Source organism: Equus przewalskii, chromosome 2, assembly GCF_037783145.1.
Source record: "Equus przewalskii isolate Varuska chromosome 2, EquPr2, whole genome shotgun sequence".
Taxonomy (NCBI): Eukaryota; Metazoa; Chordata; class Mammalia; order Perissodactyla; family Equidae; genus Equus; species Equus przewalskii.
The window spans coordinates 10,452,694-10,524,235 of NC_091832.1; the positions used below are offsets into that span (position 1 = coordinate 10,452,694).

The 71,542-nt window shown below is 50.0% G+C and overlaps 1 long non-coding RNA gene across 1 annotated transcript; it reads right to left on the bottom strand.

Annotated features, from left to right (window-relative positions):
• Nucleotides 1-350: 350 nt before the first annotated feature.
• On the bottom strand, nt 351-53,714 carry LOC139079178 (uncharacterized). The gene is made up of 4 exons (XR_011532547.1): nt 53,483-53,714; nt 6,913-6,977; nt 6,471-6,796; nt 351-1,468 (listed from the first exon to the last, which is right to left on the bottom strand). It is a non-coding gene; the product is annotated as an uncharacterized lncRNA (long non-coding RNA).
• Nucleotides 53,715-71,542: the final 17,828 nt, after the last annotated feature.

Consider the following 71,542-nt stretch of genomic DNA (forward strand, 5'->3'; position numbering starts at 1 on the left):
TACACATAAGGAGCCTGAAGCACAGAGAGGTTAGTGACTTGTCCAAGGCCACTCACCTGTTTGCTGCCTCTCACTGGCACGTGGTTCTGTAAGCCCTGATCCTACATTTCATCTGCTTAAAATTAAAGCTTTCCCATAATGTCCCCTTACCTCGTTTACTTTCCCCCCAGCAGCTAAGCTGTCCAGGTCTCACTAGGAGATGGCTGGACAGAAAATAGCCTGGGGAAATGGAAAGGACTCTGAACACAGGCAAAATGTTTGGGAAAATATCATGAGTAAGAGCAATGAAGTTAAGTAGAAGGGGTTTTCCCTCGACGGGAGTGATGCACGTGAAATTACTGCAGTCAGTGTTTCAGATCCAAAATTTCTACACACTATATTTAGGCAAGTCAACTGTGCCTCAGTTTACATCAACTGCGAAATGGAGGAAATAAAATAGTAATGACCTTATAGGTTATGAAGGGTAAAGGAAGTAACATACGTACAGCGCTCGGCACAGTGCCTGTCTCAATATTTGGTAGCTATTGTTAGCAGATCAGATGTAACCAGTTTATTGAGAATCCTCAATTCATTGGGATATAAAGAAAGATCAGCTCATTCTCTCCATTCACTGCAGTTGACCGTGCTCTACCCAGTTGCTCAGTCTCATTTCCTAATGATATACATCTCCAGGCAGATCTCATCATTTTCCTATCAATATCAGTTACTCAAAGTCCAGTCCGGTCCAGTTCACACCTTCAATATAATATCCTATTGTTCTCCTCCCTTCAGAGTTTGCCAGACTTGTAACTCAAGTTCCAAGAGTGGGAAGGGGGCTTGAGATTGTCTTTCACTCCTCCTCCTTTCTTTTCTGGGTCTCGTGCCTCTCAACTGAGGGAAGAAGGGGGAAAAAGGGGGATAACAGAGGTCACCTTAAATAAGTGGCTGCTTGTCACTGGTGGAAAAGTCCCTGTTGTCACATTGGCTTGATCTGTTTCCATCTGTTGCTGGTGGTGTCTGCCAGTGTACTGGTCTCCTATTAGATAATGTGGAGCATGGAGTTATAGGTTTTCGAAGGGAGATGTTCATCTTTATGCCAGCCCCTTTCCATCCCTGATAAATCCACAGAGAGGGATAGCCATGCTTCCCTTTGTCTTAAAGCGATCTTTGCCCCCAATTCCTCTCCGTCTGAACGTCATCTCACTTGGTCCGTGGCCATCAGAGCTCCCACCTTCTCCTCTAATTTCTATTCTCTCATTACAGTAGAAGCCTGGGAGACACGGAGGTCTGTTTCCTGCCCTCTCCAAGGGCTCAAGAGAAGTTGGTGAGGTGGACACAGAGCAGGGCATTTTCTTCTTCTCAGAAAAACTTCGCTAGAGTGCCTGTTCTTCCTTCCGTCCGAAGTGGGTTGTTCTGCCAAGTTTTCAGAGGTCAGATCTCCATGCTAAGAAACTGATGCCAGCTACAGGGATTGGGTTTACCCTCTTGTCTGAAACAAACAAACAAAAAGAAACAGACAAAATATAAGAAACAGGAGTTTTCAAGACATTTGACAACAAATTTGAGAGACGAGGAACGCGGGAGGGGAGCCCCGTGATTTCCCCATGTGCTGCCTTAAGAGAGTTTCCAGGCTGTGGTGCAGGGAAGAAAATCTGAGTGAGGAGATGAAGATGAGAGTTGGGAGGACCAGGTGGGCTAGAGTTCACGGCAAAGAATAACAAAGAAGAAGAGTTGTACAGAGACAGAACCCCAAAGATCTGCCAGGGATCCCCTCCTGATATTCAGGAGAGTGCCATCAATGAATTCGTGTGAAGAAACACTGGAGTCCGGGGAAAAATAATCTGAAAAGATTGGAGAACAGTGTCCAACACTCAGCCAGCGCTGGGACTATTGCATCTTCCCCCGCCAGACTGAAAGGAATCACAGTCCCCCGGCATTGGGTAGGGTGCCCAACAGGGTCTTGCTCAGCAGTGGGGAATAGTTCACCATAACCGCTGCAGCTACGCTGAACAAGGGATAACAGTAAGACCCAAAAGATCAGATTGTTTTCCAGTAACAGCATCCCAGAACAAAGCCCAGGGAGATTTCTAGGAACGAAAAACAGCCACCATCCAACAAGGTAAAAGTCGTGATTTCTGGCACCTCATCAAAGATTACCAGGCATGCAAAGAAGCAGAAAAATACAGCTCCTGAGAAGGAGCATCGTCAGTCTACCAAAGCAGTCTAAGAACTGAGACAGATATTAATATTAGCAGAATAAGAAGTCAAAATAATTGTTATAACTGTATTCTGTGTGTTCAGAAAGTTAAGAAGAGGCATAAAAGATATCAAAAGACTCAAATAGAACTTCCAGAGATGAAAACTACAATGTCTTAGACAAAAAAACACTCAGGTTAGGATTTAGGGTATATTAAATATGGCAGAAGAAAAAATTAGTTAACTTGAAGACACAGCAGTAAAAAAACAATAAGAGCAAATTAAACATAAAATAAGAAGAAATAAAATAATAAAGTTTAGGGTGGAAATCAATGAAACAGAAAATGGTAAAACGATGGAAAAAAGATCAATGAAACCAAAAGCTGGTTCTTTGAGATCAATAAAATGCATCAACTTCTTAGCTGGCTTGATCAGGAAAAGAGAAAGAAGACACAAATTATAAAGTCAAGAATGAAGGAGGTGACATTATCACAAGATAATAGGAGAATATTATGAGCCACTTTGTGCCTATTAATTTGACAATTCATCTGAAATGGACCAATACCTTAAAAGACACAAGCTACCCAAGCTTAGTCAAGAAGAAACAGATAACCTTGATAGCTCTTTATCCATTAAAGAAACAGAATTTGTGGTTTAAATCTTTCCCACAAGGAGAACTCCAGGCTTGCTGGCTTCACTAGTGAATTCTACCAGACGTTAAGGGAAGAAACAATACCAATTCTACAGAAACTCTTCCAGAAAACTGAAGAGGAGGGAATGCCCCCATTCACTGTTAGGTGCCAGCTTCACTGTGATACCAAAACCAGACAATGACCAGAAAGAAAACTACAAACCAATATCTTTCAAAAATACAACTGCAAAATTCTAAACAAAATTTTAGCAAGTCAAATCCAACAATATATAAAAAAGATTAAAATATACTGTGGTCAAGTGGAATTTTTCCAAGGAATGCAGGGTGGATTTAACATTGAAAAATCAATGCAAGTTCTGGGGCTGGTCCTGTTGCCTAGTGGTTAAGTTCACTGCGCTCTGCTTCCGCAGCCCGGGTTCAGTTCCCAGACATGGACCTACACCACTTGTTGGTGGCCATGCTGCAACCCACATACAACATACATACAACCCACATACAAAATAGAGGAAGACTGGCACAGGTGTTAGCTCAGGGCAAATCTTCCTCAGCAAGAAAAAAAAAATCAATGCATGTTCTGAAGATCTATTGCACAACAGTGTTAATATACTTAGCACTTTAAAGTGGTTAAGATGGTAAATTTTATGCCAGTTATTTTTGCTATAATTAAAATTTTTTTAAATCAATGAAAATCACCATGTTAACAATCAAAAAAGAAAAACGACATGATCCTCTTAATAGATGTTGAAAAAGCATTTAACAAAATCCAACATCCTTATAAAATCCAACCAATCTGGATAAAGACACTCAACAAACTAGGAACAGAAGCGAACTTCCTCAGTCTGAAAGTGGTATCCACACAAAAAAATCTATAGCTAACATTTTACTTAACTTAAGAAACTAAATTTTTTCCCACTCTAATATCAAAAACAAGAAAAGGATGTCTACTCTCACCACTTTCTTTTCAACATTGTGCTGGATTTTTTAACCAATATAATCATTAAAGAAAAAGAATAAAAGGAATCCAAATTGAAAGGGAAAAATTAAAATTGTTCTTATTCCCAGGCAATATGAGTGTCCATGCAGAAAACCTAATGGGACGCACAAAAAGTCAGCTAAAACTAGTATGTTTGGCAAGATTGCAGGATGTAAGATCAATATACAAAAGTTAATTGTATTTCTATACGCTACCAAGAAATCATCAGAAACAAAAGATTTTAAAAACATTTACAAAGGTATCAAAAACACTAAATAATTCAGGATAAATCTGACAAAAAATATGAAAGACCTGCACGCTGAAAACTACAGAGCATCGCTAGGGAGAGAAAGCAAAGATGACAAGCAAATGGAGACAGACCTTGTTCATGGCTCAGGAGATTCACACGGCTGATGCCAATTCTTTCCCAACGATCTATAGATGCTCGCAATCCCAATCAAAGTCCCAGAGCCTTTGTGCGTGAATTGATTAGCTGATTCTAAAATTCGTGTGGAAATGCAAAGGACTTAAAATAACAAAAACAGTGTCGGTGGGATAACTCTACCTGATTTCAAGACTTAGTATAAAGCTACAGTAATCAAAAGTGTGGCATTGAAATCAAAGCAGACAAATAGATCAGGGGAACAGAATGCAGAGGCCAGAAAGAGACCCACACCTACGTGGACAACTGATTTTTGACAAAGATGCAAAGGCAATTCAGTGGAGAAAGGACAGTCTTTTCAACAAATGTTGAAGGAACAATTGGATACGCATAAGCAAAAATTTAAAAAAGAGCGTATTTAATCCCAAACTCACACCATAGACAAAAGATTAACTCAAAATGCATCAGAGACTTAAACGTAGATCATAAACCTATAATATTTTTGAGAAGAAAATATAGGAGACAATCTGTGTGACCTTAGGTTAGGTAAATTTTTTTAGATTCAACATCAAAGGACAACCCATAAAAGAAAATTTTGATTTAAGACTTTTTCAAAATTTAAAACTTCTGCACCTCAAAAGACACGTAAGGGAATGAAAAGGTCAGCTACAGACTAGGTGAAAATATTTGCAGAGCTTATGGTTGATAAACGACTTGTATCCAAAATCCATTTTAAAAACTCTCAAAATTTAATAAAAAGAAAACAAGAAATAAATAAAAAATGGAAAAAATATTTGAAAAGACATTTCACCAAAGAAGATATATGCATGGTAAATAAACACACGAAAAAGTGATCATCACCATTAGTCATTTTAAAACTGCTGTGTGATACCACTACGCATTCAGGAAAATGGCTATAATTTCAAGACTGATCACGCCAAGAGTTGGCGAGGACATGGAGGAACTGGAACTTTCGTACACTGCTGGTGGGAGTGGAAAATGGCAGGACCATTTCAGAAAACAGTATGGCTGTTTCCTTTTTTTTTAAGATTGGCACCTGAGCTAACACCTGTCGCCAATCTTTTTTTTTTCTCCTTCTTCTTCTCCCCAAAGCCCCACAGTGCATAGTTGTATATTCTAGTTGTAGGTCCCTCTGGTTATGCTATGTGGGATGCCGCCTCGGCATAGCTTGATGAGCAGTGTCATGTCCGTGCCCAGGATCCAAACCAGCGAGGCCCTGGGCCACTGAAGCAGAGTGCTTGACCTTAACCACTAGGCCACGGGGCCAGCCCTTGGCTGTTTCTTAAAAGATACAGCTACCATATGATCTAACCGTTCCACTGAGGACATAGGAAAGCCTATGTCTGTACAAAGACTTGTACATGAATGGACATAGCAGCTTTATTTGGAATAGCCCCAAAATGGAAACAACCCAAAGTTCCATTGACTGGTGAATGGATAAATAAATTGCTATATATACATACAGTGGAATGCTGCTCAGCAACAAGGAAGAATGAACGAGTGATACAGGCAGCAACATGGATGAATCTCAAAATATTTACACTAAGTGAAAGAAGCCAGACAAAAAAGAGTATGTACTGTATGCTTCCACTTACATAAAACTGTAGCAAATTCAGACTGATCCTACAGGACCAGCACATCGATGGCTGCCTGGGGATACTGGGGATGGGATGGGATGATGGGAGTAATTTACAAAGGGGCAAACTTTTACAACGAGAACTTGGGGATGACAGATCTACTCACTCTCTTCGTTGTGGTGATGGTTTCATGAGTGTACGCATGTGTCAACACTGCTGAAATTGTACACTTTCAATGTGTGCGGTGGCTCAACTATACCTCAATAAAGCTATTTAAAAAACAAAGCAAGTATCCATCTCTGGCTCATGTGCACCCTCACATTCCAGTAGACAGAAGTCGAGCTCTTCCTAGAACTTTCTCTCATGTTCTGCTGTGCTCCAACAGCAGGTCTGGGATGGGCCTGCAGATTCAGCACTGCAGCAAGCCTCTCTCCAGACAGTGAACTGCCAGGCCCCTCTGCCTGTAGGCACTCCCAGCCTCCAGGGGTTCTCTCTTGGAACCTCCTCTCTCACTTAGATTAGGTGAGGGAGAAGGTGGGGGGTTGCAAGTACCCTCTCTATAAACATTGCACTTCCCACAAAGATTATGACAAATTTCCCCCTCTCCTGACTTGTCTTCTTGTGCAGACTTGGGGGCGGGGTGCTTCAAAGCTGCAGTGAAGACTGGGTTTGGCTAGGATGCTTATTTACCTGGCAAGGAGGTCTCTGATCCCAATTGTTAGCAGCTTCAGGGCAATCTCTTGCTCAAATGGAAAAGTCCGGAGGAGAAGCTGCATGACGGAGGAAGCCTGACTGTTTCTCCCAGGCCAGGGAGAGGAGGAGGACGGGGAGTGGGTGGGGAAGCTCAGAAAGCTTCAGGCTGCACATAGAGCTAAGTCAACAAGCCTTTAATGACGTCTCTCTTGGGGGGATTAAGACGTGGGTCAGCCAAATCTTGAAGTCAGCAGAGTTTTGTCTCAGGCTCTTCCCCCACATTCTTCCATCCTCTTCGGCTCCTCCTTTCAGCTTCAGCGTTGCTGAGGACGGAGAACAGACAAGTCTTTCATGTCTGATGTTTTCCCACTACGTGTTCTTTCTAACACACAATTGTTTAGCCTTGACCAAAAGCAATTTAAGTATTCCAATCATGTACCTGTCATGTCGATTCACGTAGGTTTTAATGATGCCTGCCATATGCTGAGTCTTGTTCTGGAAGTTCTGAGAGAGAAGAATGAGGAAGAAAATCCTCGTAAGGATCCCACAGGAAACTCTAGAAGGCTTTCTCTCTGAACCGTATCTGGAGTCTATCCTTCACTCTGCGTGCACACAGCCTGACCTCTCACTTCTCCCCTCACCTGAAATTCTGTCTCTTCTTGAGATTCTTGAGCAGGCCTTGCAAGGATGTCCGAGGGCCTGGCTCCCAGGCGGGCTGGGGTTAATGTGAAACTTTACAAGCAGATCTGCCAGGGAGCGTTATTCTGGGCTCCCAACTTTGCCCAAACAGACCACATCAATCGTTACTGAGACTTCCTTCTGAGGAAGTGAGCATGAGGGCCTGGTTATTTATGACAACCTCCTGAGGATCTCCCTCTGCCAACTGGGCTCCCCAGGAGGGGAGATGGTCATTAAACTACCCACGTCTGCTGTCCCCTTCCTTTATAAACAAGATCTCATTCTTCAAGTGGATACCAATGCCAAGAAAGGGGTTGGCTTAGTGGGAGGGGCCTAGAGAGAGAAATACGAGGGGCAGATAAGCTCACAATGAACCTTAGATCTAGAAGGAAAGTCACCTGCCAACTATACAACAGTGATGCTAAGGCCCAGAGAGGGAACGTATCCAGGGCTACACAGACAGAGGGGCAGGACTGAAACTAGGAGTGGAGGGTCCCACCTCTCACTCAAGGGTCCTTTTCTGCAGTTATTTTCATTTTCAAAGGAAATTTCGAAGTAACTGAGAGATTTCTCAGAATCTTGCTTTTAGTAACCTTGGAAATTGAAACTGCTTTGTGTGTGTGTGTGTGTGTGTGTGTGAGGAAGATTGTTGCTGAGCTAACATCTATCCCAATCTTCCTCTATTTGATGTGGGATGCCCCCACAGCGTGGCTTGAGGAGCAGTGCTAGGTCTGCGCCCGGGATCTGAACCCACGAACCCTGGGCCACTGAAGCGGAGCACACAAACTTAACCAGTACATCACCAGGCTAGCCCTTGAAACTTGCAAACTTCTTCCTTCTCTCTTGGAGAACTGAGTTTTGTGATCAGGATGAAATTTCATTTTCTGGAATGGGGTGCCTCAGAATTTTCTTCTGAGGGGCAGAAGGAGGGGTCACCTCTCAGAATGTAGGTAAAGACAGAGCAGGAGAAAGCCTCATAGCAGCCCTGCGGAGTCAGTTCTTTTACCTCCAAGTGGTGGATTAGCAGACAGAGGACCAAAGAGGGAGAGCAGTTTGTTGTAGTCAGTTTTTGAATCCATGGTTGATTCGATTCAAATGATTAAGAAATAAAAGAGACTATAGATAGAGGCTTTATTGGTTAAAGTTGGAGAAAAATGAGTCTAATGGAAGATACTGGATAGATGCTCAGCAAATCCACTTCCCCTTCTTCCTGGGCATCAGCTACACTACATTTCCCAGCCTCGTTCACTGTTGGGTGTGGTCATGTGACAGTTCTCGCCAGTGCACTGTGGGCAGAAATACTGTACATCACTTCCAGGCAAGACTCATCAATTCTTCCCACGTGTAACTCTATTCCCCTGTCTTTCTTCCTCTGCTGGTGGCGTGCCCCAAGAAGGCCCTAGAACAGGATTTTTCAACCTCAGCACTATTGGCATCTTAGGTCAGATAATTCTTTGTTGCAGGGGCTGACCTGTGCATTGTAGGATATTTAGAGGCATCTCTGGTCTCTACCCACTAGATGCCAAAAGCATCCCCACTTGCCAATGTGACCACAAAAATGTCTCCAGACACTTCCAAATGTCCCCTGGGGGCCGAAATCATCCCTGGTTGGGAGCCACTGCTCTAGAAGATGCCAAAGCCACATCATGGAAGGAACTTGGATCCTGAATGACTTCACGGAGCAAAGCCCCCTTCCCATATTTTTCAGTAACATGAGCAGGAAACCCAAGTTTTACTGCCTAAAGCCAGTGCAATTTGAGAGCTATTGGTTCAAAAGTTAGCCTCTCCTGACTGGTACAATATTGCTAAATGATCCCCATAAGTAGACAGACTTACCCAACCAGGCAGAGCACACTAGACCAGGAGCCAGCCCCTGCCTACAAGGGCCGGACCCAAATAGAGCAGCAGACAGTCACTTCCTGTGAGTAGACACCTCCCAAGATAAAGAAAATAGCAGAACTGAGCTCCACAAGCCCAGAATGTCTGCCCAAATTCACAGTCAGATAAGTCACTTCTCGGCCACAGGGGCAGAAAAATCTGAAGTTTGCTTGGAAGAAAAGTCTTCTTCTGGGAAACCCCCATCTCTGAAACCAGGAGGCTCTGCTCTGGGGAACTCCAGCGCCCACTGTCTTTTCCCAACTCAGGACATTCACTCAGTGCAGAAAATGGTCTGTATTCTGCTCTGTACAAAACATGGCCTGTGTTCTAATTTTCTCACTAAATACTTTATCTTATTTTGTTGTTGAAGTCAAGGCTCAAGTTTTGGCCAAGGTCAAGAGCTGGCCTGTGACCAGACTGAGGCTTTGCTTTGTGACCAAGGTCCAGGTTTGGCTGATCAGGAACCGGATTTGGTCAGGGCCAGCCCCACGGCCGAGTGGTTAAGTTCATGTCCTCTGCTTCGGTGGCCCAGGGTTTCACAGGTTCAGATCCTGGGAGCGGACATGGCACTGCTCATCAGGCCATGGTGAGGCAGCATCCCACATGCCACAACTAGAAGGACCCACAACTAAAATATACAACTATATACTGGGGCCTTTGGGGAGAAGAGGAAGGAAAAAACAAAAGAAGAAGATTGGCAACAGTTGTTAGCTCAGGTGCCAATCTTTAAAAAAAAAAAAGTAGAAGAACAGGACTTGGTCTGAACAGGCCACAGAAGGGTAAAACCCACAGCCTTGCCCTGAATTAGCTGGTGAATTTGTCCAGAGCTCCCATCACACAGTCCATTTCCTTTCTCCATCGTCCTTTATATTTCCATTTACTAAATAGCCCAGTGATACACTCACTGCTTCCCATAAAGCTGTAAAAGGAACGAAAGGAGTGACCTCGGTCCAGGAGAGGCAGACCAGGGGAAGGGAAACAACCGGCTGGAGATCCGAACACACTGACTCGTGTCCAGATCTGATCTGCCGCTAACACGTTGTTCCAAACCGGACAAATCACTTCCCTTCTCCAGACTATGTCTCCTCAGCTTAAAGTCAGCACACTGGGTTGGGCATCTTGTTTAATTTTAATGTGAGCTGCCCCAAGAAGCATTAACTTGCGGTCCTGTTTATACATCTACTGTTAACGGTAACGGGGTGCTGCTGCTTTTCCCTCCCTCATCTCTCGCTGTGCCCAGCTCAAGCCTTGGCTGTCATGATACTCAAGAAAAGCTGCAATAGCCTCCAATGGGTCCTCATTAGCCCGGACTGTCCCCAAACCCCAATCGACTCCACTATGAAAGAGACTGAACCACATACATTCTCTCCTTTCAAGCTATGGTACCAGAATTCTAGGATTCCAAGATTCTAGTAGTCTATATCATTAATATTCCAGATTCTAGTCTAAACATCTAGAAAACTAAAATTCTAGAAGGCTAGGAGTCTTATATTCTAAAGCCATAAGAGTCTAGAATTCTAAGTATAACTTGAATTTCTCCAGGAAATAAATGAGGTTACATAATGGTAATAACTCAGATTTTCCCGGGCTCCCGCTCCACATGCCCCAAGTTCGTGATAGGATCTCACGCGTCCCGGTGAACACACTTGGTCAGTGAGAAGACAGCACCTTCTGTGCCTCTCGCTGGGCTATTTAGTACATGGAAATATGAAGGACAATGAAGAAATTAAGTGAACTACCCTTCCCCTCTCTCCGGCCAGGTTTACCTGTCTACTACTGAGCTTCAGTTGGCCAACCCCACTCCACTCACACACACCAACTGGCTAGATCAACTTTGTCTAAACCTCAGTGGTGGACAGAGGCCTAGGCGCAAGCTGAGCTCCTCACTTCCTAATATTCTTATTTAATATTTTAGGACTTCATATTTCTAAGTTTAAGATAGCTTAGAATTCCAACTTTCTCACAATTTACACCCTGAATATTCTTGGATTTTAATAGGCTTAAAGAAATTTTCGATTCTGAAATACTATGATTCTGAGATAGTGGAAGATGCTAGAGTGTCTTCTGCCTCCTCTTAGAGGCTCTGGGATGAAGGAAGGCAGTGAGGCCTCAGCCAGCTCTGAGCGAGGCTACAAGAGGAAGCAACAGGCCTCAGGGCTAAAGGATGCTGTAGACCAGGATGGAAGAGCAATCAAGCTTCTTTGTAGAATGCCCAGAGTAGTCACGCCCTAGTGGGCTTCCCAGGCCCTTGGTGGGCAGCAAGAACCAAGTCAACAACCTCCAATCAAATGTGTTATTTATTTACAAGTGACTATAAATAGCAAAATAAATCTGAGAGTCTATGTCTGTGAGCAGGCCCGGAGTTATTAAAGCTATCCATGGCTATCCACTCGGGAAGTTCTCCTCCCAAGGGTGAGGGTGAACCCCTGGCCTCCTGCAGGCCTGGTCCAGGCCCCTGGTCTCCCAGGGTTTGGAGCATTGGAAGCTGATCGTCCAACTTGGCTGCAGACCCCTCTGGCTGTGGTGCATGGTGGGAAGGCAGGGAGGGATTCAGAGAGCGGGAGTGACTGAGGCTTGTGTCAGGAAACGGGCCTTGCCTGAATCTCAGATTTCATAAGAAGCCCAGGGGGCTGGCAGAAATTCTCGGCCCAGCACATCCCAGAGATAGGAGCACCATCTGTAGACCGAAGCAGTGAAGTCCCAGCTTGGAGGAAATTGAGGACAGAAAGAGAATTGTCTCTGCTGTGGCAGGGCTGGGCTTTAACAGAAATGACCACAATATACGGTCTGGCGTTGTGGAGAAGTTTTGACAAATGCTTTTATCAACCAATCAGCTGGTTTACTAAGCACCACCATGTGCCGGTCAACATGGCGGACAGGAAGGTCTCATTTTTGAGGGCCTCACACAGGCTGGTGCCTCAAGATAAAGCCCCAATCCATAAGCTAGTCTTCAAGTCTTTTGTGACCTGACCCCAAGTTCCTTTCCGGTCTCACATCTGGGCCTCTCCATTGTGAACCCCAGTGTTTCCCCCAGTAGCCCATATGTCACCCCAGCATCTCAGTCTGCACTCCCTGTTCCTCCAGCTGGAATGTCCTCGTCCCCTCTGGTGCTCACTTACTCCCCTCAGGACCAGCTCAACTGTCTCCCTCTCCTTTGCGAATCCTGCTCTGACCGCCCACTTGCTTGGGTTGTACTTCTCCTGAGTACTCAAAACACATTCTTACAGTGTTCCCTCTGAATGTCAGCCTCCCCATGAGGAGGCACCTTTCTCATAGCTGTATCCCCAGCCCCTAGCACAGGGCCTGGAACAACATGTTATTGAGGATATTTGCAGACATGGAGGAGTGGGAAGTGGTCAAAGCACATTGGAATAAAGTGGAAGAATCTGTGCAGATTCAATGGAAGCAAAGTGACATCTAAATGGACAGGAGGAGCCGAGCAAGAGGGAGACCCGGGGGCTGACAGTCCCGGGCTTTTAATCCCAGCAGGATGTCTGGGCTTTTACGGCCAGTTCCTGCCTTTCCTAACGGGCTGATCTTACAATCCGATTGCTTAACCTCGTTGTCCTCCTCTGTAAGATGGGGGTGGTTGGAGGATTAACTGAGTTAATACACGTAAACTATTTAGGACAGTGCCTGGCACATTATAAGCCTTCAAAAGCTATTAACTTTTGTAGTAATAATAGTGTTATTAGCTAGGATAGTGGAGGCAGCAGTAGCATCATTGTGTAGGTTATGGGCAAAACAAGGTCTCGTTAGCCAGGTTGGAACAGACCATGGGGATTGGCTTCTGGGGGAAGTTGAAGCTTCCCCACCCCCACCAATGTGGCTCTATCCTGTGACTCTCGTGGATAAGGGTCAAGTGCACTGCTGAGCCACAGAGGAAGGGCAGAGCTCTGAGTGTGCTGAAGACGCTCAGGCTGGCCATCATGTAACACGGTCTGTTTGGGATTTACTTCCTTGTCAGTGTCACTCCTGAGTCTCTGTCTCCCTCTCTCACCGGACCTGAGCAGAAATGCTTTCTTTCCTTTGGCTCTCCTTCTCTGAGGTTTGTCTTTTACTTGGTCCTCTATCTCTCTCTTCCACCTTAAAAAGACGACTAACAGCATCGTGAACTATGAAGAACCGCAGATGGGAATAGAGGCCTGGGGTCCAGCCCCAGCTCTGCCCTGAGCTTCTGGTGGACTCTGGGCAAGTCCCTTCTCCTCCTCGAACCTAAGGACTTCTTTTCAATAGTGGAAACATCGAGCTGCACGCTGTTCTAAAGTCCTTTCATTCTGAACGTCTGCACGTCTCTGTGGCAATGTTCTTTCGTATGAAAACTCCTCTTGGTTTCATTCATCATTCAGCCAATAGTTACTGAGCACACATAATACGTCAAGCAGTATACCAGGTGCTGTGCATCGTGGGGTGACTGAGCCAGACAAAGTCTCTGAGCTCAAGGAACTCACGTTCGAGAGGCTTTATAGGAACATCAGATGATAAACTCACTTTGCAATCCAGGACCGCTTAAGAGAGGAGGAAATTGCTGAGTGCTGAACGCCTCATTGGGCCAGGCGACGTGCCAGCCACCTTGGCCTGGGTCATCTCGGTTGAGCCTCACCATCACTTTGTGATGTAGTTGTTGTCATTTCCATTTTAAAGGAGAAGGACATGAGGCTAAGAGACAGCCAGTAGCTTGGTCAACCCCACCCAGCTGGATGAGATGGAGCTCAGTCCAATATCATGCCAAGTGTCCTCTCCAGAAGAGAACTCCTTGGTCCCTCTTGAGCCTGAACCCTGAGGCCCGGGCACACCAAGAGCGAATCCCAGATCCACTGCCTAGTAAGGGCCCCCGAGGCCAACCCTCCAGCCTGGCTGAGGCTTCTTGGGGCATCTCCACTTCAGACACTACGGCTCACTCCTCTGTCCCACCGTCTCGGCAGGGAGAGCTGTAAGATTTGTGGCTGCATTCTACCCTCCTGGCCCGTAACCCTATAAAATAGCAAGCAGCCTCTGAGATTGAGAAAAAGGGGGACAAGACTTAAAAATAAACACTGATGAAGATTAAAAATGACCAGTGCGTCTTGGGGATTTACATCTCATAAAGTGAGATGGCCGAGGAGGCCAGACAGGGAGCAGACAGCCCTGACGCCTCTGCCTGGTGGATAATTTATCCCAGAAAGTAGAGGCCTCTGTCTGCGACTTGCACAGGCCACGGTGGTTCTCCGGGGTATGCCAGCCCACTGTTGGAGGAGACTCAGGCTGAATCAGTTTTGTTTTCCCAGACCAAACCCACACAGTCAACACTTTTTCATTCCTTTTTACAGCTATGATCTTGTCTGAGGTTCATCTCACGCTCCTGGTGAGGCTGACAGGACAGGGACACTTCTCCCCCCCGTCAGATGAGAAAATTGAAGCTGACAGAGGATAACTCATCCGGGATCTCCCAGGGAGTCAGGACTCTGAGCTGAGCGGTCATCGGTTGATGTGACAGCCCCCGTTAGGTCCACATTCTCTTTCCCTCTCATTCTCCTTCCTCAGCTCCTAGCCCACTCTCAAATGAGCTGTGCTCAGCCAATGAATTAATTCAGCTAAACTTTACTGAATAGCAGTATTTACTGAGAACTGTTGCAAACACAGAGATCAGCAAGATTAAGCAGATGCTAAAAGCAATTTAACACTTTTTAAATATGTGGTGTTGGTGAGGATAAAGGTCACGTCAATGGAGAGTCTCTCTCCAATATAATAAACAGAAGAAGTGAAAAAGCAGAAAAAAATAAGTAAAAGATTTGGCGAGAAATTGGGAAGAGGGAATTGATGTTGGGGTAAAGCAGAGGAGAGACTGTCTATTTGCCAATTCTTCCAAAGGCATTCCCTGGACATCGGGAAGGATTTTGTCCTGGACGACTGCCCGTCAGATGAGTTCATGTGTAGGAGCACGTTCTAAGATTAATACGTAGCTGACAGTCACCCGTGATTTTGATACTGATGCCCCTGCTCACATTCTTGCCGGCTGTATCATGGGCTCTCAAACCTTCTGCTGTCCTCCAACAGCTACAGAGGTAAAGCTTCGGTCTTCACAGCAGAGTGGGAAGAACTCAGGTTTGGAATCTGATTAACCCGGTTTTCAACCTCAACTAGTTGTATGCCTTCGAGTTAGTTTCTCAGGCTCTCTGAACCTGTTTTCTCATCCATTAAATGGAGATAGCAACATCCACCTCAAAGTTTTGCCTTGAAAATTTTTTAAAATGCAAAAGAGAACCTTAAAGTTTAACTACGTTAGTTCAGACTTTATGTGAGGCCCCACGATAATGGATAACACATCCCCAAGTGAGATGCCGGACCACCATGCGAGGGCGGCAAAAGGTGGTGTTGAAAACTGCCTTTGTGGTTCTTTGCTGACCACCCACCTCTGGCATATAAAAGACCTGGGAGAGGCCAAGCCCACAGCCAGGGATTAGAGAGGGGATTTCTGGAAAGAGCTATAAGTACATTGTGCATCTTCATCCACTCCCTCCCATAATTCAAACCTGGGAAAATTGATTGTAATGGGATAGTTGGAGAACTTGATGCTTTCCTATATTTGGGGGCTACAGTGCACTGGAATCTGACTCCTGCTGCTAAATCTAAAGGGCAAGAACTTGACTGACCAGCTCTTCCAGCATAGGAGAGCAAAGGGAGGTCGCTGCACAGGTGGCAACCTGCGTTCTCAGAGTTTATCAAGCAATTTCTGTTTTCTCTAAACCAGAGCTGGACCACTTGGAGATGATCTAGGTCATCCTAGACCCTGTCAGAGGACCATCTAGGAGGAAAGACTTCAGCAGAAAGAGGTTGGTGGTGCTGGCAGACGCCAGCGGCTGGGAAGGGGTCAGGAGCAGCCAGCTGGACTAGAAATGCACTTACCCACACCAAGGGGTCACCTGTATGGGGCAGGGGATGGATTTTCTCCAAAGTTCCCACAAAAATGTATGCCTGCCAAGCCCAGAGAGCACCAACATTGGAGCTTCAAGTTTATACCAGTCAGGTAAGAGCTTTCCTATCCTTTCTTTCTCTCTCTCCCTCTGCCCCTGACAATGGAGAGATCAAAAATCCCCATTGGTGGGGCCAGCTCCGTGGCCTAGTGATTAAGTTCAACATGCTCTTCTTCAGCGGCCTGGGTTCGGTTCCCAGGCACAGACCTACAGCACTTGTCACAAGCCACGTTGTGGTGGTGCCCCACATACAAAATAGAGGAAGATTGGCACAGACGTTAGCTCAGGGCAAATCTTCCTCAAGTGAAAAGAGGAAGATTGGCAACAGATGTTAGCTCAGGGCAAATCTTCCTCAGGAAAAAAAAAATCCCCAAAGGTTAGCAAGATGAGGAAGGAGAAAGAATAATCTAGATTAAAAAAGAAAAGAGACTGACCAGCAGCAGTTCCAGGTCCCAGTGGGTAGTGAGGAAAAGTGTTACCCTTAAATGAAGGCTGAAGTTTATTACTACTGTTATTGCTAATAGTGGTAAGAACAGCACACTGGACAAGACGTGTTAATTATTGAGAAGAAATGATGCTTTGTGACTTAAAATAAATGGAGAACTTCGGTTAACCTCAGAGAAGAGAGAAGAGTCATGGAACAGGTTCAAGTTTTCATCACACAGGATGGAAGGGATTCAGCCCTACAGAATGACTGGGGAAAGTTTCTTCTTGATTATACTCTTGAGTCTCACTGATTCAACGTAACCGTTACATGACATAACATATGTCATCTCTCACACACAGCTGGACTTGAGTACGTCTGAGTTCGCTGCCGCCATTTCTCTGGGCCTCGTTGATTAGCAGAGGACATGGTCAACCTGCTAAGGTATCTTTGAGCAGCTGCAGTGTATCTGACCTATGCTCCGTTCCAGAGGTAGAGATAGGAGGAGAAGATCTGGTCTTATCCCTTGGTGAACATATAGTTCACAGGACTAGGAAGCCACTTAGTGGTGGGGAGACAGAGACCCAGAGAGGGGCAAGGGCTTCCCAAATCCACTGTAGAGCCAGATATGGAACCCAGCTCTCTTCTATACCTGTCCCTTTACTTTGGACAGCCTCCTCCCAGAAATCTAAGACAGATGGAATCAAGTGCTAGCATGGCCAATCTGATGGTCTCTGCCACTTATTGTGCACCTACTATGTGCCAGGTCCCTTATGTAGGTTAGAGCCCATTCTCACAATAACCTACCAAGGTAGGAGCATCAACAGCCTTTACACAGATGAGAAAACTGAGAGGCCCATGAACTTAAGTGACTTGGCCATGACCACATGGCCAGTAAGGGCCCGAGTTGGGATTCAAACAGGTTAGTCTGACCCCAAAGCTAGTAGTCTTATCACATAACCTTACCGCCTCTCTGGAGGGCTGCTAGAGTCGCAAAAGAGAAGTGCCAGCAGGGTACGGTCAGGTCTGGGTCCTCAGAGCCCCAGAGGAGCCCTAGCTGTCCCATAGTGCCATCTTTGTGGGGAAGAGCTAGTCCAGACTGACCCACAGACTCCCCAGCCATCCCAAAGCCAAGAACGAACGGGCTCGCACTTTACCGGTTTCTTCCAAGGAACAAAAAGTCAAGTAAATTCTAAAAATCATAACATGGTGCGAATAATTTTTTAATTAGTTGGCAAATTATATGGCCGGAGGGGCCTTACTCTGTTCTTGGAAGGAGATATTAACTTTATTAGCATTTTTTCCTTTTGCAGTTGAGTTGGTTCTTTGTGAAGGTGGGTGCGTGAGAGCGTGGTCTGTTCTCATTTCGTTTGGCAGGAATCTTGGCTGGGGTTTACAAGGAGAGTTACTTGCAGATTTTTCTTCTGCCGGTGAACTTGGCCTCCCTCACTCCCTGCTGAAACCCAACTCTTTACAGGCGGAAACAGGAGATTAAAAAAAAAGATAAAGAAAGAAATAAATTAGAGGGGAAAACAACTGAAGAATAAATAATCCTCTTAAAACAGTCGCTGGGAGAGGCGATGGAGAGAGTCCTAGACGGGGGCGGCATGGGCTCTGGCTGGGCGATGCAGGATGGCTTTCTGACCTTGGGCAGACAGCCTACCCTCTCCCAGTCTCTGTCTCCCCATCCGTGACACAGGGGATGGTCCCTGCCCCATGGCCCCACTCAGGTCTGCTGAGAGGACGAGTGGGATCTCGCCTGATAAAGTGATTTGACTTTTACAAAGCACTGTCCACATAGAAAGGCCCTTGGGTGTCACTGGAGCCAAACCTGACACCTACAAGGGAGTCTTCAGGGTGACATGTAAGAAAAGGAGCTCCCTTAGCGGCGGAGCTCCTGGAAGGGACCCTAAAGGACATCTACAAGGTGGGAATATGGGTGGGAGTGAGTGTGCTGGACGCGTCTAACGTGAGTCTGCAGTCACTCGGGTCGCAGAGTGTGCAGTCTGATTGTTGCATGGGGGAGGGCACAGCGTGTGTGAATCCTTGCACTGGCATTGGGAGTTGGGGGGATATTCATTTATCCACCCATTTCACAGGTGAGTGTTGAGGATTTATTAGGTGCTCTGCTCTAAATGCTGGGGATTCAGTGACAAACAAGACAGACTAGTCTCTGCACGTGTGTGAGAGTGTATAGCAAGTATGAGGGAGTATTTACATGTATATGCAAGCATGTGTGTGTGAAAAGACGTCCGTGTGTGAGTGTGTACTTGTGAGAGTCTGCATGTGAGTGTTCGGGAGTCCGTGTGATTGCTGTGTGTGTGGTGAGAGAGAAAGAATTCCTGGCCACCTAGAGGGCATCAAGCTTTCTTAAAGCACCTTAAGGCTTGAAGGCCCTAAGATATCTTCTCGTCTAATCCTTGACGTCCAAGATAGAGACTGGAGGCCCAGAGAGGAGCAGCGTGTGTAGAAGGTGAACCAGCAGCAAAACAAGGACCAGAATATAGATGTGCTCTTTTCCTACTGCAGATATGTGAAAAGGAGAGTGTAAATTAACCGAGGGGCTGTAGGGAGAAATCTGAGGGACAGAATGGAAAGGCGGGCCAGGCAGCGTATGGAGGGTCCTGAATGCTGGGACGAGGAGGTGAAACTCATTTTGAGGAGCCACAGGAGGATTTGTGCAGGAGTGTAGAGTGGTCAGGTGTCTGTTTTATGTACATCCTGCTGCTGCAGAGAAAATCAACAGGAGCAAGAGACACAGCTGGGAGGGATCCCAGAGGAGGCAGGTGTAACCACCCAGGTGAGTGGAGATGAGCCCTCACATAAGGAGGGCGGAGAAAGGAGGGAATGAACCGAAGGATGCTTCTAGCCTAGAATCAGAGGCCTTTGCAGCCTTCAGGATGTGGAGGGTGAGTCCCATTTTTCTAATTGTCTACGTGACGACGTGGTTTCCTCTAAACCTGGGAACTAGTAGAGTCCCGGGCGTTTACACGGCATCTCCTTAAAACTGCACGACAGCCCTGTGAGCTGGACATTGTTTTCTCCATGGTACTGATGAAAGAGTTGTGGTTCAGAGTGGGGAGTTAACTACCCAAAGACACCCAGCCTGACTCTGGCAGAGCCAAGACCAGAACTCAGGTCTTAATTGCTCCAAACTGAATACTGAATGAATCTGTAATCGCTTACTAGGCATCCACTTTGTGTCAGGCCCTGGGCTTGGCACCTTATGTGCATTACTTCATTTCAGCCTTCCAGTCGCCATTTCTCCATCTTTCAGGTGAGGAAAATGAGATTCATAGGTGTTAATTAATTTGGCCAATGGTACACAGCTAGTTCAAGCTGTACCTAGTCTTCTGATTCCCAATGCCCATAGTCTTTCAACAATCCTGCATTGCTTTCAAAATCAGGACAAATATGTTTGCAACACAGCTTAGGATGAAGTGAATTTAGGAACTCCCATTCCTAGAGAGTGTACAAGCTTAGAATATAGGCCAGTTCAAGAAAGTTTTATCAAATGCCTAGGTGACAGGCCCCTGCTGGGGATTAAAGGGTCCCACTCCGAATCATCAAGAACCACATAAAGGAATTCATTGGGCTTCAAAGTCCCATTCCCTGCCGCCTTCAGAGACAGAGCAACTGTGATCTCCTCTGGGTTCGCAAGGACAGCCACACGGGGCCGGGGCTGGAAGTCAGGACACGTGGGACATGTGGCCCCAGTAATATCATCGTGAAACTCAGGCAAGACCGTGTCAGGTCTTTCCAGCTGTCTAGGATTCTATGTCCTCACACCCATCAGAGGCACAGTGTGCTTTTCCTCCGGTGACTAAGATGGTGGACCTTTGCATCAGTGCCAGCCTGGGTTCCTTCACCCTGAACCAGGGCAGGCACCGGGAGCCTTCAAGCTGCCCACTCAGACCTGCTCCATCACTAATCTCCATCCAATCTCTCTATCCAATGCAGAGAGGAGAAGGACCCTCCCACCGTAGGGGGATATCTACAATTTGTCTTGTTTTCCTAAGCCTAGTATCAGGTTCATCTGCCCTGAGACTCTCTGGCCCTACCACTCTTTCTAGATATTTCCTGCCTTCACCCCCATTCCCATTTCCTCAAATTGCTGACTGAAGTCAAGACGTCCAGAATCTGACTTCTAGGACTGCCATGTACGTCCCTGAGATTCCCACTGCTGGCCCTAGTCGGAGGCCCTGGATGAGGCATCAGAACAGATGGGGCCTGAACTCCCCACCCCATCCTGAACTGAGTCCAAGACTGGTCACTCCGATGACCCACGGCCATGCCAGCTCCAACACTATCCTTGCCTTCCCCACCAGCTTAGCTGCCAAGACCCCAGCATGCCTGTGGTCAACCTTACCCAATTTACCATGCTTGGACTGATTTCTTCGGGCTTTTTGGTCCCAGAGTCTCTAACCTCACTCCACCCTAATCCCTGAAACTAATTCCTGGCCCCACTTGAAAGGCTTTCAGACTGAGTGAAAGTAATCTTCTGCCCCAAGTGCATTGACATTAAGACACCGTGGGTACTTCCTTCCTGACCAGAAATGCCATCAGAGAGTCCAGTAAGGGCTTGGCTCACAGCCGGCGTCAAGGTCTCCCCAGCATCCGCTCCAAAAAACATAGTCGTCAGAAAACACACCCAAGAAAGTTGTCAGGAAGCAACCAGTCGTCTGAATTATTTACTGTCCCCTGGAACATAGCCAGCTAGATGCTGGCCACGCAGACGCTGGGAAAATATTTATGTGGGTCCTGTTGGATACTTGGCCAAGAAAGACTGCCCGCTGTCATCTTTTCTTCCTGCTGATAAGGCAAAGCTACATATGTCAGACGGCTCTCAGAAGGGCCTGGTGGTGGGGGCCTGGCATCTGATCAGAGCAAGTTTGATGGCTGCAGCCTTCAGTCCCAGGCCTATCTCTGCCACCAACTGGTTCTAGCCCTCCCAGAGTCTCAGCTCCTCCATCTGTAACATCATGGAGTAGACCAGATGACCTCAATGTCTCTGCGATCCTATGAGATTGTGACTTAGAATCAGATCTATTTTCCAGATCTGCCATCATGATGCCATTGGCTCATCACAAAGCTATTTTTCTTGGCATCCTGGAAACATTCCTGAAATTCCAACATCCTAGAATTTCTTTCCACTGATCCAGTTTCGGTAACCAGATGGGAGAACTCCATCTGGAGGAGGAAGATCTGAGCTTAAAATAAAAGAGTAAAATGGAAGAGGGGAAATTGAGTTCAAGCAGCTTTCATCATGCAGCCAATATTTGCAACTCTCGATGCTGAGCCCATGGGGACGGCGAAGTGCCTTTAAGCCACGCTCAGCCCAGTCCTGTCCTGCAGAGCTCACAGTAGGGCAGTGGGCAGGTGGCCCACAGGGCTCATCTTGTTCCCAAGGTGACCCTCGTGTTTCTTCCTTCCCATAAATCCCAGGACCTCTGCCTGCCACCCTCCTCAGCTTGCAATTCTGTCCTTGTCAGTGATCATCCTGAGCACCCCACTGCAAGGAGTTTTGGCCTCCCCAGCTGCCCACTCCGTGTGGACAACCTGCCCTCACAGGCCCTTCTGCACTTCAGAGTTTATGGCTGCTCCCTTTGAAGACTCACCCAAAGTAACAAAGCCACAGATCTAGACACAGGACAAAGGTTCAGAAACCCCAGAGTTCTTTCAATTTCTCTATTCAGAGACTCCTGCCATCTTCCCTGAGTTGCTCGATGATGTCTCAGGACCTCCTGCCTGCCTCAGTTTCCCTGAGTAGGGAGCTCCCTCAGCCTTCTCTCCCCAGACCCACCCTTCTCTAGGAAGTTTCCACACCCCAGTCTGTCGGTGCAATCTGGTGGCTGTAGCCATTGAGAAATTGGAATGCAGGAGCAGTTTAGGCTGGGTGAGTGCGTTCAATGGATATCTCCCCAAGAGAGTAATCAGGACCGGCAGCAGTGGTTGGACCTGGTGTCACCTCACTTAACCTGGTCTGAAGAACCATCCCTTGTGGACTCTCCTTTTCTCCATTCAATAGCCTCACTTGACACCTTTTCGGTGCTGGACACTGCGCAAGGCATGAGTGAGGAGGTGTGCAAAGGCAGATAGAGCCTTGCTCTCCCCCTACGCCCCAGGTCCCTGGGGTCCTCAAACCAGGGCCGAAGACGAGACCAGGCCAGCTCTCAGCCTCTTCTCCCTCATCCCCTGTCATGACTCTTGCCCTGTCACCTGCCTCCCTCCCGGAATAATGGCATCACGGGAGGTCAGAGCCAGAAGGGCCCTTAGAAGCCAATCTAAGAAACCTCAGACAATCTGAAATCAGTAAGGATGGAGCCACGTGGTGTAGTTTAATAGTGGCCTCCCCCTGAAAGGCCTTGCCCCATGTGATGCAGACACGTGACCAAGGATCACAGCTTGAAAAACTCTCATAGCAGAATCATGTTATGCTACAAACGAGGAAACGGAGAGCCAGAGAGAGGCTGAGCTGGGACCCAGAGAGGACGACCAATAGTCCTGACTCTCAGGGCACAGTGTTCTCCTATTCAGTGTAGGCATCTCTTATAATCCTTACAAGACCCCTAAGAGGTAGGCTGTGTTAACATTCCCTATTCAAACAAGGAAACAGACTGAGCGAGAAAAAATAACCTTCAAGGTTACACAGCTTTGAAGTGTTGAGTATTAACTCATACCCAGCGCTGTTTGATTCTAGAGCCATTTTGTCTAGAACCCAGGTACTCAGCTGTTCAAAAACATCACCCAGGGGAACAACGACCAGTACTGATGTTGTAATTAGCTGAATAAGGCCAGTCTCCCAGGGAAGATGCATTTCAATATTCCCTATTCATTCAAGAAGAAAAATAGCTAAAACACAAACAATATCCCGTGGGACAATGGTAGCGAGAGCAACAACATGCCACACCAACTCAGAGGAAGCAACGAATAACTTCAGCAGAGGTTTGTGGCAGGGAATTGGGAAGCTCCCCGGGAGAGGCGATAGTTAAGCAGGGCCTCGAAAGAGGGGTGGAAATTCACCAAGAGGAAAGGGGTGAGGAGTCGGACGTGCCAGGCTAAGGGGGTGTTGAAGGTCCATTTTCTGTGTCTATGAGGCAATTCGTGGGTAGAGAGATGCAGGTGAGGAGGGAGATGGCGGCCATGGGCTGAAAGTCCCTGGGTGCAAGGCAAGCGGGGCCTGATTTTATATTTAAGGCCCCAGCACATAAAAGTTTTCAAGCAGAGAAGCAACCCCTTATCAGTGGAAAAAGACTCTGGGGATAAAAAATTAATACATCCCAGGGACAGGAGCTCATAATGTTCACAATGATAATGACAGCTCACATCATTCTTACAAATCTCAGAATAAAACTTTCAAGCAAACTAATTTATGCCTAACATCAGTCCTGTGGGTTAGGTACCCTTGTCACACTTCTATAGAGGGAGAAGGCAAGGCCCACAGTCACACAGATCTGCCCTCTCCAAGTCCAGGGCAGTCAGTCAAGATGCACCTCTGCAGATAATCTCTCAGGGGCAAGAGTACAAACTGAGCCTGGATTTCTGCCCTGGATGGGAGTCTGGACTAGCTGCTCTCCGGATCTCATCTAACATTTGAGATTGCAAAATTCTGAGACTCAGCAGCAGGCTGGCTGCCTCGTGGGGCTGCCTTTCCGAGCTGTGGGTGGTCAGGAATGTTTCAGGACCTCCTGGGCCCAGTGGTCCAGGTCAGAGTGTCTGGATTAATGATCCATCTCCAGGCAGAGCGAGCCGAGGCCCTGACGCCAGGCACGGGGCATCGATTCGACTTTACACTCTGAGCTTGCTTTCATCTGAGGCTCTCCGGGTGGGCTGGGGCCTAATAATTAACATCTCTGAGCCCCACAGCATTGGTGAACTGGAGGAAGGGAGAAAGAGTCTCTGAGTAGGTCCCCATCAGCCGTGGGTGTGGAGCCTCCCCAGCAAAAAACCTGGGCATGGCTGCTTGGCAGACGACCACATCCCCCCCACAGCTGCCACATCAATGCTGCCTGGAGTTTGCACAGTAAGTGGTTTTGGTCTCATCTTTGAGCTTCACAACATTTCTATGGGAAAGTAGCACTAGGATGATTATCCTCACTGTGCACATGGGGAAACTGAGGCCCAGAGAAGGACAGGGCATCTCCCAAGGACGGAGGGACTAGGATTAGAACTCAGGTCCCCTGCTTTCCTACCTAGCATCCTTCTAGTGCAGGAGGCCGTCTCTTACAGAGATGTTGAGACCCTCCTGGCACCTCAAAGTGAGGGAAGGTAGGGGTGTGATATGATTTTTTGTTTTACAAGAGAAATCATTAGAGGGATGTCCTGTTATTCATTCATGCATTGGTCTCCAAATACTTACTGAATACCTGGTGTGTCCCAGCCTCTGTGCCTAGTGCTCAGCAGAGAAGATGATAGTCCCTGACATTGAGGAACTTCTAGTCAGGGAAGAGGGGACAGTGGGGAGTGTGGCAGGGGAGAGGTGGACATGCAAATACTAAGTTCAGTGAGGTGTCGTGGTGCTTTACTAGTAAATCCATCTAGTTGTACAGAGCACTTTGGGCACAAGGTCCAAGGACGGCATCAGCGAGGCCGCTCAGAGGAGTGAAGCACACATAGCAGCGAGGATGTGATCAGAAAAGACTGCAGAGGGAAGACAGCCCCAAAGTGGAGCCTTCAAGGAGGGCTCAGTGTGCAGCAGGGGAATGGGAGGTGGAGGGAGAGGGTGAGGGTGGGCTCCTTCTAAGGAGAAGGGAAGAATTGATCCAGGCAGAGAGAGAGGCACGAAGTAGCTTGGTTAACTGGGAGCGACGGCGTTGGCTGAAGGGTAGGGTTTGAGTAGGAGATGGTGGGAGATGAGGTTGGAGAAATAAGCAGGGGTGGATCAAAACAGCCTCCTGGGCCGGGGTGAGGGACTGAACTGCATCCTGAGGAACTCAAGCTGGGAGGCAAGGCGGTCAGAGCTGCATTTTAGGAGGCTCCCCCCGCTGGAGTGTTGAAGACGTACCAAAGGGAAGAGAGATTCGAGCAGACACATCTGGGAGGCAACAGTGATGGTGACCTGCTCTAACTGGTTTGTGGCCACAAAGGACACCAAAATCTCTTGTCTGATCTGAAAAAGGCTGTGTGCCGAGAATTTTCTTATATAAAAAAGGGCTCCCCGTGGTTGTCAGCCTGTGCCCATGTCCGTAGGTCTGGACCCCTTCCACACTCCTCTGGTCTGAGAAGAAACCACTGCATTCCTTCCTCTCTTTGTACAGGATTCCTCACACTACTTTACTCACTTCTGCGGGTACACATTTTCCCACAGTGGGTTCCCCACTGTCCCATCACTGCCACCAACACACGATGGCAAAACACCACATCTTCACAGCCCTCCACACCTTAGATGACTCCACATTATCTGGCTGTCCCTGTTCATTCTACGCCAGGTCTGGATTAATTTTAATTGAGCATCTAATATGTGCCAGGCACTGCTAGGCTCTGTGGATGTGGCCTCTTCTCTTGCCTTCATGGGCCTCTATGGTTAAAATCAGAACTCCTTAGGCTATCATTTCCCGAGCCTCTTAGACTGACCCCAGCTGACCTCCATGGCCTCATATACTCCCTCTCTCCTTCCAACACTCTGCACTTGTCACACTGAGCCACTTGATGTTCCTTAAATACCCTAGACTATTTTTTCCAAATAGAAATATCTGTTTTTATTAAATGCTAATACATACACACTCTAATTCAAATAGTATCAAAGAAAGAAAATAGAAAGTAAAGGTTTGTCCTCTCTCCCTTCCCACTCACTACCCTACAGCTCCCGTTCCCCAGAGATAAACCCTGTTGACATTTGGGTCAACGTCTTTCCAGATCCTTTTAAAAACTTTTTATGCTCTAGCACATCACTTTTTGCAAACTCTTTCCTGTCCTTGAAGACTCCTTACAATGCCTTATTCTCTCCGTTGAGAAGTTCTCCGTGACCTCGTGGGCAGAATTAGGGGCCCGATGCTTACACCAAACATAGCTCTTGAACCTCATACCGAAACCATCTGTTCACATTGTGCGCCTCCATCAGGTTGAATGTGACTGTAATTGGAGATGACAATCTCTGTGAGGACAGGGCTGTGACAGTCTTGGTCCCTGCTGTATTCATAGTGCCTGGCACACAGCAGGTGCTCAACAGGTGTCTATAGAATATGAGACACACGGATGGATGGATGGATGAGTGGGTTGATGGATGGGTGGATGGACGAATTGATGGCAGGTGGGAACTCCCATGGCATACTCCCTAGGATACACATAAAGGGATAGAATTGGCACTGAGGAGTGGGAAGGACCCCAGCTGGGGGTTAAGGACCTGGATTCCTGTTCTGGCCCTGCCTTCTGCCTGCTGTATAGCCTTATATAGGTTCCTCACCTTCTCTAAGCTTCAAATTCCCTACCTGGAACTGACTAGTGGGGCTGGGTAGTTCCCCCAGAACCCTCCCCAACGGATGCTCCAGAATGCTCAGCTGGCCCTGGCCCAGCACCCCTATTTCACACCTCTGTAATTACCCACCTGCATGCCTTTTATTATAGAGATTGGGGTGAGGGCGGGGGCTCATTAAATAAAGGGCAAAAGGAAATTGCTGGCTTGCCGAAATGACATCGTTGGCATTAACTAGATTAACTTCTGAAATGAAAAGCACACAAAAGCAAAAACCAAAACAGAGCAGGAGACACGGCTTCCGCCAGGGGCTTCATGGTTCCCTGCTTCTGCCTGCCTGCCCCCCAAACCAGGCCTCCCAATCAATCCTCCCTGGGGAGCCCATGAGAGCCACTTTCCTGCCTTCACACAGGACTTCACTTCAGCGAGCCCAGAAAAATGGCCTTGGGCACTGAGCACCAAACCAGGACTTGGGAACTCATAGAGCCTCCAGTCTATAGGAAAGACGGGCAGGCACACAGACCACATGCAGAGCGATGAAAGCTGGGATGGGGAAGCCAAGGGCTCGGGGGCCCAGAGTCTAGGGATCAGGAAAGGAATCCCTGATCCAAATGATGAGCAGTTCTCCAGATGGAGCTTCTGAGAATGGCAGTCCAGAGAGGTGAGAGGAAGAAGACAGGGAGACAGGAAAGAGGAAGGCATCTTCAGGCAGCCGTGGGCAGCCCCGCACAGCTGGCCCGTAAAGGGAGGGAATGCCACTGTCTCATTTAGTCCTCCTGTCTGGCAATGCTTCTCACAAGGAACCTGGGAACAGACACTGCAGCAGCCTGGGCAGAGGACTGAAACACAGCACCAGGCCAAGGATGCCAACGTGTGAGAGAGTCCACAAGGCAGCAGCGGGAGGAAGCTGCCACCGATCTCAGTGCTGGTTTTAAGACACAAAACAGAGGCAAGAGGCGGTGATGGACTGAGACTGAGGCGCTTTCCCTGCCCTCATCAGCAGAAGAGGCAGGTGCACACTGAGGGATGTGGACCCAGCCCTGCTCACTGGTTCCAGCTGCCTCCAGAGGAGGAAAGGATGAGCTCTGATGCCTGGCTAACTCTGTCACACAGGGAGAGACCCAGGTCTTGTAACGATCCCAGAGCATGTGAGAAAAACCCTCTGCCCCAGATAAACCTGGAATCTTCTCTCCCTCACTCCAGGGGTCAGCTAAAGTAAGTCGGAGAAGGCAGAAAACGGGAGAAGAAACACCAGCTTGCTGGTGCCTGCTCTATGTCAGACAATTTACATGCACTTTCTCTTTCATCCTCAGAAGGCTCTGGAAGGAGGTATTCTTTTCCCCACTTGATAGACAATGAAACTGAAGCTGAGGGAGCCTTACCCCAATTTTCCAGCTAGCGACTGTCGGAAGCTAGACTGGGCACTGAGGTCTCCCCAGTTGCAAATCTCGGGGTTCTCTCCCCACACTCTCTGCCCTCCAGACCCTGCCCTCGCCCGTAAGAAGCATACGGTCTGGTTGTGCTGTGGATCCAGTGACGTCACACTAGCCTGGTAATCTTTGACTAAAAATCGTGAATCCTGTCATTCCTCTGAGCTGCTGGACACCAGAACTGTCCAATCGATAGTCCAATGAGGATTTTGAACACAACTTGTATCCCTCGCTCCCCTGATAGGGGCAGTGTGATGTCTTCCGAAGAGTGACATCTAATGATGGAATTCCAGGCACAGAAGAAAAGGGATTCTTCTAGGTACGAGGCCATCCCAGCACAACTTCAAACCTCATCCAGCTGCATACGAGCCCACGCCCCGGCCTGGAGGCCCCCACACCCTTGTGGGTCAGTCCTGGTCAGGATCCCCAGATGCCAGACTAGGTCACTGGGTATTAATCATTGCCAAGGAGAAGTTAAACTGAAAGCCAGTTCATTAAAGATTAAGCTTCGTCGCAGTAGCCCTCAGGGAAAGGGAGCTTTGGGTGGAGAGCAAGGTCCTGTTCCGGGAGGTCACCTGCTGTGAGAGCCTTCCCAGAGCTCCTGTGGGGAGGGGCCAGGGACTAGGTTCTAGTCCTGCCTCTGCTCTGGACCTGCTGGAGGACGTGGGGCAGGGCACTTCCCCACTCTGAGCTCCCATTTCCTCCTTTGATACGTGAAGAAGATTCCACTGGGCTCCTTGAGGTGTTCTAGTGTATCTTGCCCTAAGAATAGTCTATATATGTCTGCTTTTCTCAGTCTATAACATCTCTGTCCCCCTGCCCCGTTGTCCAATGCAAGTTCACTTACTGTTGACAATCTTTGTGGCTATGTAAATCACAATGCCACCATGAGACCTGGAGTGTAGGGACTCACAGCTCTCCTCCCTGTTCCACACACCAGCCAGATACATCTCTGACCCCAGAACATACCCTCTTTGCTTTCCAGGCACTGGCCCAAGTTGTGCTGCAGGGAGCTCCTCTAAGTCCACTGATCCACAGGGACAAAAATTCCCTCTTTGGCCAATTCCTAGAACCTCCCTTTGGATCATCCCATCCCAGTGGGATCTGCTTAACCGAAGCTTTGCACAGGACCTTCACAAATCTTGATCTGATACCAAGGTAATTCCACAATATATAATAGCCATTCACTGATAATGAACAATCAATGAAATTGAATCATTTCGTACTCTATATGAGGCACTGTGATGGTGTCGGGGCTCCAGCGGTACTCCCAAATGGAAATGGCACCAGATGCATCTGGGTTTGCAACCAGAAATTTCAATTAAGGTGGGACATCTGAAGACCATAGTGGAGAACAATGATAGGTCTTAAAATATAAGGGTACTGATAGGAGAAGGCAGTTGGGGCTGGTAACGAATTCTCTCCTCTCTTTTTCTGTTGCTGTTAACCAGGCTCCTCGTGAAATGATCTAACCACTTCTCTGTCTGTAGGTGGCAGCACTGGCTCCTTTCACTCCCCCAGGGGGACCATGATTTTCACTTGGGAACAAGTGCTCCAAACGATCGGGTAATGCGAGGATAACATAAGAGAAAGGAGCTTCAGAGCAAACATCCTCACGCACTTCAGATGTGAGCACATCTGGCGAATTCACAGCATTTCCAAAGCCTCACTCTACATAAAATAGCCCCTTTGGGAGTCTAGCAAGGTACCACAGATCACCAGTAACCTTCTAGAGAAGTGTTGCAGAGTCCCTGAAACTTGAGGAAGATTGCCCAGAAGTCCACCAGGGTCCACAGAACCCACTGGAAAACGCTTGCGTGGGAGCACAGCAGACAGACAGCTAGAAGACAAAATTCTGCCCTCTGAGCCTGTCCCGCACCAGCCTGGAGAGGCTCACCCGGGGCTGCTCCCCTTAGGCATCACCCCAAACTCCTACTTGCCAAGGGCTCACTGCGTGCCAGGCAGGTCGCTAAGCACGTTCCCTGTACTGCGCCATTTACGCCTCGTGACAGGCACTCTTACTACCCCGCCCAACAGACAGGAAAGAGTGGATCCAAGAGGGTAACTTCCCAGAATATGCAACCACCACATTGCACACATGGAGAAACTGGAGTGAGTGGGAGACTCTTGCTCAAGGTCATGTGGCAGATCACGGACAGCGCAGGACAAGGACCCTGTACACGGTTAGAGTGAAGAGTTTGCCGAAGCAGTGTGACAATGCGGGACTGGGGACCAGAAACGGGGCTCCAGGCTCAGGACGCACCCCACACCTCCCTCGAATAGTGTACCCACCCACTAAGAAAGTCCTTGGGGGGAGTCAGGAACTCTCCTCAGATCCACTGCCAGCTCTGCCCTGAACAAGCTGTGTGGCCTCAGGCATGTCCCTTCACCTTTCTGAGCATCCGCACCCTCCCCCAAGTGGGTGGTGAGTATCTAATGAGATAGTGGCAAGAAAAGAAAGCTTTTAAAAGTATAAAAGCTCTCTTGGAGGTGTTATTATTAATTATTATTGTTATTGTCATCATCATCTTTCATGGTTATTAATGACCTGTTACCTGCTAGGGATCTGTCATCCAGGAATTTCTTTAAGCCCTTCTTGAACCTGTTTATATTTCCAGTCACCAGCACCTCCCTTGCTTTTGATCCCCAGCCCCCAGCCCAGGGAGCTGCGGGCAAACGCCTCTGCCGAGGGGCTTGGATTTGAACAGGCTTTCTCAGTCTCTTTTGTGGGTTCCACCCTGGCCAATCGGATTCAGTACAACACAGCCTCACTTTCTCCTCCAAACCCCATTCATACACCCAGGTCTGTGTTAGGGATCTCAGGAAGAAGGACAGAAAGATATAGACCTTGGCTTCTCAAATCGTCTGCCTCAAGCCCAGAAGCCCTGGGTAAGGTAGGGACTTAGGACTCCCTCTTAAGTGCCTGTGCTGGGGCTGAGAACAGGGTCCAGACCCCACAGCCCCAGACACCACCCAAGAACCAGGGCACCACCTGCTCTCAGAGCCCATTTTCCTCCTCACTCCAGAGGCAAAGGACTGGGAGTCCTTTCTCAAAGACACTCGCAAGCCAAAAACACAAAGCAAATTCAGTCAACTTTGCTGCCTGCTCTGGGATGAGCTCTGCAGATTTCCAGTTGAATCAGACGTGGTATGATCCTACCCTCAAGAAGTTCACAGTCTGATAGGTGACACCAAGGCATAGACGTCATCTTGCAAGGCGAGGAGAGGTGAAGTCTTGAATAGAGGATTTAAGAAAAGCGGTTTAGGGGAGGGCCCAACTAGCCATGTCTGGAACAATCAGGAAAGGATTAATAAAGAAGGGACTTTTGAATTTAGGTGCTAAAGGATGGATAGGAGTTTGCCAGGTGGAGAAGGTGGTGAAAGAAGGGAAGAATTTCTGGAGCTGGGAGAACACAGACGCACAGTGTTCAGGGAATAGAGGTGGACTGGTCAGAGGACAGAGGGGTTCAGGGGGTGAGAACTGCTGGGGAACGGTTCTGCCCGTCACTGAGACTGACAAATGCCCTCATTTCCTTATCGTCGAAGAGCCTTGTTCACAGTTGAGTTTGGGTCCCATTGGAGAACTCCCTGACTTCTCTTCGGTAAAACCTTTGGATTGCTTGGCTTGTAGAGAATGCAGAAGCAGCTGGGCATCAATATATTCCCAACCTTGGGCCGGTGTTGACTCTTCCCCAAGTCTGTGGGCTCAACGTCCCAGCCAAGGAGAGAGCGGTGCACGTGGAACCCAGGTCTCCGCCGCCAGCCCTCCCCCACCCTCCTGCTCACTCAATCCAGCTGGAGGAAGCTGCAGACAAATTCAAGGTGATTGTAACAGTAGCATTTGCAGGCAAATTATACTCCAGGAGCTAATTAGGAAGGGATTGGGGCCCTCAGCCTTAATTAATATCTAGTCCCTAACAACTTAATCCCAGGTGAGATCATAGCAGGATCTCCCCCAGTGCCGAAATTCTTTCCTCTGACAAATCACCTATATAAATACATATATTTTAATAGCAGCAATTATAAAGTTCTCTGCCAACTTATGGGGCTGTTTAACATTCCTGGATGGAGGCCACAGTTTTTTCTCAGGTCTCCTCCCTCCCCACAAGCAAAGCGTAATGAATAGTCACTCTTTTGTGGCTCTGCGTTCCATTTAACCAATATCTCCAACCCAATGAGTCTTCGCAGGGAGTTAATAAGCAGTCTGGGAGGACTGCCTGAGGAGGTCCACGAACCCGATCGTTAACTGCAAGGCCTAATCAGCATCTGCTTCCCACCCAGAGTCCCCCACAGCTACACAGCCCTGGTCCCCCCAGTAATGGATGGAAAATTGGTGATTTCCTGACAGTTAGCAACCAATTTTCCACCAATTAGAAGAGAGATGGTGGTCTCTGGAGGAAGCTGGATGGCTCCACTGCACAGAGCTGGGATTGGAAGAGAGATGATCCTAGAAGCACCAGGGAGCCCATAGCCGGGTGGGTGGGGTGGGAGGGGATCACTCCCTCCTTTTCCCTCCCCTTCCTCCCCAGGTCAGCCGAGGCTTTAGCGGTGGAAGGCAACACTGGGGGACAGAGGCTCCACCATCGCCATTGGAACCCTTCTCATTCAGTGACCCCGTTACACAATAAACCCGCCCTCTCTCCTCCAGGGCCAGCCCAGCGGGGGCTTCTCTTGCCGGCTCTCTCCTTGGGGCCTAGACACTGAGAAATCCCTCCAAGGCACTGTGTGTGGAGGCAAAATGAGGGCCTCAGCACAGGAGCTGGACAGCCATGCCTGGAAATCCTCAATTCATCTCTTTTCAGCTGCAGGTGACCTTGGGCAAAACATCTAAATTCTCTGGACCTCAGTTTCCCCGTCTGTAAAATGGTGCTAGTCATAGCACCTACCAGATAGGAAGGTTATGAGGATTACAAGATATAATGTGGGTAAGGCACTTTCCATCACACACCGTAATGCTCAAAAGTAGGCCCTATTATCATTCTTACTATTAGTATTATTTTCATAATAAATGATAGTATTCTTAATCAATATTAATCACAAAGGTGCATCAGGTGTTGTGCTAAGCAGGATGAGAGCCCCAAACGTCCATGGACATTTCTCCAGTTCACTGGCCCCGCCCCTCATCCTCTCCCCACTGGATTTCGGCTAGTCATCTCCCTCCGGTCTCACACCCGACACAGGGCCAAAGCCGTCTTTCTAAAGTGCGGACTTGACTCTGCCCACGTCTCTGGCTGGATTCAGACCATGCAGCGGCTCTCACAGCACAGCTTCCTTTCCTGGGCCTCACAAGCCTCGAGCCATCTCTTCACTGCTGACTCCAACTTCATCTCTGCCTACTCCTGGCCCTATTTCTTCTCAGCCCAAAACAGAACTGCTCTTTGTGGCCACAGGCCTTTAGCATAAGACCCACCTCCCCAGAGGATGTGAGGATTCAACAACACAAAAAAAAGAGCTTCGCACACAGTAGGTGCACAGGAGATGTGTCTCTCCCCTGTTCTCAGGCCAAAAGGGGATTGACAATGCTGCTGACAGGCTTTTGAGTCCCGAAAGAGAGACAAAGTCACCTCAACATCACTTGAGCATTTATGGGACTTGATTGTAGTCTAAATTCTCGGGTTATCTGTCATTCTCACCTGGTCATTGTAACAGATTCAGACACTGTGTCTCCCTCAGGGAGCTCGTCTGTGGGGAACAAAATAACAACAGCGACTATTTAATGAGTACTCGCTCTGTGCCAGGCGTGCTGCTGAGAAACTTTACACGGTTATCTCATCGGATTATCTAATTTGATCTTCATAAGAGCTTCAGGAGTAGGGTGAACGTATAATTTATCATACAAAACAAGACACTTCTGGGAGTGAAGGGGAGTACTATTAATAATGACACAGGACAATAGGCATAAACCAGGACTGTCCCAGGCACGCCAGGACAGATGGATGTCCTGTCTCAAAGATGTATTTCTTTATTCTAGAAACGAGGAAATGAGAGCCAGCCTGATGGCCTGGTGGTTAAAGTTCAGCATGCTCTGCTTTGGTGGCCCGGGGTTGGCTCCCAAGCGTGGATCTATACCACTTATGTGTCAGTCACCATGCTGTGACAGTGGCTCATATAGAAGAACTTACAACTATATACAACTATGTCCTGCGGCTTTGGAGGGGAGAAAAAACGAGGAAGATTGGCAACAGATGTTAGTGAAGGGTGACTCTTCCCCTGTCAAAAAAAGAAAGAAAGAAAGAAAAAAGGAAACGAGGCGCTGGGAGGTTGAGGACTATGTCCACACTTATATCACTTTTAAGAGCAGGGCTTCAAACCAGGCCCTCTGACTCCAAGCACATGGGCACACACAATTAAGATCCGAGGTGAAACAGAACGTTTCCTAAGAGAAGAAGGGAGAGACACGGCTCCAGACTGAAAGCTGAAGCGGGAAGAGAGGTGGTAAAAGTACAAGGGCTGCTGGCGAGGGGACGCAGTTGAGCTGAAGGCGGTGGACACTCCAAGGCGGACGGGAAAGGGAACTGGGGATGGGCAGCATACAGGAGGGCACGTGAGATGGACAAACAGGCGGAGGCAGAGAAGGAGAGAGGAGCTTGGAGAACAGCAAGGAGCTGGAGCCTAGGTCAGGGTGGAGGGACCTAAGTTAGAGCCGTGGCTGCAGACGCAGGTGAGGGCTGATCACAGAGGCTCATGAATGCCAGGCTACAGGAAAGAAGGAAGAAAGAAGGGCTGCTTGGCCTGGCCCCTGCCTCCTTCACATGCTCAGTGCCCTCTCCTCCCTCAGGGGAAACATTCACCCCACGGTCCTCTATGAGCTTCAGATTCTCTCCTTTTCCTTTTGGATCCACCTGCCTCTTTCAAAGCAGACTAGAAAGCCTGGGCCTCAGGGTCCCCATCAGAGAAATGAAGGGGCTGCAGAGCTTCTTCTGCCCCTTCCTTGGACCGATGTTCTAGGAGTTCTCCAGATGTGGGCAGGGTGGGGCGTAGCGACCTAGCCATGGTCACCGGGCAGAGCTGGGGCTCAATAGGCGTCCCCTTCTCTCAGGCTTTGCTTGTTTCTCAGACCCCTCAGTCTTGCCCACCTGAGCCTCCCACCACCTCCAGCTCCTTTTCCAACAGCCCAGCAGCCATGATGTTGCTTTTCCAGAGGAGGTGCCTGGGGGAGGAGGCAGGTGTTGGGGTCAGAGCTGCTGATCTTGCAACTCAGGCGGTCCCTGGATTCCAAGCTCTGGAATTGGGGCGGAGGTTATCTCATGTCCATCCTGGGAGAGACTCCAGGTGCTGCAGCCTCAAGTCTGGGCAGGTAACGCTCCTGCCGGTGGAGAAAGCCCACATCCGTGAGGCCAGGCTTGAGGAGCCTCCAGGGGTGCCTCTGCCTCCTGCACCCCCTCCCGCTGCACAGGCAGCTCCGTCATGCATACGACTCTGCCTTCCTCAGCCCTCGGAGGTCCCTGCACCACAGTCTGGCCAGTCCCACTCACCCAGCTCCAAGCTCTGGGCTTGCCATAGAGCAGGGACAACACATGTGGCTAATGGTGACCCTGCTCTAGTCTCATCCCTCTGAGCCACCTCCACACGTTTGCCAGAGGGATCATTCTAACAGAGCTGATCTCGTCAGTCAGTAGCTCCTCAACAGCAAGAGAAGTGTTGGAGCATCTTCACACGCAGCCTGCGGAGACCCTCCAGATCCAGGCCCTGCTCATCTCCCCAACTTTATCCCCTCCAATTCCCCCATGTTCACCCATGCACCTTCATTAAATCACTCGTCCATTATCAGATAGGTCCTTCTTCATGCTAAGCCCTGTGCTGGCTGCTGAGAATCATTCCTAAGATGATTCTAATACCCAATTCCACTGTCCGGGAGGGGGGCTTCCCACAGCACCAAGCAATTCTCCAACACCAGCTGGGTGTCCTACAGTTCAACTCTGACGATATCTACCCAGAGATAGCATCAGATTCCAGAGGTTAAGGGTTCAGTCCCACAAGACCATCCTCCATTTCAGACACCAATTACAAGTCCAGGTTGTTACCTCTGTTTCTGACCAACTGGTTATACATCAGAGGTTCCCTCCACGGGTTTGATTAATTTGCTAGAGAGGCTCACAGAACTCAGGAGACCTGTTTACTCACTAGATTACCGATTTATTACAGAGGATATTAAAGGATATAAATCAACAGCCGGATGAAGAGATACATAGAGCAAGGTCCCAAACAAAGGAGCTCTGTCCCCATGGGGATTGGGGCCCACCACAGTGGCACTTGGAAGGATTCTTGTTCCCCAACTTGGAACTTCTCTGAGCCCTGTCCTCTTGGGTTTTGGTGGAGGTTTCATTGCATAGGCATGATTGATGAAATCATTGGTCGTTGATGATTGATTCAACCCCTGTCCCCAAAAATCAAGGGGTGGGACCGAAAGTTCCAACCCTCTAATCATATGTGGTTTCCCTGGCAACCAGACACCATCCTTGGGTGCTTTTTGAAACTCACCTCATAAGCATAAACCCAGTTGTGGTGGAAAGGGGCTTGTTATGAATAACAAGACATCCATTTCACCTTTATGGCTCTGAAGGGATTTCAGGAACTGAGGATAAGAGACCAAATATTATGACAAAAGATGCTCTCATTGCTCTTATCACTCAGGAAATTCCAAGAGTTTTGGGAGCTGTGAGCCAGGAACCGTGGACGAAGACCAAATATATGTGAGAAATATATTTTGGTTATCTGAATGACCAAATATATATTTCTCGTAAATCACAATATTTCGTTCCCCATTTTCCAACATCATCATGCTGCCTAGGCCTCCCCTTCCAGCCTCCCCTACCTGACGTACCCCTGTTCATCCTCCAGGACCCAGAGCTGTAGCCCCATCCCCACCCTCCTCCAGGCTCCCTGCTCTCTCATCACAGTCTCTTTAGATGTCTGTTTCCTGCATTAGATTGGAGCTTCTCAAGGAAAGGGCTTGAGTTTGAGTCACTTCTGTGCCTCTCACTGAAAAATAAATTTGTCACCCTTCCCAGTTCCTATGTCCCTGGACCTACATTTTTCATTATTTCATCGCCCCCTCCACTGCCCCCTTGCCTACTGGTAGACCTTAGGATAACTGTGTGTGCTTTAGAGAAAGAAGTCCCTTCTGTTGGACGCAGCCCATGTCATAATGTGGTCTTGTGAGCAGAGCACTGGTCCCAACTTGCCCTTTGGCCAGGCACCTTGGTGCAGGACACACCCAGATAGTCATATGCATCATTCTCAACGCCCGTCAAGATGCCCAGCCAGTTATATTTGGGGGAAATACCTTTAACTCACAGTCACACTAGCATTAGGAGCTAATGGACCTCCTGCCGGCCCACTGTCTGCTTCTTCTCAAAGAAAATGGGTATGGGAAATTATGAAACAATCGTGAGAATTGTGCATGTTCTGCACACCAGTCGGAAGGTATGTATGATGGGGCCCTTTCCAGCTTGCTGCACGTGCCACCACTTCAGCAGATGCCGCCTTCCCATTGGAAGGACTTTCAGCCATTTCACTCTGCTTCTTTTCCCTCTTTAGTCTTCGTGTTCTCAGCTTCTGAGATTCAGCCTCAAAGCTCCCTTCGCAATCTTCTACACATTTGCACACACAAAAGCATGCACACACACACACACACACACACTCACTTCTGTAATTATTCACTGAAATAGGCTCTAGGAGTTGACCTCCAGAGAAGCTGACTTGCCAGAAAAAGCAAGGTCCTGAACCAAGGTGAAAGATAATGGAGAGTGATGTGAGTGCTCCTGAGCCCTGCCATGGCCAGGTGCACCTGGTGTTCACTCTGGGACATTAGGCGGTAGGGCTTGGTGGGACCAAGGGAGCCCAGTAGAGACACAATGGAAAGCCTTGCTCTGAGAGAAAGTAGCTCAGAGAAGAGCAGGCTTTGGGTAGACCAGATGTCTCCATCCCTCTCAATTCTCAGGGCTCTCGTGGGAGAAGGAAGCAGATGCCGATGCATTCTGGCACCCAAAGAGAAGAACTAGAAACCCCCCGGGCTGACAAAGCGGGCAGGTCTGTAATCAGTCACAGGAGGCAACATGTCACAGAGATGTGGGAGCAGATGCTGGATGGCTAGTGTTGGGCTGCCCTTGAAGACTTTAAGAAGCGAACGTCACTTTGTTTCATCGTCGAGGATTCTGTGAATCTAAGACTCCAGATTGCTAATTATTGTTTCATCTCATTACTACATCATCTCAAGACTTTTTTAACTCAGTGATTCAAAAGTGCTAAGATTTTTTTACTCCCGGACTCTGGAACTTGAGAAACTTCGAACTGTAAAATTATCTAGGAGACACGGTCATTTGTGTGAATTCCTTGTAAAAGGTGTTGAGCACATGCTTTGCACCAGCTACTTATTTAGGCACTTTGCATATATTATCTCATTTAATCCTCACAGCGTTCCTGTAAGTTGTATACTATTATTATCCCTATTTTTGAGATGAGGGAACTGAGGCACAGAGAGGTTAAGTGAATTGCCTAGGATCACACAGTAGTATATAGAGAGCCTATAATCGAAACCTGGAGTCTATATTCTTCACCACTGTACTAGGCTGCCTCCCTGTGTTATATAAGGAATCTATGCAGGCTGATGGAGGGGCGCTGGCCCAGCCCAGAGCTGAGTTATGGGTCCTTCTGAGATTCCTGCTCAGCCCACCTCCCCCAACCCATCTGAGGCTCACCCTTTTGGCTGAGGAAGCTGTGCGTCTCCCTTCCCCTTCCCACCTTTCCAAGAGGTGCTCCCTCCACGATCTCAGGTTCTGAATTCCCCAGGCAAAGCCAGCCACGTTCTTCGGGCTGGGGTCCAAGTTTATTTAAGAAGAGGAAAATGTTATTATGGAAATTATAACAGCTTTACGAAACAGAGCGTCACTGTATCAATCCAGGGCCACAAGAATGCTCATCAACTTAATAGCTTCCTGTTGGGAGCCTTTCAATCTGTGCCTGAAGCTGGCAGGCATCAGGGCGCGGGAGTGAGGCCAAGCAACTGGGTGACACTGCCCCCCCGCCCCCTGCCCTCAGGATGAGTGACAGAGCCCACGGAAGGGACCACAGGGCACCCCACCCTGCCTCTTCATGCCCTGCAACTCTGAGCCAGACAGCGGCTCAAGTTTCCAATTTTCAAAAGCAGAGCCCTGGTGGTGGTGTGCGTGTGTGTGTGTGTGTGTGTGTGTGTGTGTGTGTTGGTGTGTGTCTCAGGTGGTGAGCAGGGAGGAGATGGCTGGGCTCCTCCCCCCACCCACCCCATTCCACATCCTCAGCCTCACTCAAGTACAAACAAGGCTGCGGATGCTCAGACCTTCTCCTCAGATCCAGTGCAGAGGGTCAGAATATAGGTCCCTGATAAGGAGAGACCTTTAAGCAAAGGACTGCTTTCTTTACCTCTTGACGCTACGGAGAGAGAAGGCCATGGGCTTTAATTCTTTTTATCTCTCTCTTTTTTTAAAAAAAAAAAAGGAAGAAGAAAAGAAAACCATTAAAGTGAAATTCCTGGGGTGGGGAGCAGCCAGGAGTCTGGCGCGTGTCTCCTCCCGAGTAATTATCTGGCATTTAGCGCCCCTCTTCCCAGCGCTTGTAATTAGCAGGGAAATTAAGATGCTGTCATCCTACCTCCCAGCTTCTCTCTGCTGTGCCCAAAGGCCTGGGGAGAGGCCTGGAGAAGGGGGGAGGGGAGCAATGCAGCAAGAAGAATTGAGATTAGACAGCAGGACGGGCTTCCAGCTGAGAAGGGACAGTTGACAGGGGAGCGGAGGAGGGTCCTCTGGGAAGCACCCTCTGACACCTCCAGTCACGGCCATCTCTCATCTCTCTGGATTCCTGGAGCATGTGCAGGCTGGACCACACCCCTTCGCACTGGATGATATCCTGGCTTTGAAGAAACGGCTGTGTTCCAGTGAGGTCTCCTTGCGTCCACCAAAATAATCTTCACAGAGGCATCTTCAGTGCTCACCTCTGTTCTGGACCCCGAGGACAGAGATGACTCAGACCCACCCAGAGGTATAGATACCCAGGGAAAAGATAGGGCATTTGGGGGGCACAAACAATACAGGTTTGGAAGTGACAAGAGCTGAGAGAGAGAGGACCAGTGCTTCCATGATTCAGAGGGGCCGAGTGAAAAGTGAAAATCATTGAAATTATGAATAATTTCAAGACAGCAACAGCAGAAAATTAAACCAAGTAGGGGGCGGGGCTCTTCTCAGTGTGGGGCCTTGTGTGACTGCACAGGCTGCATGCCCATGGAGCTGGCCCTGGAGGGAGGCCAGTGTGGGTCTTGCTAATCAAGGAAGAATTCTTGGAGGAAGCAGCATTTCAATTGGTCTGGTTCAAGAGGTCAGTATCGTTTAACAGGTAAAGTTTTCTTTGCCTATCTGGTCAGTTTTCTCATTCTTCAGGAACTCACTCTATGCTCCCTCTTCCAGGAAGGCTTCCCTACTAACCCCAGGCTGAGTTAGGACCCTCTGGACTCTCACAGACCCACTCTCCCACCCCCTCCAACCCTGAATATCTCTAGAACAGCAGTTTCACTCCATTACAGATGACCTGTTTAGGAATCTGCCTCTCCGACTAGCCCGTATGCTGCCTAAGGTCAAGGTCTGTGCTTGTTTGTTTCTGCATTCTTAGTGCCCCACCGAAGGCCTGGACAAGGTAGGCGTTCGACAGTGGTAGACAGACTGACTGAATGAACAACGCCTGAGGGAGCAGCTTGGGCAAAGGCTTCCTTTGCACTTAGGGAACATGAGGGTGAATCTTTACCCGTGAGGCTGAGAAGTCAAGTGGGCTTCGATCAGGAAGGCCCTAAATGACAAGCCAAGGGCAGGGCGGTCTCTAGGAAGGTTTGAGCTTTGCAGCTCGATCTGTGTGTGCTGTGGAGGATGGACTAGCTGATGATGGAGGGCAGGGAGCAGTAAGCCTGGCATGAGAGCAGTCAGAAAGCTGTTAACGGTGATCCAGCAAAAGGTTAGGGCAGCCTGGACCAGACCACAGCCATGGCAATGGAGAGAGAGAAAGAGCTGCACATGCGCTCTGCAGCCAAGTCACCCTGGTGGCAGCAGTGCTGGGTCACCAGCCAGCTATTCCAATTATTCATAGAAATCAGCTCATTCCAGGGAGGCTCAGATAAAACTCCGCACACAATAATGGATAGGGAGCTCAGAGCGAGGAGATAAGCAGAGGCCCCGAGTGCGGGTGATCAGGTGGGGCCTTGCAGGAGGGGGAGGAGGGGTAAGAGGTTATCCAAACATCCCTCAAATAGCAAAGGCTCAGAGCCAGTCTGCCCGGCTGTGACTGTGGAGGGACACGCAGGCTCGTCCCCAGGCATGGCAGCCAGGGACCTGCTGGTCCTTGGGCATTATTCCTAGCAGCAGGGGAAACTGGATCCCTCTTTCCACCCTGAGACTCCTATGGGAGGGCAGGTGCCTTCTGTGTAGGTCTGGGGGCATGAGGTGAGGGCGTGTCGCCGGTAGGGAGCCTCTGAGGCCATTTCTACCCTGACTCTCCGGCTCCTGAGTCCATGAATCACCACAGCGGCATCTGTCTGTAGGGTCAGGAAAAGCATGGTCTGTTCTCCGGCCCTGGGCAGACGGTGTGCCAGACAGAGAGGGGTTGTCTACTCACTTTGAGCTGGGCCAGAAAGCCTGTGTCCCCATCCGCCTCAAATCCCTCCGCACAGGCTGGAAAGGGACCCGCCAAGCACCCATACTGAGACAAGAGAGAAAGTGGGAAGTGGTGAGAGAGGTTTGCCCAGAGGAGGAGAAAGAGAGTGAGAGAGCTGGGGGCTTACCAGAGCAGGGCAGGAGCAGGACAGGGGACGCCCATCTGGGCGCTCAGAGGGCGAAGGAGAGAGAGACACTAACGATGAATGACGGATCCCACAGAGCACCTGCCCCCGGGTCAGGACTCTCCTAGATGCTTCATCTGAATTAACCAGGGTCGCCCTCATAACTGCATCTTATCAAAGAGGAAACCAAGGCACTGGGTTGAAGTAAACTTCCCCAGAGTCACACACTAGAGGAGGAAGAGCCGGACTCTTGGACCCAGGCAGACGGGCTGCATTTTATCACTGCATTGAAATGATCCCCCGTTTGCACAGGGCTTGCTGTATACCAGGAACCAATTGCACTTGGCCCCTAGGAGGGGTTATCATCCTCATTTTATAGATGAAGAAGCTAAGGTTCAAAGAAGTGATTTGCCCACAGTCTCACTTCAGGGAAGAGGCAGAGCTGGGTTGGGAACCTGTACCTGTCTCAGAACTTGCTTGCTCACCCCAGGCTCTACCAGATGGGGCTGTGCTGAATGGACTCTCAGGAAGCAGGCGCTGGGGCATCTCCAGGGGAAGGCAGACCCTGAGGCCCCACGCGTCCCACCCACTGGAGGTCAGCCCAAGAGGCCCATCTGCCGACACTCAGGGCTGGGAGGAGATAGCGCTTTTATCTCTGCTGAGAGTTCAAGAGTTTATTCCCTCCCGGGCAGTGGGGAGCCTGTGCCCGTTCTTGGAGGGTGTCCAGTGACAGGCCAGATTGGGGGGGTGCTTCCTCCCCTCCCCCCAACACACTCCCCTCCACACCCTACCACCCCCAGAGGACAGCAGGAAGCAGCTTGGACCAAGCCCTTGAGCACAGACTCTGGGTCCAGTGGAAAGGACCTGCTCCGAGCACAGGCCTGGGTACCAGGCAGCCAGGGTGGCCAGTGGGAAGAAAAGTCTGGAGTCAGGCACACCGGGAGGTGGGTGTGGTCCTGGCTCCACCACCTTTTAACTATGTGACCTCAGACACAGTGCTAACCCTCTTTGAGCCTCAGTTTCCTCCTGTGAAAAGCTCAATTTTCCTTTCAATCTTGGAGAGTTGTTGTCAGGCTTGAAACAAGAAGATCATATATTTCAGTCATTAACTCGCAGCTAGGGCTCTAAAGTGACGCCTCCTTTCCTGTGTGCACCTCGGGAATTTGACTCCAGTCAATGAAGCAAAGTCCGCTCCAGTGTCCCAAAGACGGAGCGAATGGGCTCCCCCTCCTCGAGACTCCTCATGCTCCCACCCCTGCAGAGGATGCAGACTCTGAGCCTGGCACCCGGGGCCTGCAGGGGTCTAGTGGCTACCTGCCTCCGGGCCTCGTTTCCTGCCTCCAGCCCCCCAGGTGACTCATTCTTCCTGAACAAAGCAGGCCCTATCTTCACCCCCAGCACATCCTTCAAGGCCCAGCTCATCGCTGCCTCCTCTCAAAGCCGCCCCCAGATGCCCGAGGGAGAGTGAGTCACTCCCTCCACTGTGCTCCCACAGCTCTGAGCTCCTTCTGCTTTGTGTTGTGGGTGTAGATTTGTGTATTGGCCTCCCCAGCACACTGTGAGCTCCTGCAGAGTGGGGGTCTTTGTCTTCTTACAAAATGCCTGGCACAAAATCTGTGCTCAGTAAATGTTGCTTAATCGATTCACTAACTAATCGAACAGAATATCCTAGAATCAGCACATTTCAGAGCCAGCAGAGCCTTAAAGATCACCTAGTCCAAATGCCTGTTTTTCTAGATGAAGAGGCCAGGAGCTGGGGACAGTTGGGGTTTGGGGTCCAAGGACAGGCCCAAGGTCATGCAGTGAGCTAGCAGCAGAGGAGGCGTTACAATGCAGCTTTCCACAGCACGATAAAGGCAAAGCCAGTTAGTTCCAATGCACAGTCAGACAGACTAAGACCCATCAGTGGCTCTCCACCGGCCTCTGGATAAAGCTCCATTTGTTATCCTGGCTCCCTAAGTCCCTCTGCGATGCGGTCCCAGCCATCCTCTCTCCCCTTACTTCCGGACGCTCCACACTGAGGTCACACTGGACATTTCCAGCACCCAGAATGCCTCCTTCTCTTTTGCTCCCAGGCCTTACCTGCTGTTTTCTCAGGCTGAAACACCCACCTCTTTGCACAGGACACTCTCCATTCCTTTGCCTGGGCAAATCCTCTAATCCTTCAGGTGCAGGCTTAGATGTCACTTCCCCTGAAAAGCCTCCTTTGTCCCCTCTTCTTTAGCCCCCTGTGATTCCATCTGTCACAGGACACTGAGATTGTCTGTTTGCATCTCTTTACAGTCAGAGACTGCTGATCTTGTCCCCGTAGTGCCCAGCCCAAAAGGAGTAAATGTGAGCAAATGAATGCAGTGTAGGGACTGGAAATCCCGACCACAGGACATACCGGTGGTCCCAAGTTCGCTCTGGGATGTGTGCAGGGAAAGGCAGTGAGCCTGGGGGAGGGAGAGGCAGGGCATGCTTTAGGACCACCGGGCAGAGGCAGTGGAGGGAGTGTGCTCCCCACAACCCAGGGAAACCATGTCCTTTATTGACCTAAGCCCTCCCTTCTTTGTCTTTGGTCCAGTGACCTTTGTTATTTCTGGCAAAGCTTTGAGTCACTGAGGAAGAAAACCCTTGGAAAAAATAGGCCAGCCCCAAAGACCGAGTGAGCCCTCACTGCCCGGCCTCCCAGCCTCTGGCCGGCCTGTTGGGCCTGCTCTCTGAGCTGGGCTGGAAGGGCATCTGGACTTTGCCAGGTGGAGGACGGGGTGGCCAGCCAAGGTGGAGGAAAGTGCATGTGCAGAAGCTCAGAGGGAGTGTGGCTGGTTCAGGTAACAGTGTAGAGTTTGGGGAGAGGAAGACAGGAGTCTAAGGGGTGAGCAGGAGTTTGTGGGAAAAGCCTAGAATGCCAGGCTAAGAATCTTGGACTTTGCCAAGAGTTCAATCCTTTTGCCAAATGCTCATTGCCCTCTCTGCACGCAGGCCCCACCTAGAGTTCACAGTCTGTGGGGAGAGAATAAACTCAGAATCCAGTGTGAGAAGGGATGTGATCATGGGGACCACAGAGGGGCCTCTCCCCAGCCTGCCTAGGAGGGCTTTCCTGTAGCTGAAAATTGAACAACAAACAAGACTGCATTTTCTTCCTTCCTTCTTTCTTTTTCTATTTTTCTTTCTTTCTTTCTTCCTTTTTCTTTCTTTCTTTCTTCCTTCCTTCCTTCCTTTTCTTTCTTTCTTTGTTTCTCTCTCTCTCTCTCTCTCTCTTTCTTTCTTTCTTTCTTCCATCCTTTCTCTTTTCCTTTCTTTCTTTTCCCCTTTGCTCATTTTTGCCTTCCTTCATTCAATTTTTGGATAAATCATCATTAAAGAACTACTCTGCGTCGACCACTCCGCTAGGCCAGGCTCTATGAGATGAATCAATAGGCTATGGCCCTGCTACATGAACACTACAGTCTAGTGGGCAGACAGACATGATACAGATGGTCGCACTGTATACACACATGCTCACACAAAAGAACCACAAACCTGGAAAGGTCCACAAAAACAGAAATATTTAGTGCCATGAGTAGACGTAGCAGACCTGCGATCCGCAGGATGGACAGGAGTTGGTCAGGCGGACAGCATGAAGCGCAGCATCCAGGAGGAAGGAGCAGTGCGCAGAGGCTCGGGAACAGGACGGAGAGTCACGTGCTCAAGAAAACAACAGACAAATAAACAAACAGAAGGCCAGGGCAGCTGGCCTCACTGAGCTCGAGGGAGAAGGGCACCAGATGGTCCTGGAGAGGCGGGGGATTGGTCAGGGTCCAATCAGAGAAACGGAACTGCTAGGAGTGACAGGGATTTATGACAGGGGTCTGAAATGCGCTGTGGGAGGTGGTTTACCGTCTGCCTGAGGCTGTCGTCTGCACGTCTGATCCTGGGGCCTGAAGTCGCCAGGGCAGCTAGTCGAAGGGGAAAGATGTGAAGATGGAGTCCTGAAGCTCTCAGTCCTCCAGAGCTCCTTCTCGGCGTATGCCAGTGGCTGCAGAAGTGGGGGCCCTTCACCGTGGGGCTAAGCACTCTCCCCGGCCAGGAGAAGCCCCAGGAAGGTAGGGCAGGTGGAGGAACCGTAGGACAGTTGCTTCCCTATGCCGACATGAGCGACTGCACCAGGGCCTAGGACCCTACGCTGCCCTTCCGAGTGTAAAACAATACGACTGCGCTTCCACTTCCTCCTTCCAAATCTCCCGCAAACACTCTCTTGCACTTCTTGCCCACCTGGAATATGCAGTGAAGGGAATTCTGGGAAACATAACTCCAGCATCGCTAACCTGATACACCACAAATCCACCAGAGGTGGGCAGAGGCCAGATCCTACTGGGTCTCGGTAAGCCTAGCTGATGTTTTAAGAGCAGTGGGAAGCGCTGCTTGATTCTAAGCAGGGAGGTGGGGGTGGGGAATGACCTGATGCATCCTATATTTTAAAAAGTCCCTTTGGCTGCTGTAGAGAGTGACTTAGAGAAAAGCAAGATGGAGGCAGGGATTCCAGATAAAAGTTTCCTGAAGGGATCCCGGCAAGAGAGCAGGGACGTCTAGATTCAGGGGCAGGGGGTGGGGTTGGCAGCAGAGTGGGAAATAAGCAGGTAGATAGGACTGACTTGGTAATGGGTTGAGCGTGAGGGTGGGAGAGAGGGAAGGTGATTACCGGGGATGACTCCCACGTGGCTGGTGAAAGTGCGTACTAAACTGGGAGGAACTGGAAGAGGGAGAGGTCGGGAGGTGGGAGTCTGAAGGAAGGCCGAGAGCTTGATTTTGGACACATTGAGTCTGAGGTGTGGCATCCAGGTTAGGGTTATTGGGTAGGATTTGGGGTCCAAAGAGCAGGATAGATCTGACTGTGAGAATATTCGAGAATAAATCTTGTCTAGGTAGTATCCTACCTGTGAGGTAGGAGGAAGGCGAGGTCCACTGAGGCAGAGGGTGTGAGACAGAAGAGAGAAGAACCTCAGAACCACCATGGAATTTTAAGACATGGTCCGATTTTCATTTTAGAAATATCTTTCTGACTGCAGTGTGAACGACCGTTTGGAGGGTGATGCCAGAGGGAGAGAGACCAGGTCTTGCTGACCAACTAACTTTAGGTAACTAAAACATCAAGTTTTGCTGCTTTAAGCTATGATTATATTGACTAAGAAGGCAGAATTATTTAGCTCCTGATGACCCAAAGTTCTGACTGCCTGTTATGGTATGGGGTGGGTGCTAGCTGGATAAGACCATTTCCAAACCTACATGAATGAAACCCATCCAAGGCCGTACTAGTTATTACTATTTTAATGGATGTCATAAATTTAACTGCTAAAAAGATGCAGTGGATTTGTAAAACAAAACCATTCAGAATGTAGAATTTATGGGACACCAAGGTCCTGCTGACTTCGCCTCCTCAAAATCTCACAAATCCACTCACTTCTCTCCATTCCCATTTCCACCACCGCAGCCCATCCATCATCATCTCTCAACTGATTCACTGAGCAGTCTCCCAGCTTGTCTCCAGGCTCTCCCCCTCCAGTCCATCTTCCACACGGCATCACTGCCATCTTCTCTAAGTACAAACCCAACCTTGTCATTCCAGCTAAAACCCTTCACTGGCTCCCACAGCCTCTAGGATAATGTCCAGCCTCCCCTACATGGCTCCAGACCCTGCCTGATCCTGGCCTTCTCTCTCTTTGCATGCCCCACACTCCTCTCCCCAACTCTTCCTACCCCTTGCTCTTCATCAGTCATGCACACTCAAAGAACAGCCACTGCAGGTCTCAGAATGAGCCTTGCTCTCCCCCTACAATAGGCTTTTGTAGGCGTTGCTCCTTCTCCTTGGAACATGCCAGTTTCCTCCCTGCATTCCCTCGGTCTAGCAAATTCCTACTTAGACTTCAGTATCCTTGTCTGGCCTGACCACATCTGGATACCAGCCCCCTCACCCCCACCATGCTGCCATAGCCCTTTGTGGGCTCCTGTCGGGGAATGTACCCTCCTGTGCTGTAATGCTTGTCTCTTTCTCCTTAGATAAGACAGGGGCCATTTCTTCCTTCCTTCCTTTCTTTTTTTCCCAATTTCCAAAGACTTTAACTGGCAAATATGTTTTAGAAAAGAAAGATTGATTCTACTGCTTCCAAGTTAGTGAAATGAAGAGCTGTGTCCAGGGACACATCGAGTGGTGTCAAAGGGACTGCTGCTTTGTCCCCCTGTTATCCATAGATCCAGTCAAAAGCAAAAGGCTTGTGGTCACCAACCCTTCAGGCTTAAACCACAGGCTGGTTTCCCTTTCAGCACTTTTTACTGAATCGCTGTGTGAATGATGCTCCTGCCAAGTTGGATGCGGAAGTCCCCTCAAATGGTGCCTGGTTTAGATTCCACTGGATTGATCTCCCCAGGCGTCACTGGCCCTGTCTTCCCCAGATTCAGCCCCTCCCAGACCGTGGCCACACCGGCCCCGAGCTCGTGTGTTTCTCCAACCCCGGGAAGAACGGGCAGTCTTTCAGGTCAGTGCACTGCTCTTCAGGCTTTCCTCAGAGGCTGAGCAGCTTCAAGGCCACAAGGCAGAATCCCTTCTGCTGGAAGCACTTGACCATCCTGCCCCCCAGCGGCATGCCCTCCAACTTGATGGCAATGAGGATGCGCTCCAAGTTGGCCGTGGTCCCAGAAGACGGCAGGGCAAGCGGTGGGTGTACTGTGGGGCCACAGCTGAAGGCCTATACCTCAGTGCCCAGCACAAAACCTGGCATGTGGTAGTTGGTCAAAAAATGTTCACTAAGAATCAAAGGGATCTTTGCAGAGCTTAGATGGGAAAATTTGGGAATATTTGGACCAATCTCAATGAAAGTCAGGAGACAGCCATGCTTTCCCATCTCCCCACAGAGTCTGCCTTGCAAGAGGATGACAGACAGGTATGGGCTCCATACCACAGCCCCATCCCAAAAGCAGAGCTGTCTTCATGGACCCTGAGCCACACAGAGATGTGGAGGGGTGCTCCCCTTCTTGCTCTCCATACCAAGGCCACACTGCTCTGTACCACTGCCATCTTCTGTCTCCACAGGCTGGGAAGGCCACCCTGCCCGGCTGGACCCACTCCATGCAGGATGCGAAGGGCCCGCTCCACTTTCTCCACAGACCAGAGGAGGGTCTGGGGTGCCCCTCTCCCCTCTACTGCAGCCAAACGGAGCCCCAGCTGGGCCTGGAGCCAGAGAGATAAGAAGATCCAGTCACTCTCAATTTCCCACAAACTTGACACTCAGTTCCTGTTGCAGAAAAAACAAATCACCTTCCACTCTTGAGCTATCGGGAAATCACAGTGTCTCAGAGTCACAGGGACCCTGATAGAGCACTGAGTCTGACCTCCCTATCCTCTGCTCCCCACTCAGCCACTCATTGTGCAAATGGGGAAACTGAGGCACAGAGACAGGTGAGGGCTTGATCAGGCCCACACTGAGAGTCAGTAAGAGAGTTGGGGTCATAAACCCAGGTCTCCTGTTCCTGGCTTCATATTCTTTCCAACCTCCAGGTTGAATAAATACCTGAGAGTTCACCGCTGCACACATGAGGACCTGCTGCACTCTCACTCCGCTGGCATACCTCCTGTGACAGGGGGCTCAGCACCTCCAGGCAATCTAGACAGCTCTCAGTGTTAGGAAGGCCTTCTCCACCCTGAGCCTGAACCGCCTCCTACCCCCTGGGAACTTGTCTGGGGACTCACAGGGCCTAGGGAGATTCATGTGGAAGGAAAAAATGGATAATACTATATTCCTTGGAATTCTCTGGGATGGGAGAGGCAGACTGACAGCCCTCCTTCCTGCAAGGAAAGTTGTGGATGGCGGCAGGAAGGGGTCAGGGAGCATCCCCTGGATTACATTTCCCAGAAGGCTGAGGAGGGGGCACAGGTCAGGAGCTTGGAGTTTGGAAGGTGGGGTGTTCTATGGGGCAACTTATAAAGTTGGGAAAAGCTGTGACCCCTCCCCCGTGACACCCTTAAATCTTCGGTAAAGTGACAAAGCATGGCAAAGTTCCCAGGGCGATCGAGTTTTTGTAGGAAAAGGAGAAGGGCCAAGTTTTGTGTGCGGGTCTGATGGTTTGACACAGTATGGTTGACTCTCCTGGTTGACTCTCTTGAGCAGGGACAGAGAAGTATGACAAACAGCTGTGGGACTGCTGAGCAGTCCGAGGTCCTGACCAAGTGTCCCCCACATCTCCTGGGAGCATGGAAGGCCCAAGGGGCCCATGGATAACACACAAAGATTGTCTGTGCCACCCGGTCAACCATTCTTTCCTTCATTTGGCAAGTATTTCTTGAATGCTGGCAATGTGCATTGGGCCCCGGGGCACTATTATCAACAGACTTGGTATCTTGGATGCTCTGCCCTGTATTTTCGGCTGGTAGCTCTTAAAAGGGTGTCTCACTGCCCCAAAGAGTCTGCAGGTTCCTCAAGCGCTGGAGCTTCCTTCTGCCTTGTCCCCATCACCCCGTTCACACTGAGTCTCCAGGGGTGAGTTCAGGGATTCACGGGCAGGCACAATTTCATCACCCACATTCACTATCAGTCATTCAATCAGTCAAACACAGCAATGGCCCAACTCTTACGTGCTCTCAATCCCTGGAACCAAATCAGGCAGACCCAGAGAGGCTCAGCCCGAGGTCACCAAGTCTATCCCTCTGCCTCTAGAGCAGGCTAAAACCTAGGCTGGTCAATAAGAGGGGCCAGGACAGAGGAAGAATGAGAGTCTGGGAGGCAGGAGAGCTGAATCTGAGATGGAGTCTGCCGCTGGCCTGCTGTGTGGTGGGCAGTAACGGTAACGTGCTTTGGCAGCAATTTAGAACCCTTTCTCTCATTTGATCCTCTCAGCAACCTGGGAGTTAGGCAAGGCAGGGTCTATTATCACCATTTTACAGAGGAGGATGTTGAGGCCTGGAGAAGTCAAGTGGCTGGCCCAAGGTCACAGAGCTGGTGAGTGGTGGCGCCAGGATTTGAGGCCAGGTCTGTCTGGTTGCAGAGTCCCCCTTCTCCCCTCTGTAGCACAGTGCCCCTGGGGCACATACTCCAGATGCTGCTGCGTTGTCTCCAACTGACAGGAGCACCAGATCTGAACTGATTCATGAACTGATGGCTCCAGCCTCCCTGCATCCCCCGCCTGATGAATCTGCCAGCTCTTCTACCCCAGCACCGCTGGCCAGTGACCAAGGAGAGGACAAGAAGGCAGGATGGGAGTTAGGGGGTGGGCAGAGGAGACGGAGCAGAGGCAGACAGGAAGGTCTTAGAGCATCTATCACCAGGGCCAATTCCCCCCGGGATCTCAGCTGCTGTCTGGTCTGCCTGTGGACCAAGTTCCCATCCAAAAGTTGGCCTGCCTGACAACCTGTCAGTCACTCTCCCGGGTGAACTCCTTCCCAGGATCCCTTGGCCTCCAGGCCTGCTGGGACCCAAGCAAATGGGCCAAGCATAGCTGGGCTCTGACGGGGAAGAGAAGCAGCCACTCAGACATCAACAACAGACGGACATATGTCTGAGGAGTTGGCCAGATCTGCCGCCTGCTTTTTTGGGCTGATTCCTTAGCCCATTGTCCCCCCCTTAGATTCCCTAAGCTCCTTGCAAAGCCTTACTGGGTTTTCCTGGGTTTATGGGGTGCGACTTCTTGTCAGCGTGCCTCCCTCCCTTGGCCTTCATCTTCACCTCAGTGTCAGTCAAGAGCTCATGCCCTCAACTCCTGTGTTGGCCTGCTTGGCTGGACTTGCATGACCACCACACACCCTGCCCTGTCACATCCTGTTGGCCCCAGAGTGCCCAGAACCAGGAAGAAAGGAGGGGAGGAAGGACCTGGACCAACAGAGTGGGGTCATGCTGCCAAGGTGGACTCTAGGGAGGAGGGTGACTGCTCCAGTCTCTGAACTGGCTCCGTCTTAACCTGCGTCCACTGGTGCCTGCTCTGCACCCGACCTGCACCGCTCCGTCACAGACAGGTATGAGATCGGTCAGCTCCTGAGGGGTTTCTAGACTGTTGGGGACCACAGCTCAGTTAACAAATAACTAAAAGACAGGTGATAATTGCTCTGAGAGAGGCTGAGGGAGGCCAGTGTAGAAGGAAGGCCTAAGGAAGGGGTAAGTAAGCCTTATAGAAAGAGTTCAATCTGGACTCAGACAGAGCTGAATTCAGATGACATCTTGCCATTGTTCACTAGCTTCTTTAAGTTCCAGTGTCTTATCTGTTAACCGGCATGATAATATTACCCATCTCACAGCATCGCTCCAAGGATCGGACAGTAAAATGGGAGATCTCTTTGGGAGATCAAGTGGAAGGCTGGATAGCTTCATGGAGGAGGCAGTACTTAAAGGACAAATGGGAGCTGCGAACTACTCAGGCAGCAGGTGGGCATCTGACCACTCAGGAAGGTTAGCTGAGGAGACCTCAGAATCAGCCCAGGCAACACCTTTTCTGAGAAGCCGGGCCTGTTCCCACTTGCTGTGCAGCACTGCCCTGTCCGTCTGTCTTTGCCATGAGCCTGGAAGTTGTCCAAGGGCTAGGGCCTGCCTCATTCACCGTGACACCCACAGTGCCCGCTGCCAATGGCATTCAGTGGAGGTATATGGAAATAATTGAAGATGACTCTGCAGAACGAAAAATAGGAGAAAAGGGATAGAAAGAGAAGAAACAGAAGGGAGCTAACATTTTTAGCCCCACTATGTGTCAGGCATTAGGTTGGCTCCTCATGATCAGGTTTAGTTCTCCCAAGAGACTGCCGTGTACTTCATTCTCCGCTTTACAGATAAGGAAATGGAGGCTCCCAGGGGCCCCCTGACTTGATAGAGGTCAGGCAGCAGGAAAGTAGCAGCCCCAGGGCTCCATGCTCCCCTGGTGGATCTGCAGGCCCTTTCCGTCATCCTGGGCTACCCCCATTTGGCCTAAGGATATTTGACCAGAGCCCCAGGACCCAGAGGGCGGCCCCTCCCAGTCCATCCTCTACTCGCACTCCAGCTGTGCAAACAGACTCCAGCTGAGAGCTTCCAAGAAAGGCTGGGGGGCAGTCTGGCAGGTCGGACAGGTCAGGGTGAGCTGGGCTTTCCCGAGAACAACTCCCACCCCGAGGTGGCCTAGAATACGTCCCTCCCCAGGCTCACTGGGGAGAGGGACTGAGAGCCTGGCTGGATGACGCCAGGTGTCATCTCAGCCAGCAAGCTGACTCTAAAAGTAACTCTGCCCACCTCCCTGCTCCACGTGTAACAGGGCCCCTCCCTGGGCAGCTCTGCAGACGGGACTCTGCGAATCCCAGGTATCACAGCAAGCCCCAGGTGGGTGTGACATCAGAGGTCATGCACCTCCCACTGCACCACCATGCCACTGGGTGCCACAGGAGGGACGGAATGCTGGGAAATCCATTGGCTTGCTCCCTCTGCCTGATTGCATCCTTTTTTTCCACCCTCTTTCTCCCTCAGAGTCTTACCTTTCACAGCGCTAGCTTCATCCCTCCGCTTTCCTACCTCCAGGGCCCATGCAAGGCCAGATGTTGTTATCCTAAGGGTCCTGTCACCAGTCCTGCAACAATCCTAGGCAGGGAGTGAGAGCTGGAGAAAAGATCTCTCTGCAAAGAGCCCGATGCAGGATCCCCACCGTCCACACCCGCAGTCAGAACTTCCCAGCCTGACGTGGCAGAGCGCGAGTTTCCTTAATTGAGTGATTTTGTCTCTGAAGGACCAGATAACCCGCCTCTAGGAGAGAATGGGCAGGAAGATTGATTCATTCACAGGAAGCCAAACCCAGGCTGCCACATGTACATCCAGCAGTGGGAGGGACACGCGCTCCCCATCTGCACTTGGCTCTCAGACAAGCCAACACAGTCTTGCACATACCACCCAGGGAGTCAGGATCCACCCTGCCCATGGGCTGGCACCAACATAAAGGGAAGCATGACCTTGTCAGGGGATCCCGCCATCCCTCCCCTGAGGCTTCCCACAAACTCGCCCCTTTGTGATCTCCCCTATGAGTCAGGGAAGCCATTCCACAGGGGGGATCTTCCCAGCTCAAGAAAACACACCCCATCCTCCCTATGGGCAGAGTGCAGTGCAGGGAATCAGCCAGTCCAAGGCAGACCCTGGAATTCACAAAGGCTTCACCAACCACTCCACAGACTTTTAATGCTTACCTACTACGTGCTAGACCCATGGGATGGAGGATGGGGTGGCAGAGGAACGAAAGAGTTTGGAGTCGGAAAACACTGGCCTTTTCACTTCATTACTCATGTCAGACTAAGACTCAACAAATATTTCTTGCATCCCAACTATGTGTTGGCCACGTTCACATGGAGTTATTTCATTAGCTCAATTCTCTATATTGTAGATGTGAAAACTGGGACCCAGAGAATGTGTCATTTGTCCAACGTGTGCAACTACTGGCTTGATTTGCTCATATGTAAAATGGGTTCATAGCAGTGTCCACCTTACAGGGTTGTGAGGATAAAGGAGTGAATTTACGTAAAGATCTTTGAACAGGGGCTGGCACAAAGTAAGTAGTCGATAAACGTTACTAACAGTTGAAGTCCTTGTCATAAGTTCTGTTTATAGGAATAGCAGGAATTGAACTCAAATAACTCAAACCTCATTTTCCCCTCTCCGTACCGGGCTTCTTTTGTATTTTGTTGGTTTATAAATATTGCCAACAAATAGTCGCTGGGCATCAACTCTATACTAGGGGCATTGGGAAGTGCGAGCAGCTCTAGGTCTGGTGTTCAAAGCCCCGCATGAACCTGCCCGCTCTCCCTCCCCAGCCTCATCTCCCTCTCTTCCCTTAAGCAAACGCTTTCCTCGGTCACACTGAACAAGAACCACTTCTCAACTGAGCCACCCCCTGGTTCTCCTGCTTCCAGGCTTTTCTTCAGACTTAAGACTTTCAATTTCTGTTTCTGTGGGCTCTGAAGTCCCAGGAGTTGTACCCAGGGGTACTTCTGCTGGCATAAATCTTGACGTCTATGTGACATGAGAGAGATCAGCTGGCTTTCACGTCAGAGCCGTGGCACCAAACTGCGGCTCTGCCACTCTGGCTACATGACCTTGAACAAGTTACTTCATCTCCTGAACCCACGTGTTCTTACATGAGAAGTGTGTGCAGCCATCCTCACATAGATTGCATTGAGTGAAAGACTGTGGAGAGAGCGGTCCAGCCCTTTAAGTTTTCAATTCACACACACACAAACTACATTAAGAGATACGGTTTCCTCAGTTTTTAATTTTCTTCCATGAGCTTTTATGCCTACTATATCTTAACCACACTGAAATCCAATTAATGGCAGCATAAACTTAACACCAGCCAAGATATTTGGTCATTTTGAACTTCATCTCAAAGTAGTTCATGACACATTCAGAGCATCTCAAATCCCAGGGGAGGGATCCCTGAGCATCTTCGAGAATTCCCTCAGTCTTGTCTTCAGCATGTAGCCACAGCCCACTCCATCTTTCAAGGCTCATCCCCAAGTTGAATTACTACTATGGTGTCACTCTCTGTGTATTATAAGCTCCTTAGGGAAAGAGGCTGGGTCTGATTCATCACACAGAGTCTAAGGAAGCACCCCACAAATCCTTGAATGGGCCACCATCGTTCCCGCCATCCATCCGTCCATCTATCCATCCATCCGTCCGTCCATCTGATCACTCACTCATCAGGTGTGAGTTAAGGACCTTGTCTTGTGCAGGGAATTCCTCCTTCAAAAGGTGACAGCCTCCACTGTCTCTGTCCTCTTGCATTCTTTCCTTCCCCGGGATCCATCTGGCCAGGTCTGTCACTCTCTCTGGGGTCCTCTGCCTTCCTGAGTTCAAATTCAGTGCAGCCCCATCCAAGCAGGGCCTCACACCTCCATGCAGGTGGAAGTTGGGCCTGGCACCTTGGAAGGAACAATGTCTTGTGCTCCACAGCTGGAGGCCTTAAAGGACATCTGGATGGACCATCAGTTGCCCTCTCAGCGTTTCAAGCCCCAGGGTGCCAAATCTGAGCTTAGGCAGATAAGGAAGCTAGATTTTCATGTGCACATTTGGTTTCGGGGGAAGGGAGGCTAGGGAAAGGCCAGAGCTCACTTAGCCTAGAAAATCCTTCTTATCTACAAGTCCTTTGAAGTGGGGCAGCTCTCAGAGACTGGCAGCCAGAGGGGAGCCTTTTCTCCACATCCAGTTCTCCATCATTCCTCAGCTGGAGAGGCTGGGACCGTCCTGGAGTAATTCTGGGATTTCCGAAGCTCACAAGTCATTCATTCACTCAGCAAGCACTTCTAAATCTAGCAAGTGCTGGGCCCCGTGCTAAAGGCTAAGAAGACTGAGATGAATCAGACCCGCATGCTTATTTGCAACCACAGAAGCTCTCAAATTGCTCCCCGCCCAAGAAGGGATGTAGACATGGAAGTAGAGACAGTGCACTGGAGTGCTTACAGTCTTAGTTCCTGGTCTGGAATTTGATGCCTAAACACCCCTGCGATGTCCACGCATGCAATGGGGTCTCAAGCCCCTGACCATGCACTTCCCAGGGTGGGGGAAACGGTTCCCCCATTCCCTCTCACCTGCACCCCCCTCCCCCAGCAGCTTGTTGCAACACGGGACCCTCTGACTGGTAGACTGTGCTGCTTCCCTCAGAGCCAAATCCTGCCCGCTCTGCTCCTCCCACAGGTCCTAACCCTGACCTCTGGGCTTGCCAGAATCTCTCTGGTTGCACCCGTCCTGGGACAGCCGTGAAGAGAACTAGAGGCAATGTCAGGTTCCTATAAAGCTCAAGAAAAGATTGTTTTGCTGCAGAAAAGCCACTCTAGCAGCAGGGAGCAGGAGGCATGCCACGTCTGTGGGCTGGAGCCCAGGAACATGCCAGGTGAGAGCTGATTCACCTGGGCCAGGCGGGAGCCAAGCTGGGACAAACCAGAAGGCCTCTGGGGTGGGGGAGACTCAATGGGAGGTCACACTGCGCATTGGGAGAGAAGAGGCTGACCTAGAGGCCAGCCAGAGAGAGCGCCCCACTAATGAAGGAGGCTCATCCCTCCCTGGGGCTAACAGCAGAGATAAGGCCAGTGAAAAGCAGAAAACAGACAGCAGGCGCAGCTTTCCAGCCCCCAGGCCCTGGCTCCCTCCTCCTCCAGCCAGATGTGCTCCCTCCCTCAGCTTCTCCTTCCTAAGGCATCTATTCTCAGGCTTCTAAAGTCCCTGCCTTAGCAGCTAGAGGACAAGGGGGGCACCTGGTTCATCCCTGTCCCATCCCAGCCCCACCCCTCCCTGTGCCTTGCCCAGGACCTGCACGTGGCAGAGTCTCAGCAAATGGACACTGAATCAAACATTGCACTGGTTTCTTTGGTTGTAGCTGGTGTGGAAGCTGTGTGTCTAAGGAGTAGAGGTCAGCCACCTTTAGGGTTAGGAGACCGAGGCCTTAGCCCTGGCTCTGCCAGTCACTTAGCTTGCTCAAGGGTGACGTTGAGCAGGTCATTTTCTTCTATGGGACTCAGTTTCTCCATCTTGGAGGACCACGCCAGACAACTCTGAGTCCTACTAGCCATAAAATGCTCCATCATGGTCCAGGAGGCCCCTCTCCACATTTATCTGGTACATCCTATGTCCCCTATCAGAGACATCTGGGAAGGCTACCATCTCCTTTCTCCCAGGGCACCTCCATCCTGCCGTGAGACTATTTCTGAGCCCCGGGAACCAAAGGAGGAATGTGTCCAAATCAAGCCAAGTCACCTTTGCTATTTAAAACCCCGCTCTGCGCAGCAATGGTGGAGGCCGGGAGGAGAGGCAAATCCCCACTCATTTGGGAGGCCACTTCGCGGTGGCTCTAAATTCCCCAGGATTAAGAGACCTCCAGCACCAGCATCCCACTGCCCTTTTCTCTAATGCTCCCCTGAGGCCACTCGGCTGATTGGAATGTTCAGCCCACCCCCTCAGTGGCCAGGCAGGATAAGCTGCCTCTCTGGGGACACTCTGCTGCCTGTCCTGTTTCCCAGAACTAATCCATGTTGACAGTCCTGGCCCAGGCATTCCCAAAGGGCCCGAGTCCTGAAGCACAGAAGGCCGGACCCTCCAGGGATCCAAGGGCAGCCTGGGGTGAAGCAGGCTGAGATAGAGCCAACCGAGGGTGACTGGTAAGCCTCGTGCCACAAGCTCTTGCATCCTAGCATATGCAAGCCGGGGGGCCCTTCCAGACAGTGTCATGCACCCTCACTGTACAAATGAAGAAGTGAGGCTCAGAGACGGCAGAGCACCTGCCCAAAGTCACACCATAGGTCTGTGATGAGGTTAGGACTCAGATCCAGGTTTCAGTTATTCATTTATCCCATAATCTTTTTTTTTTTTCTTATCATCTGCCAAGTTCCAAGACTGACACTTGGGATACTGAAATAAATTTGTATTCATTTAACAAATACCTGTATAAAACTGACTATAGTGCCAGCCACTATTCTAAGCACTTTAGAAATATTATCTCATTTAATCCTCCTAGAACCCTGAAGGCAAGTTTTATTATCCCCAATTTACAAACGAGAAGGTTAAAACTCCAGGAGCTGAAGTGAGTTTCCCAGGGTCACCCAGCTAAGATAACTAGTTTAGATATGAACTCAGGTCTGTCCTGGGCTCCTTCCCTTATTCTGTATCGTTCAGTTGGAGGCAAGAGAAGTTAGGTCAAGTACCGTGCAGTGCTGGCAGTGGGGGATGAAGCCCACGGGGCAGCGTGGTTGGGCAGGCAAGCTCTGAGGGCATCAGGCTCACACAAAGCTGGGAGGTGGCCCCAAGCACAGGCCTGCTCCAGCAGCCGCACCTCTGCCCCAGAGTGGCCGCGATGCTTGACTCCAGGGAACCCTGTTTGCTATGCATTCGATGTGAATTGTGTTCTAGGGCTGCACACTGCAGCAGGACCCTGTGCACCCACACAGGTGACTGTCAGCCAGGTGTGAGCCTGTCACTCATTCAAGGCCGCTGTTCTGGAGTGACGACTCCTCAGACCAGAAGAGAGGCCTTGCCAGCCCCGGAGGTGATGCCCGCCAGCCGCAGCCCCCACCAGTTCTGCAAGATCACGCCGAGGGCAGCCTGCGGGTCGTATGTCTAGACACTCAGACTGAGAATGGGGTTCGGCATCTTGGGAGAAGTTTCCTGAATTCTTTTTACCTTCGGGAATGGAAACTGACCTAACAGAGAATTTGTTCTAATTATACAGAAATAAGGAGAATTGAACGAGAGATCCTCAAGGCCGAACTCTTCAGTAGGGCTTCTCCTGCACTCTCCCTTTGTCTGTCTCTCCAGTGAGAAACCCCAGAGTGCAGACTCTGTGCCAGCTCCTGGCTGGGCAGCTGGCACAGAGAGGGTTAGCCTGGGGCCCTGCCCAGCAGAAGTGCCCATCTAGTGGAGCAGTGAACAGTGAACCCAAGAGCTCAGCCCGTGATGGTCCTGGGCCATCAGTAAGGAAGCTGGAGGGGAGGAGGGCAAAGGAGCGCAGGCGCCCTGGAGCCCAGCCTAGAGGTCAGGGACAAAAGACAAAGGGCAGGTTGGAGTCCTCTTCCCTCCCTTCTTCTCACACTGCGGGGGCCCAGCAGAAATGCCACCTCCTTCAGGAAATCTGGCTTCTTCAGGGCACACTGATGGTCACTCAACACGTACTCAACAAACATTGATTGAGAGTAGAACGGTGAGCAAGAGAGACAGGCCGCACTCTCATGGTGCTCATGGCTGCTCCCTTCTATAAGAAGTCTTTACACACATTTCACCCAGCAAACCAACTCAGAGGGTGTGTGTGTGTGTGTGTGTGTGTGTGTCTGTGTGTGTGTGTATCTGTGTGTGTGTTTTCTTGCTCTTAGGCATTTCCCAAGTTTCTTTCAAGAAGTAGTCAAGTATCACGATTAAGAACCTAGCCTCTGGAATCTGACATCACTTTTGGATCCAGACGAAGTCGTCCCTGTGTAACCTTGATCCAGCCACTTAGTCTCTTTGAGTCTCAGTTCCATTTGTCAAATTGGTACAAGGACAGTTACCTGAGAAGGCTGTGTGGATGAAATAAAGGAATCCACGTTAGTTACTTAACCCAGCTTGTCATGAACAGGGACAGGCTCCACTGCTGGTCCCAGAGGCCCCACAGTGTCAGACGTTCCCTCTACTTATTTCGTACTTTGCAAATGTCTAGTGCTTGCCTGTTCTTTGGCAGGGAATGGAGGGTAAATGTGCATGGTATTTAAAAAATTTTTTCCTTACGGTAAAATATACATAACATAAAATTTTCCATTTTAACCATTTTTAAGTGCACAATTCAGTGGCATTAAGTACATTCACAATGTTGTACAAGCATCGCCACTATCCATCTTTAGAACTTTCTCATCATCCCAATCAGAAGCCCTCCTCCCCATAAACAATAACTCCCCATTTCCCCTCCTCCTGCCCTGTAACCGCTACTCTACTCTCCATCTCTGTAAATTTGCATATTCTGTGTCCCTCATGTAAGTGGAATCACAAAATACTTGTCCTTTTGCACCTGCCTTATTTCACCTAGCATACTATTTTCAAGGTTCATCACGTTGTAGCACAGGTCAGAATTTTGTTCCCTTTTAAGGCCAATAATGTCTCATTCTATGGATATACCACATTTTGGTTATCCACTCCTCTGTTGATGGACATTCGGGTTGTTTCCCATCTTTTGGCTGTTGTGAATAGTGCTGCAATGCGCATTGGTACACAAGTGTTCAAGTCCCTGCTTTCAAGTCTTTTGGATTTTCTGACAAGCGGAATTGCTGGATCATATAGTAGTTCTGCATTTGATTTTTTGAGGCACCACCATACTGTTTTCCACAGCAGCTGTACCATTTTACATTCCCACCAGCCACGTCATATGGCTTTGAAGTAGAAGTTAAAAGGGTGTGAGGCAGACTTCCAGGACACCTGGCACCCTCCTGTGGAGACTTTCCCCAAAGCAATGGAAGCAGAGTGGCGACAAACTGAGGTAAGCCCAGAGGAGGTGCCTAGGGTGGGGAGGGGCTGGGAAGCTACAGTGAGGAGAAAGAGAGGGAGGGTCCAGAGTGTGGGTCTGGCGAGAGGGCCTTGGAGGTGTGCTGGCTGCCAGTGTAGGTCCAGCACACTGCTCCGGGGCAGGCGGGCAGCCCCAGTCAGACGGAAGTCCCGTCAGAAGTGTCCCAGGGAGAGCAGATCCATCTCAGCAGGAGGAAGAGAAAGGCTTTCGGAGAGTCAGAGCTGTCCAGCGATGGGAGTGGGGAGCTCTCCCTCACTAGGGGTGTGCAAGGAAAGACTGCCGTCCTCCTGAAATGGAGGCGGAAGGCATTGGAGGGTGGACTGGAGACCTCTGTGAGCCCTCAGAGCAGCGTGTTCTGCAAGTTTGCAATCCAAAGATTCCGTGGCTGGATTCCATTTGAGCCCATTTGCAGGCAAAATGTCCGTAACTTGTTATTCCCTCCCATCCAGACGAATCCTCCCTGGCTTCTCTGAGACCTGTATTGGCACGGACACTGTGCAGCCCCAGCAGTGGTGAGCCTCATCTCCATTTGCCGTGAGGATATTGGGTGACGCCCTAAGTTCCTGTGGCTCCCGTCTACCTTTTCGATTAGAAGTAACACTCCACGTGTGCAAAGCCAGGCTACAGGGGACGGATTTGGAAACAGTGCCAAGGAGAGTGAGGGAAAAGGGCTCTCCTGCTTAGCCTTCAAGAACCTCCTGAGTCTGCCCCACTCCTCTGCCCACCCCGGTCCCACCGCCCCGCCCCAGCCTCCCACCCAGGCACAGAGCTAACCTTACCTCCTCTGCTCAGCACTCAGCATCTCTGCTCCAGACAGTCTCTCTCCAGCACGCTTCTCTCCTTCCAACCATTCAGCTAACGCTCCTGGTCCAACCCACTTTCTGGGATACCATCTCTGAATCACCCTACCTACACAAAGCCTGCCATCTTTTTACCACTCGTCCAGGTTTCCCCACCTAGAGAATGCCCACAAAGATCTCCTCCTTCTAGAAGCCTTTGCGTGCTGGGGCGCCACTTCCCACAGTCACCCGTGGAGGTTGATGCTCAGCACCTGGACTGTTTGATATGCCAGGATACGTCAGTAAAGATGAGCAACACCTCTGCTGTCATTGACTTACATTGCAGCTGGAGACAAAGAAAATAAACTCGGAAACAAACAAACGCATACAATCACTTGATATAGGGACCATTGCTGCGAAGACAATAGAACTGGGGACATAAAGGAAGCTCCTTTTGGTAGAGTGGTCAGGGAAGACCTCTCCAAGAAGGGGTATTTGAGCCAAGACCTGAATTCTGAAAAGAGCCAATCATGAGAGGACCTGGGGTGGAGGGAGCCTTCCAGGGATGTACGAAGGCAAAGGTCCCTGAGTGAGCTTGGTTTGCTCAGGAACAAGAAGGTGGCCACTGTGGCTGGAACATGGACAACAAGGCAGAGAGTGGATGATGTGACGATAGAGAGGCAGGCAGGGGAGGTGATGTAAACCGTGGTAGGGATTGCAGCGGGAAGCGTTCTGAGTGTTAGAAGCACGGAAGTGATACGGTCTGATTTATGATGTATAAAGATGGACCTGGCTGCTGTGTAGAGAACAGCTCGAAGGGGGAAAAGATTGGAAACAGAGTGACCAGTTGGGAGCGTGCCGGAGTAGAGTGGAGCAGGCAAGCGGTGATGCTGGCTTGAACCTGGGAGGCCGCAGAGCAGATCATGAAAGGAGTCAGGGTTAAGGCGTATTTTGGAGGTACAACCACCTGGGGATTGGGAGAAGGGAGACCTGACAGAGAAGGTGACACTTCTCTGGGTTGTTGGGTTATAGAGAAGGATGAGGAGTCCTCCAGAGAAAGATAAAAGAACATTCCAGGTAGATTTTTTTTAAAGATCCAGAGGCAAAAAATGATGTTTCAGAATGATGGCTGTGAATGCAGGTACCGATGAGCTTTCAGAGATGACAAGTGAGACACAGGGCACATAAGTACATAAGGGTCTTGAGCATCATGGGAAGAGCTTAGTCTCTATTTCTTGTAGGTAGTAGGTAGCTATTGAAGGTGCTAGCATGTCAGAGTTGTTCATTTATGTTTACATAAGGACCCTCCTGGAAGCCCCAGTATTGAGATGTGGAAGATGCTTTCACAGGTATTTCATGGGACCCTGTAGAAATAGCCTGATGTTTAGGAACTGTAGATTCTCCTCTCCCCATGCCAACGGCAACTCGGTGTCCAGGTTGAGCTCTGTTCAAGGAAGTAGTCTGCCTGTGAAGTCTCTGGGCATCTGGCTACCCTGGGGACAGAGCCGGGTGACCAGAGGCTAGAAGAAAATCATCTGGCTGTGGGTCCCAACCAGCCACACTGTCATTATACCCCTCCGCAGGCCATGCCCAGCCTTATCCACAGATAGGATGAGCACAATCCCACGTACCTGTGGCATTTTCACCAGTCAATACAAAGAGCAGCTTCTGGACACAATTCCTCATGCATATTTGTCACTAGAGCTTTTCCACGATTTCAGGGAGATACTGATGTGTTCACTCCAGCCATGGGTCCTTCTCTAAGAAGCCATTTGACTCTAGGCAGACACCTTGCTCTGGGCCTTAGTTTCCCTGTCTGGAAAGCAAAAGACTGGACTTCATGACCTAAGGTGTTCTCCAGCTCTGGCATCCTCGACCTGTTTACTTTGCTCCCTTTCTGCTCAGAACTTATTTGCATGTCTGCTCTTCATGTTGGGGAACAAAGCCACAGTGTTTGGATGGAGCCCGTACCCTGATCGGTCTCCATCCTGGGGGCTGAGAGGCCCCGTCAGATTCCACTGAAGGGAAAAGCAGAATCCTGCAAAGGTCTGCTGTGCCGCGTGCGTTCTGGAAAGCGCTTGCAAAGCCTGAATTCCCAGCCCATGTGCTGGAGCAAGCCATCCTCCTTTTGAAACCTAAGAAAGTTGCAGGAACAGCCATTTACCCGTCACATGGCTTTCCTAATTTCCCTGGCACCTTCGCTAATCATCGAAGGTGGTGGGGCGAGCTCCAGGTCTGATGCTGACGTGCTGGACCGCAGTGTGTTTGCAGGAAGAAAATCAGAGCCGAGATCTGACAGGGCTATGGTTCTGCTGAAATCCAGGAAGCAAACTGAGTCGCAGGAGGGCAAGACGGATGACGCCCTGGAAATTGGAGTCAGCGAGTCTGTGAGCCCAGCCCTGTGTGGTGTCAGGAAGGGTGGAGAACTGTGCAGGATAGAAGATACTGAGCAGCTCAGGACTGACGACCGAGGGGAGGTGCAAAGCACATGGTATATCCATGCAATCTTGAAAACCGTATTGCATCCCTTCTCTCGACAGAGATTGATATGTGTGCTGTGCCAGGCACCAGAGTTCCAGTGTAGACATCAACCCAATTCTTTCCTTCCCAGAAATATGGACCAATGGGAAATGTGCCTCATGGTTCCAACTGTAGACACTCAAGGGAAGCGAGGGAAAGTATGGTCTCGGCGATGTCTAGGAAGGCTTTCTGGAGGTGGTGACATGCCAGACACACTAGGAAAGATGCAAAGGGAAACAAATGACTCTGTAGCACCAGTGGAAAGAGCTTGGATTTTGGACCAAACAGGCTTGGTTTCAAGCGGACTCTCTGAGCCTTTGTTTTCTCATCTGTAAAATGAGAAATATAATGCTAGTTCTTGGGATGCTCAGAGACTAAATGAGTCAAGGACAAAATGGGCCTGGTTCAAAGTGGGGTCTCCTGAAATGGTTGGCTGATGGGGGGCAGGGTACAGGGGGTGATAAAGAGTCTGGGGGAGAAAACCTCCTAGTGGTCCCTCCCCAGCCTTGACTGGACTCCTCCCAGCCCAGCCCGGGGCCGGGGGCCAGGTGGGTAGGGTCCGGCCAGCACCCCAGGTCCTAGTGGCCTGTTTGCCCTGAGCTTCCTTGGGGCATCTGGAGAGCAGGCTTCTGTAGGCCCAGCAAATTTCCACAAGCCAAGAGGGCCCCACTCTGAGGCTCACACCTCGGGAACTTGAGATGTTGGCCAAGTTCAAGCTGTGGGAGGGGAAGGCAGTGCTGCGTTGGCTGGATTTGGTGGGGAAATGGGCCTCCAGGGCAGAAAAGGAAAATAAAGAGAAGGATTCCTGCTGGAGCTCGCTCACGGAGAGATGCAGTTCTCAAAGCCTCCCCTTCCCCCTCCCCTGCTCTCAGTCATGGCTGGAGAACTAGCTTCAGAATCGGGCCTAGCAAAGACCCCTTCCTCCAGGAAGCCTGCTTGGATGGCCCAGTCCCTTGTGAATTCTCATTCCTCCAACCCTGTATATCTGCGTGTGCCTTCTCCTTCGTACGCCAGGTGACTGCAGCACATTCTGTTCAGTACAGCTCATTTTTTGACTCAGATTGTAAGCTTTCACCAGGAAAGGCAAAAGGGAGAGGAGAACAGACATTTATTGAGTCCCTACTGTATACCTCACACTGGGCTGAGCACCTGGTATATGTCATCTCACTTACACCTTGCAACAGCCCTCCACAGTAAGGACCAGTACCTCCATTTTACCGATGAACAGACTGAGGCTTGAAGAAGCGTAAGTTCCAGGATTGGAACCCAAGACTGCTGGACTCCAGAGCTTATCTAGCTCCTCTCTATCAAAGCAAGATCTTCTGAGGGAAAAAGTATACATTCTGTGGTGAAATAAGTTTGAGAAATGCTGCTTGTTAAGCATCTCTCTTGAGTCTCCCAACCCAGTGGCATATTCAAGGCTCTGAGAAGTCCTGCATTCCCCGAGGGGACACCTCGGTCACATTATAGCTGCTAACATCCCCCCGAGGCGGGATAGGCTCTCTATAAAGCAAAGATTGTCCAAGTGGAAGTGCTCAGAAACAAGCTCTCTGAGGAGCTGAAGGTGGGCCTGAATGCTGAGGCAGACGTGAAGGAGGGGGTAGGAAGAAGGACATACACTGTGGGAGAGAGCATGAGGGGTCTGGCCAGGGAGGCAACAGCCCCAGCTGAAACCCAACATCCTAAGCACCTGACCCATTAACGTCTTCTTTGACCACAAAGGTCTGCCTTTAAAGCCAGAAGCACAGTGACTCTGGTCACGCGATTGAGCGTTGCAGACAGGAGGCGGCAGCTGAGAAGAATGAGTCTGTCTCTGTTGCCTCAGGAAACAGGCAAAATGCAGCAGAAAGAACTTGAGATAGTCTTTCCTTAGGCCATCGGTAGGAGATTCTAAGCAGTTGCCCATGAGCCACACGTATTATCCGTCCACTGCTGCTTTGCTCACGCACCCTGCACTGAAGTGTCCTCCTTTCTGCACGTCTCCATCTCCCCAGCATCCACGGTGCAGTGCATCCGTCCAGAAGGCTTCGAAGACTCCACGTTCTCTGCCTTCTCTGGAATCGGGGAGTCCCAGTCCATTCCCCCCCCAAAGGAGACGCTGGAGACTTAAGACACTAAGATTCAAGACTTGAAATCTTGGTATGAAGATTAGGCAAAGAAGTGGTCCTGCCGAATTCTGCCCAGGACTGAACACACCTGGAGTGCCAGACACTGTCAGGCCGCTGCATGGTGACAAATGCCGATGTGTCCAAGTGTCGATCGCCCAGATGGGAGGCTCCCAGAAACTATCAGATGAAACACAGTTGAAGGAAAGGGGTGGGGGGCATTCGTAGATGGGAGTGCAACCAAAATCTTCAAGGGGTGTCTCATACTTGTTGCCTAGAGCAGTCCTTCTCAAAATGTCCCCTGAATCAGCAGCATCTGCATCCTTGGGGAAGAGTTAGAAACGCAAATTCTTGCATGCCAACCCTCCTGGACCAGCTGAGTCAGAAACTCAGGGTGGAGCCCAGCCAAGCGTTTTCGTAAGGCCTCCCGGCGATTCCGAAGCACGCTAAAGTGTGAGAACCACTGACCGGTGATTATTCCCGTTATCATAATTGCTCCTCAGGAGAAATAGTGTTATTCTCCCCTGCTATGGAAAGCGGCTCAGAGAGGACATTTGTTCCATCCTAGGGCTCACAGCCACTAGGTTGCAGAGCTGGGGCTCCCATCCCTGGCCATTTTTAAGCTTCCCAGCAGCCAGGCCGAGCTGTGTGCCCAAGGTCCTAAGAGAGCTGCTTGCCTCGGCCCAGAGAAAGCTTAATTGGCTCATTAATAGCTATGATTAGAGAAAAGGGAGAAGCCCTTATCTTTGAAGTCCCCCGGGCTGTGCTAGAAGCTCCTGCCGGGAGCTTGCTGTGGCTAATTAAAGCTGAGCTGTGTTTCCTGTCAAGGGCCCAGAGTGTTAATGGCTTCAAGAGAGAAAAATTAAGCTTCCATTTCCATTCGGGGGTAATGGATAGAACCAGCAGAATGAAGACGAGAAGAAAGGGCCTTTTAAAGGGCAGGGCCCCTGGGCTGCAGGCTGAGGCTAGGTCTCTTCTGAAGTGTGTGACCAAAGAGATACTGCTGGCTTTCAGGGGGGGTGGTGGTGAGGGGGTCTCAGATTCCCACAGTGCCAATTCTACGTCTGACATCATCTTCATTCTTACTGTTTTATGATTTTTGAGCATTGCAGCTTCTAGCCTCTGATCGTACCTGCCCAGGTGTGTGTGAATTGGAAGAGGTGACAGTCCTGATGGGGACAGAATCTCAGGGGTGGGAAGGTTCTGGTCCCAAAAGTCATACCCACTGCAGGTTCCCAGCGCTAGCACTGCGATTACTAATCTAGCAGCCACCTTTCCTCGAGGCCTCACTCAATGCCAGATGGGGAGCTGAGTGTCGCACGTCACCCCATATGATGTCCCCAATAATCCCACAGAAAATGCACATGGCACAGGTAGGTTAGTTAAGCGACTTGCCCAAAGACACGTGCGTCTGAGCAACGGAGCAAACACAGCTATAGCTGAGTCAAAAACCCTCGTTCTTAACCATTAACCTAACCAAACCTTCCTGATCCTTGAACATCCTCTCTTGGGACCTGGGGTCCTTTCAAGCTGAGAATGCTGATGCCACCCCAAATTTCAACCTGGAGAGGCAACCTGGGACCTCTCCTCCTCTCTTATCCTTCTCCCTGCCACCACCCCACTCCACTTCAGGGGGGGTGACTGAGGGCAGAACCCTTCCTGAGGACACGTTGTGCTTGCTGTGTAGATGTAAGCACTGAGACGAGATTTCTGAACCAGAAATCAAGACATGTGATCTGAAAAATAGCCTATTCTTATTTGATTAATTTATTTCTCTGAAAAGTTTGATCAAGGCAATCAGATCATACAAAGTTTGTGAGCACATAGAGTCTTTAGTGAAAAGACTATCACGTGAAAATGAGTACAGAAGTCAGCCAAAACAGATAGCTCGGTTCAAATAAGATCCAGAGAGCTTAAGCAAGACCTGTCTGTGGACACCCCACAGGCGGTAAATGGGGTTCCCCTGGGAGCCCACCTTTGTGTCTCCAAGGAGTCAAAGGCTTTCCCTTCTTCCAGGCCTAAGTGAAATGCCCCCTCCTCCAGGGAGCTGCCCCCTGTCCCCACTCCAACCCTCCTCCCCCCAAGTGGTTGTTCCCCACCCACTCAATTTCCTGCCACTCTGCCTTTGGTGGCCTATTTCAGAGTTGACAGTGGGCAGCCCACTCCCACCCCACCAGTTCTGAGACTCTCAAAAGTGGTCTGAGTCACCCCTGCCTCCCCAGGCCCAGGCTGAGTGCAGGAATGAACGAATGACCTTTCTGACCGAGAGGGACCATTTCTTTCCTGAGCTAGACTTTATCTTTTGCTCCCTGCATCCCCCAGAGCTTTGTATCTTTCTCAGTCCTTCAGCACGGGGGTGATGATGGGGCTCCCTTTCTGCACCCCCCAGAGGTGGTGACGGTGTCCGAGGCGGGGAGCAGGTCTGACTTGCCTCTTCATCCCCAGAGCTGGGGACACAGCACTGGGGAACAGTGCCCAAGAGCCCTAAGGAAGGGCTTATTGAAAGACGGAATGATCAAGAGAGCAAAGAACTTGCTTCTAACCAAATTGCCTCAGGAATGTTCCTTCCTTGGAAGAGAAAGGGTTAACCTGTATGTGTGAGCCTACCCCTCCCCAGCCCAGCCCCCTCCCAGCAACCTAATCAAATTAGAAAGAGATCCAGGTCAGCAGGGCAAGCGAGGCTGAGCCTAGAGGGTAGGGCAGGGGCATGGTGGGAGCCCTGGCAGGGCAGAGGGGGTGGGTCAAATGACCGCAGTCTCCTAGGACCCTCTAGGTGACACGGAGGGGGGTGAGCACCTCCAGCTCCCCTACCTGCTCAGCAGCTCTCAGCTCACCTTGAGATGCTAGGTTCCTCAGAGGTCTCTATGTCCTTGGCCTGCCCTGGAGGTCAGCATGGTGGAGAGCAAATGATATACAGGAAGCTTTGGTTCCTTTGCTGATGTTGCTGCTCCCCCACCACCACATGCCCCCACTCCATGAAATGGGGCAGTAATAATGATGTCTCCTCCATGGCGTGATTGAGATATGGAGCCCAAGGATCAACGGCATGAGCAATGTGGATTTTTATGGGCGACTGTTGGGTGACATCTTGCCCATATGGCTTCCATAAAGCCAAAAAGCAGTGTTGTGTGTGAAGCGGAAAATGGACCACATCGCGTTCTCCTGCCCTCACCACCTGGCTTTCTTCCTCTTCCCGCAGTTGATGGAAGCAGCCTGGTGCAGCACGGAGAGGGCCCTACCCATTAACAGGGGTGGCGTGAGACTCCCTTCCTGAGCACATACTCCACGCCAAGCCCTGGGCCAGTAGACACAAGCACATGCATTACTTCATTAATTTTCACAGCCAATATTCAGAGGACAGATTAACCCCATGGAAAAGATGGGAAAATTGAGACCAGAGAGACTCAAAGAGGTAAAGCCATGTGCCCCTAGTTGGTCTCGAATTTCAAGGCTGAGCCAGACTTGCAACCCAGGATTTTCTGACCCCACACTCCTGTGTTGCCTCTCCCAAACCACAGACATCCACTCTGGCTCTGTCTCAGCCACGCACTTGTTCTCTTTCATTGGTCAAGTGCTTCCTGCTGTGCCTGTTGAAGTCCCACCCACCCCTCAAGGTGCTGCTTCGTTACAGTCTGCTCAGACACACGCCCACCTCTCCACAGCCCCTCCCACTGTGACTGCTATTTCTGTTTCAGTTGGAATCAAGATGGTAGCATGGACTGCAGACTGCCCTTTCTTGGAAAGGGTTGCTTGAGTGTGGGCCTCTCCTTCTAGACTGAGATCTGTGGGGAAACAGAGCCTAGAGTTTACTCATCTCCACACTCCTCTACACCACCCAGCCACACAGCCTCGTTCAGAGCCCTGTGCAAAAGAGGTATCCACTAAAATGTCCCTTCTCCAGGTCTGTCTCCTCACTAGATGGTGGGTGAGTTGGACTAAATCAATGGTCCAAAAAAGCCAGGATATAAGTCCACACAACCCGCCTGCTCCCATTGCCTTTCTAAGCTTGTCCCCTATGTCCCAGCAGCACTGGGCTCCTTGTTCTTCCTTCAAGACGTCAGTTGGCCCTGCCTCAGGGCCTTTGCATCTGCTGTTTTCTCTATCCAGGGAGATCTTTCCTCAGATGTCCCCGTGGCTCTCTCCTTCACTACTTCAGGTCTTCTCTTTCTGGATCACACTATTTAAAATTAAGCCAACCCCCTGCCCTCAGCATTCTCTGTCTCCCTCTTCTGCTTTATTTTTTCCCATTGCATTTATCAGCATCTTACATTTTTGTAAAATGCTACTTCAGAATTACCTGGGGAGCTGGTTTAAAAATGTCAATTCCTGGCCCCCACCAGGGCGGCTAAATCAGGATCTCAGGGGTGGGGACCTGCTGTATGTATTTTATAAAAGCCGTCCAGGTGTTTCTGATGCACCGACAGGGTTGGGAACTGCTCTTAAAAACCACTGAAACAAACTAAGCCCTCCCACCTCTACCCCCCACCCCCAGTTGGGACATCTTTTGAGTCAATGAGGCCTCAGCTTCAACTCTGGCCTCCATCCTCCTCCCACCAGGCATCCTCCCTCGACTACGCAGGAGTCTGCTGCTCTCTGACCACAGCATCCCTTTTGGATTTCTGTTCAGCTTCTGCTCATGCTCTCTCCTCTGCTCTAACTCTCCTCTCCAGTATCAACCTGTTCTCTGAGGCACTGCTGATGCTATTTTCTCTGGGACGCCTGTCTGCCCTCTTCACACCACACCCCCACCTCCCCACCAAGTCAGAGTCCTTAAGTTCTCCCTCTGTATTCAGAAGATCTTGCACACATCGTTGGTAAAGGATGGATCCACTACCTTGGCATCAATTTTTCAGATGTGTGTCCTTCTCCATAGACCACACCTCTGAAGAAGGCAACGATGGAGTCAGATTTGTCAGTATTCCCAGGCCTTAGCATGGTACTGGGCATGTGGTTGAGTGTGTGTGAGTGAATGTACCAATGACTGCGTGGGTGGTTGAGCGTGTGCATGCTTGGCAAAGTCAGACGTTATAAGGTTATAATTTGTCCTCAGACTGACCCAACATTTTCCAGCTTCATCTCAGCCCAGCTGACCATTGTTTCCAGCTCCAGTCTGCTCCTGGGACAGACTCTGAC